Source organism: Bombina bombina, chromosome 2 (genome assembly GCF_027579735.1).
Source record: "Bombina bombina isolate aBomBom1 chromosome 2, aBomBom1.pri, whole genome shotgun sequence".
NCBI classification, from domain to species: Eukaryota; Metazoa; Chordata; class Amphibia; order Anura; family Bombinatoridae; genus Bombina; species Bombina bombina.
Window position 1 is genome coordinate 730,705,012 of NC_069500.1, and position 72,089 is coordinate 730,777,100.

The following is a 72,089-nucleotide window of genomic DNA, read 5'->3' on the forward strand; positions in this document are numbered from 1 at the left end:
TACCTGTAAAATAAATATTAACCCTAACATAGCTACAATGTAATTATTAATTATATTGTAGCTATCTTAGGGTTTATTTTATAGGTAAGTATTTAGATTTAAATAGGAATATTTTAGTTTATAAATGAATTAGATTAATTTAATATAAATTTAGTTAGGGGTGTTAGGGTTAGATAGAGTTAATATAGTTAATATAAATACTATAGTAACTATATTAACTATATTAACCCTAATATAATTAGGGTTAATATAGTTAATATATATAATGTAATACCTATATTAACTATAATATACTTAGGGTTAATATAGATAATATAGCTGGCGGCGGGGTAGGTAGATTAAATTAGGGGTTAATCATTTTAATAGAGATGGCAGCGGTGTAAGGGGCTTACATTAGGGGTTAATAATATTAATATAGCTGGCGGCGGTATAGGGGGATTAGATTAGGGGTTAATAATTTTTATATAGGTGGCGGCGGTGTAAGGGGTCAGATTAGGGGATAGATAAGGTAGATGACAGCGGTGTAAGGGGTTCTAATTAGGGGATAGATAAGGTAGATGACAGCGGTGTAAGGGGTTCTAATTAGGGGATAGATAAGGTAGATGGCGGCGGTGTAAGGGGTTCACATTAGGGGATAGATAAGGTAGATGGCGGTGGTTTTAGGGGTTCACATTAGGGGACAGATCAGTTAGATGGTGGCGGTTTTAGGGGCTCACAGTAGGGGGTTAGTTTATGTAGATGGCGGCGGGGTCCGGGAGCGGCGGTTTAGGGGTTAATAACTTTATTAGGGATTTCGGGGGGGGGGGGGATCGCGGTTGACAGGTAGATAGACATTGCGCATGCGTTAGGTGTTAGGTTTATTTTAGAAGATCGCGGTTGACAGGGAGATAGACATTGCGCATGCGTTAGGTGTTAGGTTTATTTTAGCAGCCAGTTAGGGAGTTACGGGGCTCCAATAGTCAGCGTAAGGCTTCTTACGGCTGCTTTTTTTGGCGAGGTGAAAATGGAGTAAGATTTCTCCATTTTCGCCACGTAAGTCCTTACGCTGCATATTGGATACCAAACTGCGCTGGTTTGGTATACCTGCCTATAGCCCAAAAAACTACGGGCGATGGCAGAAATATACGCGTGTAACTTCTAGGTTACGCCGTATATGTGATACCAAACCAGCGTAAATATTGGCGTCGCCGGCTTTTGCGGGCGACGATTTTTATCGGATCGACCCCCAGATAGCACCATTATTGCTTCATTTATTCAATTAATATTATGTGGTTAATAACTTAAAATCCCCTTACTTCTCAGCTGCAAATATTACTCTAATACATAAAGTAGGTAAAGATCCCAAAAATTGTGCCTCATATAGACCTATATCCCTATTAAATCAAGATTATAAGTTATTGGCATCTATTATAGCTGATAGAAAAAATGTTTAGAACAACTCATATATTGTGATCAGGTGGGATTTATGTCAGGGCGTAGTCCGATTAAAAACTTACGCAAAGTTATGTTGGTATTAGATTATTATGCAAGTAAAGCATTAAAGGGACACTGAACCCAATTTTTTTGTTTCGTGATTCAGATAGAGCATGCAATTTTAAGCAACTTTCTAATTTACTCCTATTATCAAATGTTCTGCATTCTCTTGCTATCTTTATTTGAAATGCAAGAATGTAAGTTTAGATGCCGGCCCATTTTTGGTGAACAACCTGGGTTGTTCTTGCTGATTGGTGGATAAATTCATCCACCAATAAAAAAGTGCTGTCCAGAGTTCTGAACTAATAAAAAAAGCTTAGATGCCTTCTTTTTCAAATAAAGATAGCAAGAGAACTAAGAAAAATTGATAATAGGAGTAAATTAGAAAGCTGCTTAAAATTGTCTGCTCTATCTGAATCACAAAATAAAAAATTGGGGTTTAGTGTCCCTTTAAGGGGAAAAGAGGAACAGGGAGGGCTTGCGCTATTAACTATTGATGCTGAAAAAGAATTTGATTATGTTTCATGGGATCATTTATTTACCACGTTGGAAAGATTTGGAATATCAGGATATTTCTATAATTATATCAATATGATTTATTCAAAGCCAACATCTTATATTCTAGTAAATGGAGATAGTTCAGATAAAATTATTCTGGAAAGGGGTACCAGACAGGGATGTCCACTTTTGCCACTCCTTTTTAATTTGGCCTTGGAACCCTTAGCAATACTTTTACAAGAGGAAATAGAAGGGATCCAATTAGGTGAAAGGAATATAGTGTTGTCTCTATATGCAGACAATATCTTAATATATTTAAGTAATACCAAACTGAGTATTCCACAAGTAATGCAACTTATTGATATCTATAGCTCTTTTTCAGGCTATAAAGTGAATACTGGAAAATCTGAACTATTATGGATTCATAAATCAACGGAAGTAATACAGGGACAACATCCTTTCAGAGAAGTGCCTTATATAAATTACCTCCTTCTTATCAAGTTAAGTAATAACCCTAGATGTTGGTATGATTTAAATATACCGAGCTTTCTTGCAGAGTGTAAGGATAAATTCGAAAAGTGGATGTTTCTTCCAATATCTCTTACAGCATGAATTATGCTGATCAAAACCATACTGTTCCCGAAATTCCTATATTTTACAGAATATACCTATTTTATTAACTAACAAGGACATTTCAGCATATTATAAACTATGTTTTAACTTCATATGGTCTGGGAAAAAGGCGAGATTAGCCATACAAAAGTTGACATTTTCTAAAAAAAATGGGGGGATGGTGCCCCCAAACATTACATTTTATAACTGGGCTACACTATCTAAATTCGCCATTGACTGGTTAACTGAAAAAAGCTATGTTACTTATTTTGACATAGAAACTAAACTAGTCCAACCATTTACTTTGATAGCTGTTCTTCATCATCCAAGAAACAAACTACCTAGTAATATAATACAGTTGCAGACCTTCAGATGGATTAAATGTGCATGGCAGAAATTTTCTAAAGCAATCAGATAGATTATAAGAAATCTGAGTTTTTACCTTTAGTGGGTAATCCAGATTTTGGTCCTGGATTAAGTAAAAGTATCTTTCATGTGTGGGAGGCTAAAGGCCTTAAAATGGTTTACCAACTATGCAAGAAAGATTCTAGAAACATGAAACTGTTTACAGAAATAATGGAAGAATTTGATCTACCAAAAACTAACTTTTATGCATATTTGCAAGCAAGATATTTTATTCAAACGTTGGGCGAAGATTCTATAAATTTCTGGTCTCTTGGTGAATTAGATAGAATAATTAAAATATACGTGAGTGGGAAGTACACAATAACATTTTTATATAAGGCAGTGCTAGAACACCAGGGAAATAGTGAGCAAATTTGGCAAAAATGGGATAACAAGATACCAGGTATCTCTAGAGAGAAATTGACAGATAGCTTTCGATTAGTGGAGATGACCTGGATATCCTCCTCATGGAAGGAATCTCATTTTAAATTGATGAATATGTTATATATTACACCAACAAAATTAAGTAGATGGTATAGCAAGAAAGAACTATGTTTAAAATGTGGGATAGAACAGGCGGATTTAATGTATTGCATATGGTTATGCCCAAAAATCTTGCAGTTTTGGAGGAAGGTTAATTTTTGGCTTAATCGATTTCTTGTAGGCAATATAGAATTAACACTGGAAGATACCCTATTCCTTAAAAAGGGCTATGAGAAGTGACAGAACCATAGATTAATTAATACTATGATTTTAGTAAGCAGGAATTTAATTTTAAGGAATTGGAAAAACAAGCAGGGTTTGATTTTTAGTTCCTTTATAAAGATGATTCAGCATCAGATAATTTTAGAACAGTATGCAGTAAAATATCATAATGAAAAACAAATGGCTGGAGGTGATATTGTCCAATTCACAAGAATTACAAATACAAATGGTAGCACCTTTTAGGGATTCTGAAACCATGTATTTTAATATTGATAGAGGTAGATTTCCGGGGCAATGGGCATGGATTAGTAGATAGAATTCTCCCTTCTCTCCTTTGGGACTCCCCCTTTTTTTTCTCCTCCCCTTCCCTCCCTTCCCCCCTGTTCCTCTGCATTTGTGGGATATTTTGATAAGAAAAATTGAGACTTGTTAGGTAAACAAACATGAGAAAGAGGTTAAATTTCAATTTAGATTATATAAAAGAAAGTTGAGTTTGTACAATAGAATTATTCAGGTTTAGATGTTGGAAAAAGTGTGAAAATATCTAATTGAATAAATATATAACTACACCAGAATATTACAAGAGAAAATAGGGAGCGGAATAGAAGGAACATTGGGATAGCACTAGGTGAAGATGCAAGCGGTGCATAGGATAACATAAGATGAATAGGAATAAGACTTGACAGGAAACTTGGATGAATTAAAAAGTAGGTGAATTGAAGGAAAGGTATGGAGACCTTTCTATGTATGTAGGAGTCACAAAGAGCCAAAAATATGTTTATTTGGATAAGAAGGAATGTATATAATATGTAAGGAAGTCCATTGTACGCCATTAAATTACAAGAGGTATTTTTAAGATATGGTAATGACGACAAATTTGGGCCTAGATTTAGAGTTGGGCGGTAGCCGTCAAAACCAGCGTTAGAGGCTCCTAACGCTGGTTTTTACCGCCCTCTGGTATTTAGAGTCAGTCAGGAAAGGGTCTAACGCATACTTTGCAGCCGCGACTTTTCCATACCGCAGATCCCCCTACGCCATTTGCGTAGCCTATCTTTTCAATGGGATCTTCCTAACGCCGGTATTTAGAGTCTTGGCTGAAATCTAACGACAAAACTCCAGCCGCAGAAAAAAGTAAGTAGTTAAGAGCTTTCTGGGCTAACGCCGGTTTATAAAGCTCTTAACTACTGTGCTCTAAAGTACACTAACACCCATAAACTACCTATGTACCCCTAAACCGAGGTCCCCCCACATCGCCGCCACTCTATTAAAATTTTTTAACCCCTAATCTGCCGACCGCACACCGCTGCCACCTACGTTATCCCTATGAACCCCTAATCTGCTGCCCCTAACACCGCCGACACCTATATTTATTAACCCCTAATCTGCCGCCCCCAACATCGCCGCCACCTACCTACAATTATTAGCCCCTAATCCGCCGACCGGAGCTCACCGCTACTATAATAAAGTTATTAACCCCTAATCCGCCTCACTCCCGCCTCAATAACCCTATAATAAATAGTATTAACCCCTAATCTGCCCTCCCTAACATCGCCAACACCTAACTTCAAGTATTAACACCTAATCTGCCGACCGGAGCTCACCGCTACTATAAGACATTTATTAACCCCTAAAGCTAAGTCTAACCTTAACCCTAACACCCCCCTAAGTTAAATATAATTTAAATCTAACGAAATTAATTAACTCTTATTAAATAAATTATTCCTATTTAAAGCTAAATACTTACCTGTAAAATAAACCCTAATATAGCTACAATATAAATTATAATTATATTGTAGCTATTTTAGGATTAATATTTATTTTACAGGCAACTTTGTATTTATTTTAACCAGGTACAATAGCTATTAAATAGTTAATAACTATTTAATAGTTACCTAGTTAAAATAATTACAAATTACCTGTAAAATAAATCCTAACCTAAGTTACAATTAAACCTAACACTACACTATCAATAAATTAATTAAATACAATACCTACAAAAAAAATACAATTAAATAAACTAACTAAAGTACAAAAAATAAAAAAGAACTAAGTTACAAAAAATAAAAAAATATTTACAAACATTAGAAAAATATTACAACAATTTTAAACTAATTACACCTACTCTAAGCCCCCTAATAAAATAACAAAGCCCCCCAAAATAAAAAAATGCCCTACCCTATTCTAAATTAAAAAAGTTCAAAGCTCTTTTACCTTACCAGCCCCGAAAAGGGCCATTTGCGGGGCATGCCCCAAAGAATTCAGCTCTTTTGCCTGTAAAAAAAAAAAACATACAATACCCCCCCAACATTACAACCCACCACCCACATACCCCTAATCCAACCCAAACCCCCCTTAAATAAACCTAACACTAAGCCCCTGAAGATCTCCCTACCTTGTCTTCACCACACCGGGTCCCGATCTGTCCAGAAGAGCCTCCGAAATCTTCATCCAAGCCCAAGCAGGGGCTGAAGAGTGACGTCCATCCTCCGGCTGAAGTCTGGATCCAAGCGGCAAATGAAGAAGTCCATCTTTGGGAAGAAATCTTCATCTTAACACTAAGCCCCTGAAGATCTCCCTACCTTGTCTTCACCACACCGGGTCCCGATCTGTCCAGAAGAGCCTCCGAAATCTTCATCCAAGCCCAAGCAGGGGCTGAAGAGTGACGTCCATCCTCCGGCTGAAGTCTGGATCCAAGCGGCAAATGAAGAAGTCCATCTTTGGGAAGAAATCTTCATCTTATCCGGGCAGAAGAGGACATCCGGACCGGCAAACATCTTCATCCAAGCCGCATCTTCTATGTTGTTCCATCGGATGACGAGCGGCTGATCTTGAAGATCCATCCTCTTCGTTCGACGTCCAACTGAAGAATGACGGTTCCTTTAAGGGACGTCATCCAAGATGGCGTCCCTCGAATTCCGATTGGCTGATAGGATTCTATCAGCCAATTGGAATTAAGGTAGGAAAATTCTGATTGGCTGATGGAATCAGCCAATCAGATTCAGGTTCAATCCGATTGGCTGATCCAATCAGCCAATCAGATTGAGCTCGCATTCTATTGGCTGATCGGAACAGCCAATAGAATGCAAGCTCAATCTGATTGGCTGATCGGATCAGCCAATCAGATTGAACTTGAATCTGATTGGCTGATTCCATCAGCCAATCAGAATTTCCCTACCTTAATTCTGATTGGCTGATAGAATCCTATCAGCCAATCGGAATTCGAGGGACGCCATCTTGGATGACGTCCCTTAAAGGAACCGTCATTCATCGGGAAGTCGTCGGTGAAGATGGATGTTCCGCGTCGGCGGGATGAACATGGATCCGGAAGAAAGAAGATTGAAGATGCCGTTGATAGAAGACTTCAGCCGGATCATGGACCTCTTCAGCTCCCGCTTGGATGAAGACTTCAGTCGGATCATGGACATCTTCAGCCCCCCGCTTGGGCTTGGATCAAGACATCGGAGCCAGGATGGATCGGTGTGATACCTGGCGAGGTGAAGATAAGCATGCGTAGCTAACGCACCCCTTTGGCCCCAGAACTCTAAATCTAGCCGTTGGTTTCTATTTACGCCTCCTTTCCCTTCTTTTCTGTATTCTCTTGGTATGGTGTACTAGATTGTATTCACAGAATGTATTTACAATTGTGAATGTATATTTGATTTCACTTAAATAAAAAATAAATAAATAAATAAATATATATATATATATATATATATATATATATATATATATATATATATATATATATATATATATATATAAAACTAAAGTGCTAAATTACCTAGGCATATTTCTATCTCCACAACAGCTTTATAAATTAAATTATGAAAAATGTATAAACAAATTTACACAGCTCACCACAACATGGATAACTAAAAACATTTCATGGACTGGCAGAAAAGCAGTAGCCAAAAATGACCTTGTTACAAAAACTACTTTATGTATTCCAGACATTCCCTATACCCCTGCCCAAACCTTATATCCCTAAAATACAAACCATCTTAAACTCCTATATTTGGCATAAGAAACCTCCCAGGATAGCTAAATCTACCCTTTTGTCTACCTAAACAGAGAGGCGGTCTAAGAGCCCCAAATATTCAGTTATATAGATTTGCCTCAATTATCAACAGAATAATTGACTGGAGTTAGAACAACTCCCAAACAAACAAGGCCTGGATACCTTTAGAACATGAGTTAGTATCAACCCCTCAATTGAGAAGTAATATTTGACTTCCTGCTGCTCATAGACCTCCCAAAATTAACCAATACCCAATAATTAAAGAAACATTTGACACTTGGGAATTAATCTTAAATAAAATTCCCTAACCTTTCTTCAAATAACTCCCCTCTAACCCCTATACTTCAAAATCCTGATTTTATATCTGGACAGATCCACCTAAAGATGACTTACTCAGATTTACATTACCTCATCCCAATTTACCTACTAACAGATTCTAATAAAATGCAACCTCAACCTTATATACAGACATTAGGCGATGGAATTTTTGCCTCAGGGTTGAAATATCACCAAAAAGCATTTTTTAAAAACACATAAGCATAAAAATCAATTCACAAGACCCCACACAGCTTGTGAACTTCTTTGTAGTGCAACAAATCCACCTAAACATGCTATCTCACTGCTTTACATGATTCTGATAAACCCCTCACAAGACTCTTTACCGTCATATACTCAAAAATGGCAAAGAGAACTGCCGGTGCAAATTTCTTGCAAAGAATGGAATACAATATTCTCTAAAATGATTAAATCCTCTCACGCTAGCTCACTTTTGGAAACTAACTATGAACTTCTCACACAGAGGTATCTCACTCCTCAAAGACTCAAACATATGTTCCCACAGGCAACAGATCGCTGTTGGTGACAATGCAAGCAAATAGGCTCATTATACCACATATGGTGGTCATGTTCATTAATTCAACAATTCTGGGAGTCAATAAAAACTCACATTAACCTAATTTTAGTATGTGACCTGCCACTAGATCCCTTAATTTTTTTATTCCATGACATTCATAAATTACAGTCTAAATTGCACTCAACCCTATTACACCTTGCAATAAACAATGCAAAACAATTGTTCCCAAGATTGTGGAAACAAACACGAGTAAAAACATTTCACTAGAAAGATATTTTTACTTCTCTACCAATCATTTGGATTTCTACCACGATGTGAGGCTCATTTGGGAAACAAGTCCACAAAATCCAAACAAAATCCTTCGAAATGTAGTAGATTGAAGTCTACAGCTCAATATGAAAGTTTAAACTATATTGGTAACATTTAACATTATTATCTTCAAAAGTACATGTGAGACACTTTTTCATATATATTATGTTGTTTTTCATTCATTTATTTGTTTTTTTTTCCTCCTTTTATTTACTTGATTGTCTTCCTTGGTCATAATATGGCAATGCACAAAATAGATATCTGTATATTTTTGTTTATATATATTGCCAACTGTAACTGATTAATGCAACTATATTGACTTTGTTGATGTACAATTATTTGAAGAACCTCAATAAAAAATAATTTATATATAAAAAAAATTATATTACAGGTGTTTCTGGGACACCATTTTCTTTCACACCCTCTAAACTTTTTGTGTGCTACTGTCTGTTGATTAGCTAACCAAGGATCTTGCCCATTAACCTGAATAGATTCCCTCTACATCTGCTCCTTGTTAAAGTTGTTAGGGGGTTGCTTAGCAGCATCCCCCATTTTTTCCAATGTAGGACCTATTTGCTGGGTCTGCTGAGAGCACTGACTCTACACGAATACCAGTATATGTGTTTGATGGGACTGTGGTCTTGTGTGAGTTAATTTTTCTGTGTTTCTCCTCTTTGGATCCTCAGTCAGTCCTTGTCCTCTAGTCTGTATGGTTTGCTCATAGGTTACAACTGAGATTACTGGAGTCTGTCACCCACACTTTTTCTCAATCACTCTGAGGGCCCCTCAAGGAGTACCCTGTACCCTCCTTCCCCAAATGCTCTGGATTCAGGGGCACTGCTGCTTCTGACACAAATTGGGCTACACCCTCCTTTTGCCCCTCCTCACAGTCAGTGTGATGAGAGCAGGATGTGATGCCATCCCCGTTGATGATATGCCCAAAGTAGCATAATTCAGGTTGTGGGCGGGGCTTAGGTCCGGTGTCTGTGTCGCAGTTAGTTTAGTACAATCAACCTGTCTAGATGTGTATTGCTATGCTCTGTAATAAAATAGAGTTGTACCATCATTGCTGTGTCCTGCATATGTCCTGCATCTCATGACATGGTGTCAGAAGTTCTGGACTGCGCTTCTGTTCCTGATCGATTGCAATGTCAAAGTTTACCCCACCTGAGCCTTTTGACTTTTCTCAGCCTGCAGCTTGGCCCACATGGCGTCAGCGGTTTCAGCGCTTCAGGATTGCATCCAAACTAAACAAGGAGAGTGGTGAAGTACAAGTTAATTCTCTTTTATACTCTATGGGGAAAGATGTGGAGCCAGTGTTCAATGCTTTTACTTTCCAAGAAGGGGAAGAAGTTAACTTTGATATAGTTATGGATAAACTCAGTGCCCACTTTGTGCCCAAAAGAAATGTGATTCATGAGAGAGCTTGTTTTCACAAACGTAATCAGCGTGTGGGAGAATCTGTGGAGTCATTTGTGCGCAGCCTGTATGAATTAGCTGAATTCTGTGAGTTTGGTGTTGCTAAAGAAGAGCAAATCAGAGACAGAATAGTTATTGGAATTGCAGATGCTGAAGTCTCCCTGAAGCTGCAGCTAGAGCCTGATTTAACGTTAGAAGGGGCTATTAGGATGGCCCGCCAGAGTGAACTGGTGAAAAAGCAAAGTGCTGATCTGAGATCTGAGAGTATTGTGGATGAAGTGCAACAGTCTAGGAAAACTACTAGTGAAAGGCACAGTGTGAGCGGTAGATCTAAAGTACTGGAAAGGCCTAGAAGTGGATGGGCGCAACATGGACGATGCACACGGTGCTACCGGGCTCATGATCAGAGTGCTATATGCCCGGCCAGAGATAAAAGATGCAGAAAATGTAACAGAATAGGCCATTTTGAAGTGGTGTGTAAAACTGAATACATTAAGGAGATGCAGGTGGACAGTGACCAGGAGGGTCAGGAAGTGTCTTTTGTGGGGTCTGTTGTGGAACGGACAAGCTCAGAGGAAGATTGGAAAGTTACTTTTACTGTAATGGGAGCCAAAGTTGATTTTAAGATTGACACAGGAGCAGATATCACTGTAATGTCTTTTGCCGAATTTATGAAACTGCCTTGACAGCCCCAGCTGGCGAAGGTTACTACAAATGTCCATAGTCCTGGTGGCCGCATTGATTGTGTGGGGAAATTTCTTGCCAGTTGTGAGTACAACCTGTCCGTATAGCACTTAAATGTGACGCAGTCCCATACAGTATTTCTACCCCTCGTAGAATTCTGTTCCCGCTCATGCCTCAAGTGGAGAAAGAGCTTATGCGCATGAAGTCTATGGGGGTTATTGAAGAGGTTGTTGAAGCGACTGATTGGTGTGCCCCTATTGTTCCAGTTGCAAAGAAAAACGGAAAGGTGCGCATCTGTGTGGACCTGAAAAGGTTGAATGAAGCAGTGAAGAGAGAGAGATTTGTGCTGCCGACATTGGAAGATATAGCTCCAAAGTTGGCTGGGGCGAAGTTCTTTTCCACATTAGACGCTTTTAGCGGCTTTTGGCAGATCCCCCTGGATCCAAAGTGCCGCAAACTGACTACCTTCATCACACCGGTAGGTCGGTTCTGCTTCTGCAGACTCCCCTTTGGGATATCCTCCGCTCCTGAAATTTTTCAAAGGGAAATGAGTTCTCTCCTGAGTGACCACGTGGGCACAGCGGTCGTCATGGACGACATTCTAGTGTATGGGTCTACAGCGGAGGAGCATGATCAGCGTTTAAGTTGTGTGCTACAGGCTATCAAAGAGTCTGGGCTGAAGCTGAATAAAGAAAAGTGTAATTTTAGGAAAACTGAATTATGCTACTTTGGGCATATCATCAACGGGGATGGCATCAAGCCAGACCCCGAGAAAATTCGTGCTATTGAACAGATGAAGAGCCCTTTTGATGTACATGAGCTGAGACAGATATTGGGCCTTGTAAATTATGTGGGCAAGTTTCTTCCAGATTTATCAACAGTTTTACACCCTGTCACAGAGTTGCTTAAGAAAGACGTTGCCTGGGTCTGGGGACCTTCACAAGAAAAAGCTTTTCTGCATGCCAAGTCCCTGCTGGGGTCTGCCCCAGTGCTGGGGTTCTACGACCCTTCAAAAAAGACTGTGGTTAGTGCTGATGCAAGCAGTTATGGGTTGGGGGCTGCACTCCTGCAGCTGAATGACAACAAATTACAGCCCATCGCCTACTGTTCCCGCACACTGACGGCTGCGGAGTCAAAATACGCTCAAATTGAGAAAGAGTGCCTGGCTGCAGTTTGGGCCTGTGAGCGTTATCTAGTGGGTTTGGAGAAATTTAGTCTGGAAACTGACCACAAACCGCTAGTCCCTCTAATTAATTCTTATGACACTGACAAAACACCCTTGAGATGCCAGAGACTTTTAATGAGACTGCTCAGGTTCAATGTTCAGGAAGTGCATGTGCCGGGGAAACAACTGGTTGTGTCAGATACACTATCCAGGCTCCCGCTGGCTGCTGCTGAAGAATCCTCCATGGAATCGGATGTGAAAGTGTATGTTGATTCAGTTCTGGCCTCTAAGTCCATTTCTTCAAGGAAACTGGAAGAGATAAAGAAAGAGACATATTTGGACACAGATCTGCAAGAAGTTATAAGGTACATAAAAGAAGGCTGGCCCGAGAGCCGGGCAGCCTGGATGTCTTTAAATGCTTACCAGCCAGAGAGGTCGCAGCTCACGGAGCTGGAGGGGTTGGTGCTGTTCCAAGACCGCATTGTAATTCCTGTCAGCATGAGGAAGGAGATGTTAAACAGGATTCACGATGGCCACTTAGGCATTACAAAGTGCAGAGAAAGGGCAGCTACAGCTATGTGGTGGCCTGGGATCAGCTCCGACATTGCAAATCACGTGTCTAAATGTGCCTTTTGCCGGGAACGCCGGCCTACTCAGAGAAGGGAGCCCTTGATGTCTACTCCGCTGCCTGCGGGGCCGTGGCAGAAAATAGCTGCTGATTTGTGTGAACTGCACGGGAAAAAGTTTCTTGTTGTGATCGACTACTATTCCAGGTATTTGGAAATTGCACCCCTGAATGATATCACAAGTCAGGCCGTTATCATTCGCCTGAAGAGCTTGTTCGCCCGCTGGGGCATTCCAATGGAGCTGGTGAGTGATAATGGTATGCAGTTTGCTTCTACAGAGTTCAGTGCTTTCAGCAGGGAATATGATTTTGTACATTCCACGTCAAGTCCACATTATCCGCAGGCCAACGGAATGGCTGAAAGGGCAGTTCAAACAACAAAATTCATTCTAAAGCAATCTGAGCCGTACCTAGCCCTCTTGTCATACAGGGCGACGCCCATTCAAGCCACCGGGTTTAGCCCGGCACAGCTGATGCTAGGACGCCATATTCGCACCACTTTACCCTCAGTGGGTGTCTTCAAGCCGCCTGGCCCTGTTCCTCGGGACGAAGTCCTTAGGAGGGATGAAGAGGCCAAAAAGGGTTATCGTTTCTTCTACGACAGGAGACATTCTGTCAGGCCTTTACAGGAACTGAAAGCGGGCCAAAGTGTCAGAATTAAACTGGATGATGAGAAGAAATGGAAGACGCCTGCTACGGTAGTGGACCACTCTCCAGAACCAAGGTCTTACACAGTCCTTACAAAGGGAGGGACGGTTACATGCCGTAACCGAAGACATCTTCAGCCTGTACCTGAGAGTCTGGAACCGGATACCTCATTACCACCGCCGGTGGGATCCCCTGTTCTAAGAGAGGTGCCTTCCCCTCAGCAAGATCACAGCGGGGATATATCTTTGCCTCCAGCAGACTCTTGTTCACCATCTTCTGTATCAGAGGACAGTTCATGCAAAGTTACATCAAGCGGAAGAGTGGTGAAACTTCCGGCCCGATACAGGGACTGACTTTAGCTAGAACAGTGACCGGAAGTATGGGCAGAATAATCCCATGGTCACTGTGGACTAGGGTAGTCTACCCCGATGTCCAAGTCAGGATGTAATTTATTTGTTCATGTTTTCTAATCTATCTGTTTTTATAATGTTCCAAACCAAAAATGTTGTTGTATACCCTGTTGGTGTACCTTGTTATTTATTATATGCAAATGTATGCTTTGCCTTTGAAAAAGGGGAAGATGTGATGAGAGCAGGATGTGATGTCACTAGTTGTGGGCGGGGCTTAGGTCCGGTGTCTGTTTCGCAGTTAGTTTAGTACAATCAACCTGTCTAGATGTGTATTGCTATGCTCTGTAATAAAATAGAGTTGTACCATCATTGCTGTGTCCTGCATATGTCCTGCATCTCATGACAGTCAGTTTGCCCCTTCACATTCTCACTCAGAGTTTGGGATCTTTCTGGCTCTAGTAAAAACAGGCACATATGTTTCTTCTGCCCCTTCTCTCAGTGATTCTGTCGCTTTACACCCTCTACTGGGGACACTATGGATTCTGGCACAGACTGCTACTCATCATCTATTTGCCCCACACTCCCAGTCAGTCTATCATTTTTACATTGTTGCTCAGTACTGCAGAACCCACTGGTTCTGGGACAAATTAATTATTTTTGTCATTTGGTCCTCTCTCCCAGTCAGACAGTACTCTAACATTTTCACTTCCCAGCACAGACACCCCCAGTGCAGACACAGCATTTTTAACACATGCACTCATATTCATCTTATGTTATCCTATGCGCCGTTTGGATCTTCACCTAGTACTATCCCAATGTTCCTTCTATTTCGCTCCCTATTTTCCCTTGTAATATTCTGGTGTAGTTATATATTTATTCAATTAGATATTTTCACACTTTTTCCAACATCTAAACCTGAATAATTCTATTGTACAAACTCAACTTTCTTTTATATAATCTAAATTTAAACATGACCTCTTTCTCATGTTTGTTTACCTAACAAGTCTCAATTTTTCTTATCAAAATATCCCGCAAATGTAACTAGGTCACAGGTATCATTGTCTGGCACATACAGTGATAACAACCTGCCCAGATCAGTACCCGGTAATACATCAGTAGGAATATTATCAGATTTGCCCACATCTCTTAAACCTTTCCCTGCTCCTTAGTTCAAATATGCCTGTACCATAGGCATTGCAGGTTGTGATCCTCCAAATCCTTTAACTACTAAGGTCCTGCCAGGGATAATGTCCTTAGAGCTTTCCAGCTTTGGATGCACAGTAGTCACATCTGTCCCCATGTCCCTGAGTCCCAGTATTCCATTTATTCCCACAGTGACAGGTTGTAGATTTTCATTGTTGTTTGCTTTTGTCCAGCAGACAAACAACACTGCAGCTGGTAATTCCAAGGGATGGCTTCCCCCCGCTGATTGTGCCAATTTCATTTTCTCTGGGCATGTAAAGCTGATGTGCCCCACTTTGTTGCAAACAAAACACCTGCGGGTATCTCACTGCCCAGGCGTAGCACTCACCCACAGACACATTAGGTAAGGGCACAGGAAACTTGATAAAGGGGCGGCATGAAGCCACTCCTTTCAAGCTGGATGTCCCCTCATGCTTTAGACTCTTATGTGTGGGTGCCCTGTTAATGGTGTAAAAATCTGCCAGCTCACCAGGGAATGGTCACATACACTGTTTTACACAGCGTCCTATGTAGAATGACAATATTATTTTGCTAAATATTTTTTTTCCCTGAAGTCAGGTTTCTGACCCAGCGCCTTCCAGAGTGGTCAAGGAAGGTAGCCCCCCTTTTTTATGGCAGGACATAAATCAAACTTGCAAGCCCTGGCTGAAGTTTTAGGATTGCTTATAATTTTAGTTATGTAAATACAGTACACATACACTTATAAACAATCCCATTGTAATATCCTGTGGATTATTTTGATACCAGACATGACATAATATATCTGTCATATTTGGTAATCTAGTAACATTAAAAGTAACTAAAACATGTCTTAAGATATCTTAGAGTGTCACCTCTGATCGACGTCAGGTTAGCGTTTTGATAGGGACACTGTTGTCTGTCACTCTGTGTTGACAGGTTGCCCCTTAAAAAAATCACTCTCCTGAGAAGAGTAGATTGCACCTTATATCTGGCTCTCCAGATGTAGGTTATAAAAACCGTTCTTCCCAAAAACCTTGCCTTTTTTAGATAGTTCTGGTAAGAAGTTGTAAATAGCAGACACAAAAATACAGGACACAAAATAAGAAAATGAAAAATTAACCCCTGACATTCTAAAATCACGAGGTCTTCATGACAGTATTATTTTACTGCATGGGCAAACAGATGACACCAGTCAGGTATTTTTTTTAGCACTGATCAATGATGTTTACTACTTATTCTCCAGACAAAACAGACACTTCAAGAAATATTGGCACATTTGTCAAATAGATACAACACTACCCTTTCAACAGTATGATAGCCCATGTGTGGGTTACAGGAGTGGAAGAAATCTGAGGAATATTCTGATGCTTATGGATCCAACACACTGCTAAACCATTGAAATTTGGTTGAGTAACAAAAAAACAGGAGGCTACATGTGCCCCAGTTGTATTACATGCCATAGCATGGTACAAGGGTGCTTTTTTTTATACATCCACACACTAATAGGAAATACATGACCAACCACTATCTTACCTGTACTACAGAATTTGTTGCCTACCTATTGAACTGCATTTGTAGACTTTTTCTTGAGGGTAAAATGTCTCATGACATATGCACGTGTAAAGCAAATCAACGTTCTGCCATCAGGACAGCCCTCGGGACTGGCAAGAGTGAACAACTTGTGGCCAGGCATTTCTGAGAACTGAAACACTAGTTTGTGACCTACATTTTGATAGACCACATACCCCCACTGAAAAGAGGGGGTTATCACAATCATAGACTGCTACAAAAAGAGGCCAAATGGATCTACAGACCTAACACTATGGTACAGTATAAAGTAAACAGTCCGGTGGACTGGCACTGCTTTCTCCTAAACTACCCAGAAGGGTGGTGCTGGTAGAAGCCCAAGCTGTTTTATTGTGCCTCCAACAGTACTGGCACCACTGGGTAGAGATTGGTGGGGGGCTCATACTCCTATCTGTGTTTCTGCCTTCCAGGTTCTGTCAAAATAATGTGTCCAGTAATCTGTAGAAGATGGAAGGAAACAGAACCGCCACATGGCCTAGTATTGTATGTACTTGTGTGAAGATGTACATACAATGTTTCACTCACATCTAGTTAAGCACCCCTCTTGGTGCAAATAGCGCAGACTGGAATCAAACAGTCATCCAGCAGACTGGCCTCTGGTAAAGCTCCAACCGCAGTGGAGTGGATTAGCATACTGTGTCCCAAAAATGTCTTGCACCATATGATAAGGTGTAGGTGATTAAAGATGATATACAGCAAGTGGTAAGTTCACAACTTACTTTAATAAAATCAAATAAAAACAGCAACGTGTTTCTCAACCAACCAGTGGCTGTTTCATCAGGCTTAATACAATGGATACAAATCACTTGCTATATATACCAAATGTATAATAAATACAATAAACAGCACCTGTAGGTGGGTGTCAACCAATCAAAGGTGTCAGGGCAACCAACATAAACAATCTGTACATGTATTTTCAAGAAATACAAATATAAACAGCGCTAAAAACAATATCCCTAATTTGCCAAACTGAGAAATCTGCCCCTCAAATGCAGACAATGTGCGACCTTTATAAAATATAGTAACATTGTAACGACCATTCAAATCCAGGTCACGTGAGTAGAGAATTTGATCTGACGTCTCAATACTCAGACCATGTGACTATCTTGTTTATCAAAAAGCATACATTGTATCAACATACAAACGGGAAACTCTGCAAAGCACAGACCTGTATCAATACGCTGTACCAAAATTTATATAAGGTGAATGAAAAACAGCTTACATTCTTACTATATTTATGCTTATTTTAAAAAAAAATCGCATTTGCATTTGTAATTTTGTTACGCTTTGAATCAAGGTGGTATTAAATCTTAAGGCAATATATCTAAGGGGTATTTTTATAATGTTCTTAAACCAAGTTGTTATTAACACCACTATATATCTAAACCTGAGGCGATATATCAAGGGAGACGTCTCTTTTATACACATATTGAAAAAGCTTCAATTATACCCGTTGTTGCAATTGTTTTATTATAAAAGGGTTTACATCGTTTTAAATTGTTTATTACTATCATTTTTAGCTGAATATAAAAATACCTTGCATTCAGGTTTTTATTAATAAACAAGTCTTTAATGTCATACAGCGGATGCATTTATTCCCATACAGTTGATACATTTTTTCTCATTTGGTTTTATTAGTAACTCTCTTGTAGTATGGTTTTTTAACCAATTATTGCTTTTTACAAATTCCACCAATATATACACATAAGCAAACCACACTTTTTCCTCTACCCTAGCCCCAAAAAGATTTTTTTGGAGCTCCAACTACACTATATTTTATAAAAGTACACCAGTGTTAAAGATCTAATTCTTAGGTTATATAAAATAATATGGAATCAAAAAATCTCATGTAGTTGTAATATAACAATAAATGTACATATTCTGTATAAATATAACCTTATTACATGAAAATATAATAGTAATAATTGATATATATTAAAAGTATGTAAAAAACAACACTTGATCCAATAATCAACTATCTTATATAAGAAAAATCACCAAATTTATTCTATTAAAAGACGCCACCACTCATTGTGTACACTCAGAATCGCAAAGTAAGAGAGAGGCTCATGATGCTAATAAAAAACAAACGTTTGTAACAACGAAGTCATGTCATGTATATAGTACTAATATATGAAGTCTGCTAAATACATTTTAACAGTCAGAATCGCCAAAGGAGTAGAATAGAAGTGGGCAATATCATTGGGAATAAAGAAAACCTTTTATAGATAATGTTTGAATAAAGCAGCATAAAAGAAAGTGTTTGTGATACTTATTGTGTGTAACCAAGAGGCCAACGCCATGAGAGAGGGGAGGGACAAGGGGTGTGTGAAGCGTGAAGTGATAGGAAGAGCTACAGTGAACCTCACTAAACAAATCCGCTCTAAGTGATGTAATCTATCTGGGAGGTGTGAGCCATTGAACCTATAGTGTGACTATAGCAGTGTGAACATGGGAAAGGATGCGATATCCAATAGTAACCAAAGAAGGAGGACATGGGGAGCTGAAATCAAACATTGTGGCTCCAAAACACTATTCCTATATGTTTCCTCCCTCTGGGCATAAAATGGAGGTTAATATAAATGTTCTTAATAATCGTACTAGATGAATGTTATGAAAACTATAAAAGTGCAATAAGGGACCATACGTGATATGTGATATTTGATGTGTGAGTGTTGCGATCAAATCTATACGTGTAAGCGATAGTCCTGAGTGTCAAAAAAAGGGGGTGGGGGAGTAGGGGGATAAGGATATATGTATCCTTCAAAAATGCATACTATAATTGGGAATAAATCAATATACAAACTAAATATATATGACAGGGGTGAGAAGTGAAAAATTAGAACAGGGGTCCTAATGATCACAATAAATGAGTGTGTGACAATACGTATATATCAAAAGGATACAATAATTAAGTATCGAGCAATCGGGGGAGTGTAAATATGTTTTTAGTGGAAGTGTCAGATGATCAAGAAAAAATAAATACCAAAACAAGGGGTCACAATCTAAAGTTAGAGGGTAGCAGATTCAGGAGAAGTTTGAGAAAGCATTTTTTTTTACAAAAAGGGTGGTGGATTCATGGAATAAACTTCCATTTGAGGTGGTAAACACAAAGACTGTAAAGGAATTTAAAAATGCCTGGGACATGCATAAGGCTATCCTAAGGAAAAAGTAACATGTAATATGGGTAGACTTGATGGGCCTTTTTGGTTCTTATCTACTGTTAAATTCTATGTTTCTATGTGAATATGGTCCTATATGTCTAGAGCTAAACAGTGAACAATAAAAATAATGAGTGTTCTAATGATCAGTATCACATAAGTGTGTGTATAGCTATAATATTGAGGGATGATAACAGAAAAGGGGATAGAGAATGCTACAGGTGTATAAGTGATGTACAGAAATATAGGGGGTAGAGAAGGGAAATATAAGCAGTGAACATGGAGGGGAGTAAAAGGGTGGGGATAAACTCTTGCAATATCATAAATCAAAAGAAGCCAGATCTATACATTCATTTAAACCTTCTGGGATCAAAGATGTGGATCCAGTATGTTTCTCTGCGTCTGAGTAGTAATAGAGGTTTATTTCTTGATATTTGTTCAATTGGACGAATGGAGAATGTTTTAGAACTTCCCCTATGAATATGGATGCAGTGTCTAGATACGCTGTGTTTAAAAAAAAATATTTTTTATATTATGGATATGTTCGCTCCAACGTCTCTTGACTTTATGGCTTATGCGCCCTATCTACTGTTTCCCACAGACACACTGTACCACATTATATCACAAAAGTGGGGCATGTTCTAATAGTAAATTGTTTTCCTGTGATATTCGACTGAAAAGTCTTTGTGCCATTTTTCACACACTTACACATACTACACCTGGATTTATAACATTTAAAAACACCACATTGTGGTTTGAAGTTGTCCAAAAAAAGTATTAGTGTTTTTCTTTTTGACCCCAATAGATTTATTAATACATATTTTCTCTCTAACTATTTTACTCAGTGACAATTTATTTTTAATCGTGGGGGCCTTTCTAAAGACAACTCTAGGTTTAGAGGAAATCTGATATTTCAAATAAGGGTCATCACATAGAATAGACCAATGTTTAGAGATTATTTTCTTAATCTCATGATGGTGACAACTAAAGCCAGTAATGAACAAAGGAGTTGTGGACTTCCCAGATATGTCCCTGCCCGCAGTGTCCCCCTTAATGTTCTTGTGCACAGGTTTAGAGAAATATTTATTCCTATCTTCTTTTAAGGCTCTTAAATATCCTTGTTATATGAGGTCGCTCTTAAATAGCCTTGTTATATGAGGTCTAAAGGATATCCCTTTTCAAGAAATCATTTTTGAGAAGGATTCATTGTGTTTTATAGCTGTCTGCGGTGCTACAGTTCCTTCTTATACGTTTAAATTGTCCATAAGGGAAATTTTTCTTCTAACTCAAATCTCAGTGGATTGAATGTTACTTGTGAACTCCAAATCATAATTATTAGTATTAATAGAGTCTACAAATAGGGAAACTTCAGAAAAAAAGTGCCTTTAAATAAAAAGATATAAGATAGCCGATTATTGCTATTTTTTACATACTTAAATATATATCAATTATTACTATTATATTTTTGTGTAATAAGGTTATATTTATACAGAATATGTACATGTATTGTTATATTTGTTCAAGGGTTTTGTGTAATACATTACAACTACAACTACATGAGATTTTTGATTCCATATTATTTTATATAACCTAAGAATTAGATCTTTAACAATGGTAAAAATACATGTACAGACTGTTTACATTGGTTGCCCTGACACCTGTTATTGGTTGACACCCACCTACAGGTGCTGTTTATTGTATTGATTATATGTTTGGTATATATAGCAAGTGATTTGTATCCATTGAATTAAGGTTAATAATAGCGATGATACAATTCTCAAACAAATAATAGAGCTAAGACATTGAATTACAAATACTGCCATTGCGAACACTATGGGGGCTAGTTATCAAGCCGTCTACTTTTCTGGCTTCGCCGGCCCAATACGTCCGCCTAAGCTCGCCTACCTTCGCCGCCGCGGACCTGAAAAAATACGCCTAAGTTATCAAATAAAGCTGTCAAAAAGCCGCGGGGCGATGAGCAGCGGACTGTGACAGTTATCACTCATCCGATCTCGCTGCCCTTCGGCTTTTTCCCAGCTTTATTGCTAGCCTGTCACTAAGCACTCACACTAAACTGCACTGTTCTACCCCCTATACCGGCGCCCCCGGAGCCCCCCGCAACTCAATAAAGTTACTAACCCCTAAACCACCGCTCCTAGACCCTGCCGCAACTCTGATAAATGTATTAACCCCTAAACCGCCGCTCCCGGACACCGCTGCCACCTACATTATACCTAGTAACCCCTATCCTGCCCCCCCTATACCGTCGCCCTCTATTATAAAATTATTAACCCCTATCCTGCTGATCCCGCACCTCTCCGCAACTAAATAAATAGTTTAACCCCTAAACCGCCGCTCCATGAACCCGCCGCAACCTATAATAAATTTATTAACCCCTATCCTGCCCCCCACTACGCCGCCGCCACTGTAATAAAATGATTAACCCCTAAACCTAAGTCTAACCCTAACCATAACGCCCCCCTAACTTAAATATTAATTAAATAAATCTAAATAAATTAACTCTTATTAACTAAATGAATCCTATTTAAAACTAAATACTTACCTTTAAAATAAACCCTAATATAGCTACAATATAAATAATAATTATATTCTAGCTATCTTAGGATTTATTTTTATTTTACAGGTACCTTTCAATTTATTTTAACCATGTACAATAACTATTAAATAGTTATTAACTATTTAATAGCTTACCTAGCTAAAATAAAGAGAAATGTACCTGTGAAATAAATCCTAACCTAAGTTACAATTACACCTAACACTACACTATACTTTAATAAATTATTCCTATTTAAACTAAATACTTACCTGTAAAATAAACCCTAAGATAGCTACAATATAATTAATAATTATATTCTAGCTATCTTAGGATTTATATTTATTTTACAGGTAACTTTGTATTTATTTTAGCTAGTTAGAATAGTTATTAAATAGTTATTAACTATTTAATAACTACCTAGCTAAAAGAAATATAAAATTACCTGTAAAATAAATCCTAACTTAAGTTACAATTAAACTTAATACTACACTATCATTAAATTAACTAAATAAACTACCTACAAAGAACTACAATGAAATACAATTACATAAACTAACTAAAGTACAAAAAATAAAAAAAGCTAAGTTACAAAAAATAAAAAATTAAGTTACAAACATGTTAAAAATATTACAACAATTTTAAGCTACTTACACCTAATCTAAGCCCCCTAATAAAATAACAAACCCCCCCAAAATAAAAAAAATCCCTACCCTATTCTAAATTACATAAATTTCAAAGCTCTTTTACCTTACCAGCCCTTAAAAGGGCCATTTGTGGGGGCATGCCCCAAAAAGTTCAGCTCTTTTGCCTGTAAAATAAAAATACAACCCCCCCCAACATTAAAACCCACCACCCACATACCCCTAATCTAACCCAAACCCCCCTTACAAAAACCTAACACTAATCCCCTGAAGATCATCCTACCTTGAGTCGTCTTCACTCAGCCGAGCCACCGATGGAACTGAAGAGGACATCCGGAGCGGAAGAAGTTAATCCTCCAAGCGGCGCTGAAGAAATCTTCCATCCGATGAAGTCATCATCCAGGCGGCGCTGAAGAAGTCTTCGATCCGGCCGATGTCATCTTCAAAGAGGCGCTGAAGAGGTCTTCTATCCGGGCGAAGTCATCTTCCAAGCCGGGTCTTGAATCTTCCTTCCGCCGACGCGGAACCACCTTCTTCACCGACGGACTACGACGAATGACGGCTCCTTTAAGGGACGTCATCCAAGATGGCGTCCCCTCAATTCCGATTGGCTGATAGGATTCTATCAGCCAATCGGAATTAAGGTAGGAAAATCTGATTGGCTGATGGAATCAGCCAATCAGATTGAGCTCGCATTCTATTGGCTGTTCCGATCAGCCAATAGAATGCGAGCTCAATCTGATTGGCTGATTGGATCAGCCAATCGGATTGAACTTGAATCTGATTGGCTGATTCCATCAGCCAATCAGATTTTCCTACCTTAATTCCGATTGGCTGATAGAATCCTATCAGCCAATCGGAATTGAGGGGACGCCATCTTGGATGACGTCCCTTAAAGGAGCCGTCATTCGTCGTAGTCTGTCGGTGAAGAAGGTGGTTCCGCGTCGGCGGAAGGAAGATTCAAGACCCGGCTTGGAAGATGACTTCGCCCGGATAGAAGACCTCTTCAGCGCCTCTTTGAAGATGACATCGGCCGAATCGAAGACTTCTTCAGCGCCGCCTGGATGATGACTTCATCGGATGGAAGATTTCTTCAGCGCCGCTTGGAGGATTAACTTCTTCCGCTCCGGATGTCCTCTTCAGTTCCATCGGTGGCTCGGCTGAGTGAAGACGACTCAAGGTAGGATGATCTTCAGGGGATTAGTGTTAGGTTTTTGTAAGGGGGGTTTGGGTTAGATTAGGGGTATGTGGGTGGTGGGTTTTAATGTTGGGGGGGTTGTATTTTTATTTTACAGGCAAAAGAGCTGAACTTTTTGGGGCATGCCCCCACAAATGGCCCTTTTAAGGGCTGGTAAGGTAAAAGAGCTTTGAAATTTATGTAATTTAGAATAGGGTAGGGATTTTTTTTATTTTGGGGGGGTTTGTTATTTTATTAGGGGGCTTAGATTAGGTGTAAGTAGCTTAAAATTGTTGTAATATTTTTAACATGTTTGTAACTTAATTTTTTATTTTTTGTAACTTAGCTTTTTTTATTTTTTGTACTTTAGTTAGTTTATGTAATTGTATTTCATTGTAGTTATTTGTAGGTAGTTTATTTAGTTAATTTAATGATAGTGTAGTATTAGGTTTAATTGTAACTTAAGTTAGGATTTATTTTACAGGTAATTTTGTATTTCTTTTAGCTAGGTAGTTATTAAATAGTTAATAACTATTTAATAACTATTCTAACTAGCTAAAATAAATACAAAGTTACCTGTAAAATAAATATAAATCCTAAGATAGCTATAATATAATTATTAATTACATTGTAGCTATCTTAGGGTTTATTTTACAGGTAAGTATTTATTTTTAAATAGGAATAATTTATTAAAGTATAGTGTAGTGTTAGGTGTAATTGTAACTTAGGTTAGGATTTATTTCACAGGTACATTTCTCTTTATTTTAGCTAGGTAAGCTATTAAATAGTTAATAACTATTTAATAGCTATTGTACATGGTTAAAATAAATTGAAAGGTACCTGTAAAATAAAAATAAATCCTAAGATAGCTAGAATATAATTATTATTTATATTGTAGCTATATTAGGGTTTATTTTAAAGGTAAGTATTTAGTTTTAAATAGGATTCATTTAGTTAATAAGAGTTAATTTATTTAGATTTATTTAATTAATATTTAAGTTAGGGGGCGTTAGGGTTAGGGTTAGGTTTAGGGGTTAATAATTTTATTACAGTGGCGGCGGCGTAGTGGGGGGCAGGATAGGGGTTAATAAATTTATTATAGGTTGCGACGGTGTAGGGGGGGCAGATTAGGGGTTAATAAATGTATTATAGGTGGCGACGGTGTAGGGGGGGCAGGATAGGGGTTAATACATTTAATATAGGTTGCGGCGGGTTCAGGGAGCGGCGGTTTAGGGGTTAATACATTTATTATAGTTGCGGTGGGCTCCGGGAGCGGCGGTTTAGGGGTTAATATGTATAGAGTAGCTTGCGGTGGGCTCTGGGAGCGGCGGTTTAGGGGGTAATAACTTTATTTAGTTGCGGCGGTGTAGGGGGGGTCAGATTAGTGGTGTTTAGACTCGGGGTACATGTTAGGGTGTTAGGTGTAGACAGCTCCCATAGAAATCAATGGGATGTCTGTCAGCAGCGAACTTGTACTTTCGCTATGGTCAGACTCCCATTGATTCCTATGGGATCCGCCGCCTCCAGGCTGGCGCTTTGAAAACCAGGTACGCTGGGCCGTAAAAGTGCCGAGCGTACCTGCTAGTTTTTTGATAGCTAGCAAAAGTAGTGAGAATGTGCCGCACTTGTGTGCGGAACATCTGGAGTGACGTAAGAATCGATCTGTGTCGGACTGAGGGGCCTAGTTATCAAGCCGTCAACCTCAAATACGCTGCGTATTCCGCAGCGTATTTGTGGCGAGGCTGATACGCCTTAGTTATCAAAGGCTCGAGACCGGCAAAAGTAGAATTTTGTGACGTAAGCTTCGATCCGCCGGACTCAGTCCGACACAGATCGATTCTTACGTCACTCCAGATGTTCCGCACACAAGTGCGGCACATTCTCACTACTTTTGCTAGCTATCAAAAAACTAGCAGGTACGCTCGGCACTTTTACGGCCCAGCGTACCTGGTTTTCAAAGCGCCAGCCTGGAGGCGGCGGATCCCATAGGAATCAATGGGAGTCTGACCATAGCGAAAGTACAAGTTCGCTGCTGACAGACATCCCATTGATTTCTATGGGAGCTGTCTACACCTAACACCCTAACATGTACCCCGAGTCTAAACACCACTAATCTGACCCCCCCTACACCGCCGCAACTAAATAAAGTTATTACCCCCTAAACCGCCGCTCCCGGAGCCCACCGCAAGCTACTCTATACATATTAACCCCTAAACCGCCGCTCCCGGAGCCCACCGCAACTATAATAAATGTATTAACCCCTAAACCGCCGCTCCCTGAACCCGCCGCAACCTATATTAAATGTATTAACCCCTATCCTGCCCCCCCTACACCGTCGCCACCTATAATACATTTATTAACCCCTAATCTGCCCCCCCTACACCGTCGCAACCTATAATAAATTTATTAACCCCTATTCTGCCCCCCACTACGCCGCCGCCACTGTAATAAAATTATTAACCCCTAAACCTAACCCTAACCCTAACGCCCCCTAACTTAAATATTAATTAAATAAATCTAAATAAATTAACTCTTATTAACTAAATGAATCCTATTTAAAACTAAATACTTACCTTTAAAATAAACCCTAATATAGCTACAATATAAATAATAATTATATTCTAGCTATCTTAGGATTTATTTTTATTTTACAGGTACCTTTCAATTTATTTTAACCATGTACAATAGCTATTAAATAGTTATTAACTATTTAATAGCTTACCTAGCTAAAATAAAGAGAAATGTACCTGTGAAATAAATCCTAACCTAAGTTACAATTACACCTAACACTACACTATACTTTAATAAATTATTCCTATTTAAAAATAAATACTTACCTGTAAAATAAACCCTAAGATAGCTACAATGTAATTAATAATTATATTATAGCTATCTTAGGATTTATATTTATTTTACAGGTAACTTTGTATTTATTTTAGCTAGTTAGAATAGTTATTAAATAGTTATTAACTATTTAATAACTACCTAGCTAAAAGAAATACAAAATTACCTGTAAAATAAATCCTAACTTAAGTTACAATTAAACCTAATACTACACTATCATTAAATTAACTAAATAAACTACCTACAAATAACTACAATGAAATACAATTACATAAACTAACTAAAGTACAAAAAATAAAAAAAGCTAAGTTACAAAAAATAAAAAATTAAGTTACAAACATGTTAAAAATATTACAACAATTTTAAGCTACTTACACCTAATCTAAGCCCCCTAATAAAATAACAAACCCCCCCAAAATAAAAAAAATCCCTACCCTATTCTAAATTACATAAATTTCAAAGCTCTTTTACCTTACCAGCCCTTAAAAGGGCCATTTGTGGGGGCATGCCCCAAAAAGTTCAGCTCTTTTGCCTGTAAAATAAAAATACAACCCCCCCCCAACATTAAAACCCACCACCCACATACCCCTAATCTAACCCAAACCCCCCTTACAAAAACCTAACACTAATCCCCTGAAGATCATCCTACCTTGAGTCGTCTTCACTCAGCCGAGCCACCGATGGAACTGAAGAGGACATCCGGAGCGGAAGAAGTTAATCCTCCAAGCGGCGCTGAAGAAATCTTCCATCCGATGAAGTCATCATCCAGGCGGCGCTGAAGAAGTCTTCGATCCGGCCGATGTCATCTTCAAAGAGGCGCTGAAGAGGTCTTCTATCCGGGCGAAGTCATCTTCCAAGCCGGGTCTTGAATCTTCCTTCCGCCGACGCGGAACCACCTTCTTCACCGACGGACTACGACGAATGACGGCTCCTTTAAGGGACGTCATCCAAGATGGCGTCCCCTCAATTCCGATTGGCTGATAGGATTCTATCAGCCAATCGGAATTAAGGTAGGAAAATCTGATTGGCTGATGGAATCAGCCAATCAGATTCAAGTTCAATCCGATTGGCTGATCCAATCAGCCAATCAGATTGAGCTCGCATTCTATTGGCTGATCGGAACAGCCAATAGAATGCGAGCTCAATCTGATTGGCTGATTCCATCAGCCAATCAGATTTTCCTACCTTAATTCCGATTGGCTGATAGAATCCTATCAGCCAATCGGAATTGAGGGGACGCCATCTTGGATGACGTCCCTTAAAGGAGCCGTCATTCGTCGTAGTCCGTCGGTGAAGAAGGTGGTTCCGCGTCGGCGGAAGGAAGATTCAAGACCCGGCTTGGAAGATGACTTCGCCCGGATAGAAGACCTCTTCAGCGCCTCTTTGAAGATGACATCGGCCGGATCGAAGACTTCTTCAGCGCCGCCTGGATGATGACTTCATCGGATGGAAGATTTCTTCAGCGCCGCTTGGAGGATTAACTTCTTCCGCTCCGGATGTCCTCTTCAGTTCCATCGGTGGCTCGGCTGAGTGAAGACGACTCAAGGTAGGATGATCTTCAGGGGATTAGTGTTAGGTTTTTGTAAGGGGGGTTTGGGTTAGATTAGGGGTATGTGGGTGGTGGGTTTTAATGTTGGGGGGGTTGTATTTTTATTTTACAGGCAAAAGAGCTGAACTTTTTGGGGCATGCCCCCACAAATGGCCCTTTTAAGGGCTGGTAAGGTAAAAGAGCTTTGAAATTTATGTAATTTAGAATAGGGTAGGGATTTTTTTTATTTTGGGGGGGTTTGTTATTTTATTAGGGGGCTTAGATTAGGTGTAAGTAGCTTAAAATTGTTGTAATATTTTTAACATGTTTGTAACTTAATTTTTTATTTTTTGTAACTTAGCTTTTTTTATTTTTTGTACTTTAGTTAGTTTATGTAATTGTATTTCATTGTAGTTCTTTGTAGGTAGTTTATTTAGTTAATTTAATGATAGTGTAGTATTAGGTTTAATTGTAACTTAAGTTAGGATTTATTTTACAGGTAATTTTATATTTCTTTTAGCTAGGTAGTTATTAAATAGTTAATAACTATTTAATAACTATTCTAACTAGCTAAAATAAATACAAAGTTACCTGTAAAATAAATATAAATCCTAAGATAGCTAGAATATAATTATTAATTATATTGTAGCTATCTTAGGGTTTATTTTACAGGTAAGTATTTAGTTTAAATAGGAATAATTTATTAAAGTATAGTGTAGTGTTAGGTGTAATTGTAACTTAGGTTAGGATTTATTTCACAGGTACATTTCTCTTTATTTTAGCTAGGTAAGCTATTAAATAGTTAATAACTATTTAATAGTTATTGTACATGGTTAAAATAAATTGAAAGGTACCTGTAAAATAAAAATAAATCCTAAGATAGCTAGAATATAATTATTATTTATATTGTAGCTATATTAGGGTTTATTTTAAAGGTAAGTATTTAGTTTTAAATAGGATTCATTTAGTTAATAAGAGTTAATTTATTTAGATTTATTTAATTAATATTTAAGTTAGGGGGGCGTTATGGTTAGGGTTAGACTTAGGTTTAGGGGTTAATCATTTTATTACAGTGGCGGCGGCGTAGTGGGGGGCAGGATAGGGGTTAATAAATTTATTATAGGTTGCGGCGGGTTCATGGAGCGGCGGTTTAGGGGTTAAACTATTTATTTAGTTGCGGAGAGGTGCGGGATCAGCAGGATAGGGGTTAATAATTTTATAATAGAGGGCGACGGTATAGGGGGGGCAGGATAGGGGTTACTAGGTATAATGTAGGTGGCAGCGGTGTCCGGGAGCGGCGGTTTAGGGGTTAATACATTTATCAGAGTTGCGGCAGGGTCTAGGAGCGGCGGTTTAGGGGTTAGTAACTTTATTGAGTTGCGGGGGGCTCCGGGGGCGCCGGTATAGGGGGTAGAACAGTGCAGTTTAGTGTGAGTGCTTAGTGACAGGCTAGCAATAAAGCTGGGAAAAAGCCGAAGGGCAGCGAGATCGGATGAGTGATAACTGTCACAGTCCGCTGCTCATCGCCCCGCGGCTTTTTGACAGCTTTATTTGATAACTTAGGCGTATTTTTTCAGGTCCGCGGCGGCGAAGGTAGGCGAGCTTAGGCGGACGTATTGGGCCGGCGAAGCCAGAAAAGTAGACGGCTTGATAACTAGCCCCCTGAGTCCGGCGGATCGAAGCTTACGTCACAAAATTCTACTTTTGCCGGTCTCGAGCCTTTGATAACTAAGGCGTATCAGCCTCGCCACAAATACGCTGCGGAATACGCAGCGTATTTGAGGTTGACGGCTTGATAACTAGGCCCCTATATCTAAACCTCAGCGGTGCTATGGAGAAACGTGTGAAGACTTTTATTATACAGAATAGTATGTTCAAAGGTGATACAGTAGCTCTCGAAACGGGCAATGTCACTATGTCTGAGATTGTAATCAGAAATTATATGGTAATTGGGATTAATCAGAAAGGAAAGTGGTGTATGGCAAAAATGGATATCTGGAACACATCAAAATGAAACCTCATTTTTTAACTTTTTGTTTTAGGGGGGAAAAGGAAATTCAGCGGGCAAGAGCCGATCGAAGATGGAAAGGGGGGAGGGGGCGGAGCCAATTAGGGATGCTGTCTGGCAGAGCTTTGTGCCTCTAGGCTTTTGTATGCAAGAGAAGTAAGGGTAGCTCCCTGAGAAGTATATGCACAATTGGAGGTATTTGTAAATATGGAGAGCAGAGGGCTGCTGCATGAACCCCTCTCCTGGGGAGATGCCAGCTATAGGCGATGTGGGTAAAAGGAGTAGGGGTAAAAATGCCAGCGGGAAAGGGAGGAGAGGGGTCCTAGTAAATGTGGTGATATAATAGTAACATTATGGGGAGAGTTTGTTACAGGGGCAGAGCTAGGAGTGTCATAAGTAAGCCAAATATCACATAGCCATAAGAAGACATAGTAGTTTGTAAGACAACTATTTATATAATATGAAATATCCCTAGGTTATATGTAATAGTGGAGTGTAAGGGGTTCTATAAGTTGAACCAAACTGTAAGATAACTAGTTTGGTGGGATGTGATGACTTCTTGACTAGTTTGATAGATCTATGGTTAGACTATTAACCCAGTATATTATTCTCCAACTGCTATCAAGTATAATAAGTTATAGTGTGATATAGAGCTTAAATGAGGAGTAGGTAGTTTGTCATAACAGGTACAGTATAAGGTATTTAAATTTATTTACTATAGAATATAGTGGAGTTATCCAAGATGACTAGCCTAAATAATGCTTGTATGTTAGTGATCTTTCATGTATCCCCTATGTAGGATCAGAATTAGTAGACAAAATTATACATTATGAACACTATGAGTATATATCCCTACAAGTATACAGAGGGTAGTATCAAAAGATAACTCAATATCACACAAATATAAGATAGAGTGGTCACATACGTCAACACAGCCAGTACAGGCTAATAGCATATCTAAGTATAATGTAGAAGTATGTGTCCAGAAGGAACATATCATAATATGGTTGAATACCTGTGCCCCTGTGTGTAACCTAATATAAACACCTATATATTACCAATGAAAATGTTAATAGCTGTTATAATTTAGATAGCTTCAACCTCTAAAGTAGTGTGAATTAGTAGTAGAAAATTACAAGTCTGTCATAGAGGTTTTAAATGAACCTAATAAGCTGTATAGTGAAGCCACTGCTATGCTTAATATAGCCACAAGATACAGAAATTAATACATATAGAAAGCACTTTGAAAACGGTAAGAAAGCAACCAAACCCTGGGATAAACAAGTCCAGCACTAGGTTGTACATCAATGGACATATGATGAAGTCGTCAGCCTACCAAGGTGCCTGGCTTATAGACTGTGAGATTCCTCCAATAGATAAATATAGATCTCTATGATAAAATATACAGGGGCATAGCATCAAATGTACAACACAGTATAGTAGGTGGCATTCAATATTATATGGGGAACAATAATAGATGTCATGTGTCAAATTACATTATAACTGTGAAAACAAAAAGAAAAGAGCCCAAGAGATTGCCTTGCAATAAAGTATATAGCCTATGTCAGGGGGAGTATGTGGGGATGGGGTGTCTTATCTCAGAATAAGCATCAACTTAAAAAATAGGACCTTGGAAGGAGGGGATTTACTAGCATTTGGGGCATCTAATCATAAAGACGATATTACAGTCAATAGGAAGTATGAAGCACTAAATAAGTCTAATACTTATGGACAATCCCAATGCTAGCTCATGTGTACGGTAAAACAGTGCTATTAACCTTTAACTATATGCTAATTGGCTTTTTCAAACAGCCCTCCAAACATGACCATAAAGAAAAACAATTAGTGTGGGAACAAAAAGGAACAGCCAGTGAGGCATTTAAGATGATAACTGAGAGCTACGTCCTACAGTACACTTTCTCAAAGGTACATGCTCAGTCTGTGGTGTCAAACTATTGTTATCTGTGCCTCGAGATGTTTCTCCTGTCAGTCCACTGGAAAGGAATGTGAGTTAAGGATATGTGGGCTCTCTAGATCGCTCCTGCTCTCTAAAGGCATATGTTAGATGGTGTCTAATCCTTCTCATCTGATCTAGGAGCTGTGCGCTACACAAAATGGCCACCATAAAAAACACGCAGAGAAGTGTCAGAAGCAGCAATGCGGGCATACATATAATCTGAAAGATCGGCTGAATAGTAAAAAGAGAAAAAGCCCCACATATGTAAGTAACATGAGTCCCATAAGTTTCCAGCCAGCAATAGCGTGTCCTGCCACGAATGAGCAATAGTTGGGTGCTCACGATATCAGGGCTACAAACTCAAATTTACCCCACTCCAGCTCTAAGTTTGATCAACACACTAGGTGTTAGGGAGATATGCCAATATGCTTTATTATACCAACGATAATGAGCCCTCAGAATCAGTAGGACGCCAACAGTTAATGCCTTAGCGGATGTGTCTCCTAAACTCCTGCATACATAGACATTCTTTGCTCGTTCTGTTTCCAAAGTTCCGTTCTGTATAGCAGTAGCTAGAGTCTCGAGAGTGTTAGGTGTGAGAGTGGCTTCACGCTTAGGTAAGGAGGGAGAGAGAGCTGGGGATGTTGCCCAGTGACGATCTGAGTAAATCTTTCTGCACCTGATGTAGCGGTAGAGTTGTGGGATAGGTCAGCTATGCTTGGCTGCATCGGGTTGCTACTTGCAGTTTACGGGAAAGTGCAGGTTAAGCCCTTGTCTTTCTTGCGGTCGTTTAGGAGAATGTTGAATAGACAGTGAGTCTTCCGTCTGGCTTACCGCGTGGGAGTCGCAGCTGGAGAGGTAGGAAACGCCATCTTTATTACGCATCTCTATGATGGTAGACCTCAAGCTGTAAGACTGACTGTCAAATTTAGCAATCAGACCCTCCAGTAGAGAAGAAAGGTGGGTAGAAAACTCCTCCATCCTAAGGACAATGTAGGTAAAAGGTATATAAGCTTCCAAGATGCTAAAAATCAAGGTTTTAGTAGTCAAACTTCAGGAGCTCTGTAATAGTACGTCTTGGTGCTTCAGTAGTTGGCTCCGCCCCTCCCTCACTTCCCTTTGACTTACATTATTTCAATTTACAACGGTTTCGATTTACAACCATTCCTTCTGGAACCTAACCACGACGTAAACTGAGGGCTACCTGTATTTACTGGTGTGGTTCAGGTACATATGAAACTCTAGCTAATGCATTAAATCTAGATGATTTTGTATATCTCATGCTTACAGAACACTGCAGTATATGCTGTGCTATATCTTTTGTGGTCTGTTATTTGCATTATGTAGCAGATTACATAATTGTGTTTGTATTATATATCCAAATGTCTATTATTTTTATAGGGATTAGGTTTAATTTTTTAAATTTTTAAAAAAATATATTTTTATTGAGGTACGAATCAAGGCTTACATACAAGCCTGTGTCATTAATAGGTATACATAAAATATGTTACAAAACATACAGCCTATTGAAGTAAAGATTATAGAATACAGGTTTATATGACATATCTGAAAAGTCAATATATCGCTTGCCCTTAGAGTTGCATACCTTCCATCTGATATATGAGGCCACTCTTGAACCTCCAAACAGGATGTAATCTAAAAATCTACAGAAGGCAGAGTTAACAGAGAGAGACCACTCTTGTGTCTCAAATGTTGAACCTCCTTTTGTTTTTTTATAATAGTGAAACTAAAACATATAGGGCCACCTTTTGGACCCTTATAGTTATAACTGTACACATTAGAAAAATGAACTTATCAAATTGAACTGGTACAAGAAAAGATCAAATAATACTCAATAGGTCTGGCATCCAACAGTAATAAGAAAGGTGCAGGCTAATAGGAGCCACTGGCCAGCTCCTTAGTAATAATATCAGTCCAAAAAATAGCAGCGCCTTATTGCATAACATTTATTTTATTGCAAGAGACAAAATTGCAATTTTGTCTCTTGCAATAAAATAAATGTTATGAAATAAGGTGCTGCTATTTCTTGGACAAGAAAAGATCAAAACCATTTGAGTAAATTTAACAAGGCTTCACATTAAGACTAAACTCTATATAACACAAAATGTTGCTCTGCTATTACTAAGACATTTCATAGATATGCCTACTTGCTCCGCAGAAATAGTGTGTTGGGGATACAGAGCTATATGATTAATGAGCTCAACCATGCACATATGTATTAGTTGACATATTTGTGTTCATAGTTGTTTCACAATCTGGACTAAGTATACTGTTTTTAAGATGAAGCAGGGATTTCACTGCTTGACTAATGGGCCACTGAGGAATCCACTCCTTCTAATCATCATTAATAGAGGGGATGGGACCTAACAGTTCACAAAATAAGTTTAGGGAGTTACAGCTAAGCTGGCCCTTAGTATGTGGGAACTATAGTTAGATCCTCATTCATAGGAAAATAGAGAATAACTTTTATAAGGATGGAGGAGAGATAGATAGAATGTCTCTTATAAGGACTAATAGCTATTAGCATTGGAGGTATGAATGGGTGTTAGATTAGCATGTGTATAGGTCACTGTTAACACTGTCTATATAGCTTGACACAAGTATAATGGGTGAGGGGAGAAAAGTTTGTAGTGAGTCAATAGATACCATATCATCCGTCCTAGCTAGCTGATCTATGGCGGAGGTACACTTACTATCTCCTTGTAGAGGAAAGAATAATATAACAACATAGCTTATGCAGATATTGTAAAGTAGGGTAGAGTTTGGTATGTCAATAGATGTGTACCACTATATTATGCTATCTAACAGCTCTAGCATCAGTGATGGACAGTAAGTTATCAGGATCTTCCACTTTAGTATATAGATATATGCAATTGCTGTGCAGTCTCGGCCGCTGACTGCCCAGCTTGAAGAAGTAATCTATTATTCAGAGTTAGATACTGAAACTGTAAAAGCACTAGGCTAGGGCATCATAAAAATTACATAAACAATACCATGTTGGACAAGTACAATAGCATGAGTAATTAACAATATATACAGTAATCTTATCTTAAAACACAAATGAGCGGGCAGGAGAAAAAACAAAGTAATAGCATAATAATGGAATAAGCTACCACATTTAACACGCTTCAATAGCATAAGTAATTAGTAACAAATATAATAGGTAACTTAAAACACAAATGAATAAAATAAGGGAAAACTTAGTTACTAGCATAGTAGTTAAGTAAATCTATAGACAGTATGTGTTATGATATTACATACGTAGAGAGTATGTAGGAGGAAACAGCTATGTGTAAATGTGGGAACAACTTTTATGCTGTGTCCAGTGACCCTTTAGTGGGTCCATAAACTTAACCTACTCCAGTTTTCAGTGTCTGTAGAGTAATTGTGTGTATCATCTGAATGCTGACAGGTCGCCATAGGATAATCCTAAAACCGTCTGTTGATCCATAACACTTTATTGAAAAAAGAAAAACAGGTACTCCAAAAGTGGTAGAGAGCAGCTTTACTTGTTGTCCATTCCACCACTTATCAATAGGTATATCAGTAAAAACATCTCTCTATGTTTTATTCAGACCTCCTCTCACTCTGTAAAATTTCAGCCGGGCTCTGAAAGATTGATTGCGGGTGTTGTGCGGATTGATCCTGTAAAGTAGGTGCACCAAGTTACTCTACCCTCGGCATGACCAGGGAGTCCCCCATGTAAGCTAGCCTTTTCACTGTCTCCTCGACAGGAAGAGCTGCTTTGTGTGTCTTTAGGTAGTTCCCTTGTATGTCTGGACTGCAAGGTCCCTCTACTCTTGTTAAGGAAGTGGCTGCTTCCATGCTGTCGCTCTCAGCTATCTCTTGTGTACCAGGCTTCGCAGAGGGCTTATGGCATCTTGCACAATTCACAGAGATGTGGGCAGCATAGTATTCACCACCCGGTGAGGGATCACCACTAATCTGTGTCATTTTGTGTGGGATTGTTATTGTTAGGGCTTGGCAAAGCTGCCGTTCAAGGCTTTCAAAGTGCGCAGCAATCAACTGCACAATCTGCTGTTCCCATATAGAGATTTGTGTATAGGCCTTCATAGCGCTGCTACTACGTGGCTCTTCTGCCTGCTTCATAGCTGCTCTGAGCGCTACAGTGGGTTTAGGTGCCTTGTGATAGTTGAATGAACAAGGATTCAATCTTAAAGTTATGGCAGTAATATCTCACTGCTTGGTAGCTCGGTTTCCCGGGGGGGGTTAGTTTTGCAGCAGCCTACTCCTCATGTATCGGAAGCCACTCCATTTTAAATTGAGCTGAGATGAGAAAGACAAGTCACCTAAGATGGCGGTTTCTGCCACACAGAATAATACCAAGACTTTCTCCTAGGAATCTCAGAGGTAGTCTCGTATGTCCAATTTAGGAGCAGGGTTCTAGTTTAGCTTAGGACTTCTTGTACACATGGTGTGGTAGAGTCAATCTCAGAGCTAGTTTGGTCACTCACCATGAGGAGTCTTCGAAGAACATAGACTGGAGATGGGATCTTTAAGTTGCATGCTTGGCTGGTCAGAATGCTGGGTAGTATAGATGTCCTGATATTTGGAAGTATATCTTAGATATGAAAATTAATAATATTTACTAATGTCAGGATTTATGTACAGGAGCTCCAAGTGAACACGTCTTGTCGCTCCGATTGTCGGCTCAGCCCCCTTATTTTTTAATTTTTGATAATTTGGTTTATTATTTTATGTATTGTTAGACTTTTTTATTTTTTGTAATCTTAGATTTTTTTTTAAAGTAATGTTAGCTTCTTTATTTTAATTGTAACTTAGTATTTTTTAATTTAAGTAATTGGGGTTAATTTAGGGGGTGTTAGGTTAGGGGGCTTAGTAATTTAATTAGTTATTTGCATTATGAGGGGTTGGCGGATTAGGCTTTAATAGATTTATTAGGATTATTGCGTTGTGTGGGTTGGGCAGATTAGGGGTTAATAGTTTTATTAGGTTTATTGTGTTGTGGGTTAATGGCGGATTAGGGTTTAATAGTTTTATTAGGTTTATTGCTTTGAGGGTTAATGGCAGATTATAATAATAATATAATAACTAGTATAGCGCCTTTCTCCCAGTGGGACTCAAAGCGCTTGCTCCCGGAATTAACCAAATCGGCAGCTGAATAGTAATAGTTGTTATTATTACCCAATTTAATGGTACTCATTTTATCGACCTCGGAAGGATGAAGGGCTGAGTCAGCCCTGTCGGGATTCAGACCTGTGACCTTTGGATCTTTGAACAGGTTTTTGTAGTCAGGGAATTTTACCAACTGAGCTACCTAATAGTTTTATTAGGTTTATTGCGATGTGGGTTAATGGCGGATTAGGGTTTAATACATTTATTAGGTTTATTGCGATGTGGTTTAATTAGGGGTTAATATACTTTATTAGTTATTGCGGCGGGGGTTAGCGGTTGACAGGTAGATAGATATTGCGCATGCGTCAGGTGTTAGTTAATATTTTCAGACAGTTACGGGAGTTACAGTGCTCACATTTTCAGCGTAAAGGCTTGCTGCACCTGCCTATGTGTGGCAAGGTGAAAATGGAGTAAAATTTCTCCATTTTTGCAGCGTAAGTCCTTGCGCTGAATATGTGATCCCGATTTGCGACGCGGTTCTATGTTAGCTTATGGGAGTATAAATTGCGGGCGACGGGTGAAATATACGCTGTGCATTTATATGCGGCGCTGTATATGTGATAACTAAACCGCTTAAAAAACGGCATCGCCGGCTTTTGCAGGCGACGCCACATATGTAATCTTGCCCATAGTATTACTGTGTATGTTATATATATCACTGTGTATGTTTTTTTAAATATATATATATATATATATATATATATATATATATACAGAGAGAAGTGCACTCACAGGAACGAACAACTGGCTCAATACCATTGTTAGCCTGTTCTATGGCGATTTACCACCTGGGTGCAGCTTTTTAGCCCAATAATGCTTTTCACAGAGAAGAAATTTCCTGTAGTATATCAGTCTGATCCGCCTATATATATATATACACTTATATCCTCTGTTAAACGTGGTTATACATCCATATTGGTGCTAACGGTACTTTGCATAGTTTAGTAGTCTTCTTGTCACTCTGTGATGCCAGTTAATTAAGACATACCCCCTGACTCTGGTGTCAAGAGCACTAGGTAATTTTGCCGTCTTGTGTTACTAATAAGTGGCCACGAACTGAAGTGTATGGATGTGGCATGACACGTGAAAGGATAATATTCTTGCAATATTAAGAAATGTTCATTAGTCCACTGGCCCTGAAAGAGTGAGGAAATTCTACAGACGTTTGTGCATAATATCTTCTGTTTTCTTAGGGTAGCAGATGTGCACAATATTAGAATAACACGTTCTTCATAAAATAATGTTGGGAACATCTATTATGTGCAGAAAATAATAGCTTCAATTCAGCTATTATTAAGCATCTCCTAATGGAACGTGGTAGCAATATAGCTTTTTTTTTTTTATAATTTGAGAGTATTAAAAAAAGAATACAGGAAATATCAAAGGATGATACATGTTTTAGAAGCTTAACAAACAGGAAATCTTCAAGATCTTAACCTTGTCTCAAGGACTTAAAGCAGAATAACTAAACTGTTACCTTGGTTAACAGTTCCTTTTATATTACAGTATTAAGAAGCAATATGTGTTGTTATTAATTGAAAGAATATATCAATATTGCATACACTTTATGTTGAAATATTTATTTACAAGATACCGGTAATTTAACATAGGCTTATTGTTTATAGGTTTATTGTAAATTAAATCTTAGGTAAAACAGTTGCAGGCAAACTACATTTTAAATCTATTATTATCAATTTTATTTATGTATTTTGATAATTGATTTTTTCATATTATAGCTGGTAATTTCAACTAGTTAAGGACTAGAGGGAAATGGCAGAAGACAATTAAAAAAATAGAGTTTTTCCTATAGTTAAGAATGATTGGACACTGATGTGTAAGGTGAAATGTTGATGGTTTTGACGGTTGCTTCTGTTCTGAGACAGAAAGATATTTTTACTTTCAGGACTCATTCCCTGTATAATGGTAGGCTGCTTTTATCCTCCTCGACATATGCAGCATAATATATAGAATTTAAAAGGGCACTAGTTAAAAATGTTTGAAGTGTGTGTTTGTATGTGTATGTGTGCATTTGTGTGTGTATGTGTGCATTTGTGTGTATGTGTGAATGTATGAATTTGTTTGTATGTGTGTATGTATGAGTTTATATGTGTGTGTGTCTGATTTTGTGTGTGTGTATGAGTTTATGTGTGTGTGTATGAGTTTGTGTGTGAGTTTGTGTGTTTGTGTGAGTTTATGTGTGTGTATGAGTTTGTGTGTATATTTATGAGTTTCTGTGTGGGTATGTATGAGTTTGTGTGTGTGTATGAGTTTGTGTATGTATGTGTGAGTTTGTGTGTGTGTGTGTGTATGAGTGTGTGTGTGTATGTATGCGTTAGGTTAGAAGTAAGTTCTCTGTCCCTTCTCCCTATGTCTTTTTGCTGTTTTGTGTTTGCTCTGTTTTTTTTAACACCTATCCCCTAGGCGCATCAAAGGCAAGCCCGTCAGCGCCCCGACCGCACCACGACCGCACCGAACGCCACAAACCTTGGCTCAAGAAACTTCCGCCACTACGACACCAGCACCCTCCTTGCATTCAACACCGGCAGATCGTCCGCCTGCCTCCATGCATCCCCGACCAGCACCTTCGGACCTTTCACCTTCTGCAACTGCTCCTTCCTATCCCTCCGGACCACAACCCAACCAACTAACCCACCCAAAAACAGCCGCAATTACCTCAACTGCATCCTCCTCAACACCCGCTCCATCCACAAGCACGCCCTCGGAATCTGGAACCTGCTAGACTCCACCTCCCCAGACCGGTCTCACCGAGACCTGGCTGAAACCTACATCAGCGTTGGACATCGCCACTGCAATACCCGACGGCTACAAGATCTGCCACAAAGACCGCAGCAACCGACCTGGAGGAGGCATCCCCATCATCCACAAACACACCATCCAAGTCACAACCAGCTCTGACGACCACTCACCAGGCCTAGAACACCTACACTTCAAGATCCAGGTCAACCCCAACACCACCCTCCGTGGCACCCTCATCTACAGACCCCCCGGACCTTGTCCCGCCTTCTGCGACTCCATCATCAACCACATCGCACCCCATGCCCTCACCTCAACGGACTACATCCTCCTCGGTGACCTCAACTTCCATCTTGACAACCCCAACGATCACAACACCTCCACCCTCCTGGAAAACCTCGGAACCATCGGACTGAAGCAACTCGTAAACCACCCAACCCACGCAGCCGGCCACACCCTCGACCCAATCTTCTCCTCAGGCAACCACATCTCAGTCAATCACATCACTGAACTCCTCTGGACTGACCACCACTGCATACACATCTCCTTCAACAAACCAACCACCCACCTCCAACAGTACCACCCGCCCCACAGAAACTGGAACAACATCACCCAAGACCAACTACACCGCACCCTAAACAAATCCTCCCCACCTACCTCCACAGATGCCAACTCCTCCATCCACAACCTCCAACGCTGGATTACAGACTGCTCTAACACCCTCACCCCCATCAAAAAAATGTCCAGCCGCCAAACCATCAACTAGGCCAGCTGGTTCACCCCAGCCCTCCAGGACTCCAAACACCAGTGCAGACAATTGAAAAGAATCTGGAGATCGAGCAAGACCCTTCTGGGAAAAGCTGCCTTAAAGGAAGCAATCACCACCCACCACTACCTCATAAAAACTGCCAAAAAAACAGCCATCCAAGACAGAATCAAATCTAACACACACAACAGCAAGGAGTTGTTCTCAGTCATCAAGGAATTCTCTAAACCGAACAGCGACACCACCAACATCCCACCCTCTCAGGACCTCTGCAATACCCTCGCTGCACACTTACACCGCAAGATCCTTGACATCTGACAGTTTCACTCCTCATAACTCAACCTCCACCACCCACCCCCCTACATCCAACACCCCTCCCAAATTTGTCCCCCCCCCCCACACCACACACAGACTATCTGGAGCCCCCTCACCACAGAGTACACCCTCAGAATCATGAAATCCAACCACTCCGGCTCACCCTCGGACCCATGCCCCCATCATATATTCAACAAAGCAAGTGACACCATCGCCCCTGAACTCCGCCGCGCCATCAACTGCTCCATCAAAACCGGCACCTTCCTGCATGTCTGGAAGCACACGGAACTGAAACCTCTGCTGAAAAAACCCTCGGCAGACCCAAATAAATACCGCCCCATCTCACTACTCCCCACACCAGTCAACTGCGGTGTACCACAAGGCTCTTCGCAGAGCCCCACCCTCTTTAACTTCTACATGGCCCCTCTCGCCGCCGTCGTCCGACACCACGACCTCAACATTGGCTCCTACGCCGACGACACCCAGTCAATCATCTCACTCACCCGAGATCCCACCACCGCCAAAAAGAACGTCCACGAAGTCCTGACAGCAGTCGCTGCCTGGATAAATGACACAGACAAAACCAAAGTCCTCCTCGGACCCAATAAATTTGCATGGGACAACTCCTGGTGACCCACAACACTCAGTCACCCTCTAACCCCAACCGACCATGCATGAAATCTAGGCTTCATCCTGGACTCCTCACTCTCCAGGGACCGACAAATGAATGCCATCACCTCAACATGCTTCCACATTCTCCACCTGCTACGAAAAATCTTCAAGTGGATCCCTACCGAAACCAAGAAAACATTCACCCACACCTTGTCAGCAGCCGGTTGGACTACGGTAATGCACTCTACGCAGGCTCCACCATCAAACTCCAAAAGATACTCCATATCCAGAACGCCTCAGCCAGACTCATCCTCAACATCCCTCTCCAATGCCACATCACCGAACACCTAAGGAACCTTCACTGGCTCCCCATCAACAAGAGAATCACCTTCAAGCTCCTAACCCACGCGTTCAAGGCCCTACACAACATCTGACCCGAATACATCAACCTCCGTGTAAATTTCTACACCCCCGCCAGACAACTTCGATCGGCCGACCAAGCACTCGCAGTCATCCCCCGCATTAGCAAATCCACAGTGGGCGGAAGATCCTTCTCCTGCATGGCTGCAAAGACTTAGAACACCCTCCCGCTGCACCTAAGACAATCCACCTCCCTTGCAAACTTCAGAAAGGACCTCAAAACCTGGCTCTTAGACTGAACGCCCATCCCCTCTCCCACTATCCACTTTCCCTTAGTGCCTTGATACCCTCACGGGTGATTAGTTTGCGCTCTATAAGTACCCAAAAGATAGATATATATGAGTTTCTCTGTGTGTGTATTAGTTTGTGTGTGTATGTCTGAGTTTTGTGTATGTGTGAGTTTATGTGTTTGTGTGTGTATGAGTTTGACTTTAATTTGTCTTTATTTGTATCTTATTAAGAGTGGATGATCAATATTGTTTGCAGTCCCTTTTTGAGGTGGTTCCTCTTCTATGAGTTTGTGTGTGTGTATGTATGAGTTTCTCTGTTTGTGTATGTATGAGTTTGTGTTTGTATATATGAGTTTGTGTGTATATATGAGTTTGTGTGTGTATGAGTTTGTGTGTGTGTCTGTTTGAGTTTGACTTTAATTTGTCTTTATTTGTATCTTATTAAGAGTGGATGATCAATATTTTTTGCAGTCCACTTTTGAGGTGGTTCCTCTTCTACATGTTCTCTGTGGCTTTTATACTTTCATTCATGATATATTCATGGTATAGACAGCATCGGCCTTTGGACAAGGTGGAGCAGGCGAACGCCTCGGGCCCCGCGGGCACGGGGTCCTGCAAAAGTAATAAAAAAAATATATATTTTTTTAAAAAATGTAATATATTTTTTTTAGCGCCTTTTTTTTTGGGGCGCGATAAAATTTAGGCAGAGCATAGCTGCGCACTGAAGTCCCTCCTCATGAGCCTGACTGGCAGCAGGCAGCAGATTGAGGACCGCTCGTGCTCGTAGCCAGGTGAGGAGCCCAACTGGATTTCTCTCTATTTACCTGGCTTCCACTGCATAAGCAAGGGGCATCTAACTGTACATTTTATTAACCCCCCCCCCCATTTGAGCTTCTCTATGAAGCTGCAAGTTTGAACAAGAAAGTTTTCTATTACATGATAAGCTTATCGGCTGCTGGTGGGACAGTCAGCTGACCAGATCATTATCTAGTAGTGCTCGCCTTGCTTCGGCAGTGAATAATGTGGTGCTAATTCATAAAAGGGTAATTGTCTACTTTTAAACCATCTATGAGGAATACGTATTTGAAATGGATGTTCAGCATTGAATCTAAAAGGGTGAAGCACTTGAAGCTCACTAGCGTAGCATTACCCAGAATCTCCTTGACCAGTTGTAAACATATAGTTGTGGTTTCCATTTGAGAAATGTGCAATTAGGCTATATAATGGTAAACATAGGACAGGTTTACACTGAATCTATGATGAGCATTTTATAAGAGTGAGAACCCCCCTAGCACCTTATCTTTGAATAAAAGGAGTTGCTCTGTTTTTCTGGAAGTCTAAATCCCATGTTAGGCCTAAACATTGTGTGTGATCAAGTTGTGCTAAACTAATGCATAAACATCTGTCAGTCCCATATTCCATCTCTTGCTTATTACTAAACAAACACTTTCAAGGGAGGTTAAAAACTAAATAAACACAACAATACCAAGTGTTGTAAATCGCTATACTTATTTACCTTGCTACTGTTGCATATGCAGCAGAAAAATGTGATCTTTATTTTTTTTTAAAGGCAAAGATATGGCAAGTAAATCAATGCTCTTAGGTACAGGAGGCAACCATGTCTATGCTGAATTATATGTGCTTTCATTTTTACATCTAGAGCACATGGCTAGACGGTACAGCAATGTCACAAACAGCCATTTTACAGTCCCTGTAGCATGTGCACACAATGTAAAAAAACAAGAGCTTGAATACCTTGGTACAGGCATGGTGACTCCTGTAGCTATGATCAGTGCTTAATTCATTGTATCTCACTGTATTAAATTAATTAGTTTTAAAAAGTAATTTGAACATTACTTTCAATTTTTAATTAAATAAAGAAAAGTGTGGAATTGTCCCCTTTAAAGGTCTGGGACCCAAATATATTTGACATTTTGGAATGGATTTGAACCCAAACCCCCCAAGGAATCCCAGGAGATGCACTTTGCAGACTTGACCCAGTCCCCCAGACTGTCAGACTCAGTCAGACACAGTGAGTGTGACTAGTGCCACATTTTAATTATTCAAAGGCACTCTGGCAGATGGGCTGGTCCCTGGGCATAGTTTTATTGCATGGGCTGGGGTATAATTTTATTGCCGGGGGTCTGGGCTTCATTTTATTGCAGGGGGGCTTAATTTTATTGCTGGGGCAATTGAAGGGGGGCTGGGGCATAATTTTATTGCAGGGGGGATTCATTTTATTGTTGTGGGGCTGAGGAAATCATTTTATTGCTGGGGCATCATATTTTTGTTGGGGGCATCATTTTATTGCAGGGGGACTGGGCATCATTTTATTGCTGGGGGCATCATTGCGGGGCTGGGGGAATCATTTATTGCAGGGGGCTGGGTGCATCATTTTATTGCAGGGGCATCATTTTATTGCAGGTGGATTGGGCATTATTTTATTGCTAGGGGCATCATTTATTGCAGTGGGGATGGGGCATCATTTTATTGCAGGGGGCTTAATTTTATTGCTGGTGGCATCATTGTATTGCAGTGGGGATGGGGCTTCATTTTATTGCAGTGGGGATGGTGCATCATTTTATTGCAGGGGGACTGGGCATCATTTTATTGCTGGGGGCATCATTGCGGGGCTGGGGAAATCATTTATTGCAGGGGGGCTGGGTGCATCATTTTATTGCAGGGGGGCTGGGCATCATTTTATTGCAAGGGGGCTCATTGTATTGCTGGGGGAATCATTTTATTGCAGTGGGGCTGGGGGCATCATTTTATTGCAGTGGGGCTGGGGCATCATTTTATTGCAGGGGGACTGGAGGGTTCATTTTATTGCTGGGTGCATCATTTATTGCAGGGGTGCTGGGGGCATCATATTTTTGTTGGGGGCATAATTTTATTGCAGGGGCATCATCTTATTGCAGGGGGGCTGGGCATCATTTTATTGCAGGGGGCATCATTTTATTGCAGTGGTGCTGGGGGCATCATTTTATTGCAGGGGAGCTGGGGCATATTTTTATTGCTTGGGCATCATTTTTCTGCAGGGGGGCTGGGGGCATCATTTTATTGCTGGCTGCATCATTTATTGCAGGGTGCTGGGGTATCATATTTTTGTTGGGGGCATCATTTTATTGCAGGGGGACTGGGCTTCATTTTATTGCAGGGGGCTTCATTTTATTGCTGGGGGCATCATTTTATTGCAGTGGGGATGGGGCATCATTTTATTGCAGGGGGGTTGGGGGTTAATTTTATTGCTGGGTGCATCATTGCAGTGGGGCTGGGGGAATCATTTATTGTTGGGGGAATCATTTATTGCTGGGGGCATCATACTTTTGTTGGGGGTATTATACTTTTGTTGGGGGCATTATTTTATTTCAGGGGGACTGGGCATCATTTTATTGCGGGGGGCATCATTGCAGGGCTGGGGGAATCATTTATTGCAGGGGGCTGGGTGCATCATTTTATTGCAGGGGCATCATTTTTTTGCAGGTGGATTGGGCATTAATTTATTGCTAGGGGCATAATTTATTGCAGTGGGGATGGGGCATCATTTTATTGCAGGGGGCTTCATTTTATTGCTGGTGGCATCATTGTATTGCAGTGGGGATGGGGCATCATTTTATTGCAGTGGGGATGGTGCATCATTTTATTGCAGGGGGACTGGGCATCATTTTATTGCTGGGGGCATCATTGAGGGGCTGGGGAAATAATTTATTGCAGGGGGGCTGGGTGCATCATTTTATTGCAGGGGCATCATCTTATTGCAGGGGGGCTGGGCATCATTTTATTGCAAGGGGGCTCATTGTATTGCTGGGGGAATCATTTTATTGCAGTGGGGCTGGGGGCATCATTTTATTGCAGTGGGGCTGGGGCATCATTTTATTGCAGGGGGACTGGAGGCTTCATTTTATTGCTGGGTGCATCATTTATTGCAGGGGTGCTGGGGGCATCATATTTTTGTTGGGGGCATAATTTTATTGCAGTGGCATAATCTTATTGCAGGGGGGCTGGGCATCATTTTATTGCAGGGAGCATCATTTTATTGCAGTGGTGCTGGGGGCATCATTTTATTGCAGGGGAGCTGGGGCATATTTTTATTGCTTGGGCATAATTTTTCTGCAGGGGGGCTGGGGGCATCATTTTATTGCTGGCTGCATCATTTATTGCAGGGGTGCTGGGGTATCATATTTTTGTTGGGGGCATCATTTTATTGCAGGGGGACTGGGCTTCATTTTATTGCAGGAGGCTTCATTTTATTGCTGGGGGCATCATTTTATTGCAGTGGGGATGGGGCATCATTTTATTGCAGGGGGGTTGGGGGTTAATTTTATTGCTGGGTGCATCATTGCAGTGGGGCTGGGGGAATCATTTATTGCTGGGGGCATCATACTTTTGTTGGGGGTATTATACTTTTGTTGGGTGCATTATTTTATTTCAGGGGAGATGGGGCATCATTTTTGTGCTGGGGCTTCATTTCTGTGCTGAGGCTTCATTTTATTGCAGGGGGCTTCATTTTATTGCTGGGGGCACCATTTATTTTATTTATTTATTGTGTGTGTGTGTGGGCTGTGTGTGTGGGCTGTGTGTGTGTGGGCTGTATGTGTGTGTGTGGGCTGTGTGTGTGTGGGGGTGTGTGGGGGGGCTGTGTATGTGTGGGGGGGCTGTGTGTGTGTGTGGGGGCTGTGTGTGTGTGGGCTGTGTAGTGTGTGTGTGTTGTGTGTACACCTGTGTATGTGTCTGACAGTGTATGGATGTATGTGTATATAAGTATCTCTGTGTGTATTATATTCTGTGTGTTTGTGTGGTACAGTGCATTGCCCCATTTCTTTTAAGTATTTTTTGCTCTGGGTAGAGGCTCCGGGCTGTCAATCTGCCTAGGGACCTGCACTTGCTAGGGCCGGCCCTGGTGTCTCTGTAATGTTCTTGTTATCATAAGAAAACACATAAAAATAAGGCCCAGTTCAACTCAACTGTTCCTAATTGTCAGCATAATTCTTCATTATATACCTAAACAGTTGCTCCAGTACAGTACAAATGGTATATTGCAATATATACAATGTTTTAGTGATCCACATTAGTGGATTTATGTTTTTATATATATATATATATATATATATAAAATGTTGTGCATTACCTAAAATGATTTTTTTTTTCATTTTTAAAGCTGTGGTGCGGAGTTGGGGGTGGGGTTGGGGGCGGAGATTGGGCGGATTGTTTACAAGCAGGGGTCAACTTCTACAAAAATAAGACTTCCACCCCCCTCACAATTAATATTGTTTTATACACACACATATACACACATTGGGGACTCGCCAGAAACAGCAGTTATGAAGCAGTGGTCACAAAGACCGCTGCTCCATAACCTGTCTGCCTGCTCTGAGCAGGTGGACAGACATCGCCACAATACAACCCGATCGAGTATGATCGGGTTGATTGACACCCCCCTGCTGGCAGCCTATTGGCCGCGAGTCTGCAGGGGGCGGAGTTGCAATGCTGAATACGGCGAGCGTATTGCTCGCCGTATTCAGCGAGGTCTGGCGGACCTGATCCGCACTGTCGGATCAGGTCCGCCAGACTTTCATAACTAGAGGCCACTGTATTTATATGGATATAATATATACACTTTGGTTAATGAAAGCAAATTAAAACCAATGAAGGGTTGAATGGATGCCTTTGGGCCTGAAACTCCTCTGTCACAGAGCAATAGTCCTATTTCTACTGATGGGATCTAAATAACCCGAGAGCAAGCAACACAAAAATGTAAGCACTATATGTTCCACACAGCGGATCTGCTGACAGGCTTGCATTTAGTGTATTGTAGGAAATGTTACTGCCCATTACTAAAGGATCTCACTATCCCTCTAACCAGACTGTGCTCCAGCTCCTCCCACCAGCAGCAGCAGTGTTTACTGAAGCGTTTCTGTTCTCTTTCCAGGGGGAACTTAGTTCAACCTGCAAAAATAGTGCAGGAACTCTGTTTCCATACATTACTGTTGTAAATCTGCCATACCAAAAATGTAATAACATCTATTGCTTGTGTGTGTTTGGGGGGGTCATCTAGAAAGTTTTGCCAAAGGGCAGGTCCTCTGTCTAAGACTTTGAAAACATCTACAATAAACTAACACACTGCGTTTAAAATGTTTTGAATACATTATCACCTTCTTTGCTGCAATTGTTTTTGAATAGCCAAACTCCACCCACCATTTGCCTTATTTGGAGGAGCCAATAAGGACTTGTCACTTGAATAGAATGTCTAGCCACTGTCAGTATCTTAAAATCTCAGTTCTTATGATCTCTGCTGAAGCTAATTAGGGCCATTTGTGTGGCAGAGTAGGTTTAAAAAGCCTGCCATATGCCAGAAATGCAAACAATATTCACACCTAAAGGGACACTCAAGTCAAAATAAACTTTTATGATTCAGATAGAGCAGCAGTTTTAAGAAACTTTCCAATTTACTTCCATTATCAAATTTTTTATATTCACACTTTCTGGGGAACAAGATCCTACTGAGCATGTGGACAAGCTGACAGGGTATACGTATACTAGTCTGTGATTGGCTGATGTATGTCACATGACACAGGGCCGGAAAATGGGAGAATAAAAAATTTGCTAGAAAAAAATCTGCTGCTTATTTGAAATTCAGAGTAGGTGTTATTGCATTGTCTTTTTAGTATGCACTTGTTTAAATTGCAGGAAAAATATTAAACCTTTGAAATGTTTTCTCTCTCTGCACAAATTAACAATCATAGAGATATAGGGCTGATTTATCACGGCCCGAATGGGGCCGTATACTCCTGTTTTCCCGCGAGCCCACCGGAAACAGCAGTTATGAAGCAGTGGTCTTAAGACCGCTGCTCCTTAACTTGTCCGCCTCCTCTGAGGCTGCGGACATCAATCCACCCGATCGAATACGATCAGGTTAATTGACACCCCCTGCTAGCGCGACCGATTGGCCCCAAATCTGCAGGGGGCGGCATTGCACAAGCAGTTCACCAGAACATTCAGCGATGCAATCAACCTGATCGTATTCAATCGGACGGATTGATATTCGCAGCCTCAGAGGAGGCGGACAAGTTAAGGAGCAGCGGTCTACCCCATGGACTGAATCATTTTTTTTTATTTAAGTGTGATAAATTATCCAGAACACGCTATCTGATGCCAGTTGGTACAGTTGCAAATAAATATTTTGCATTTACTTTTGTTACAGCTGTACACACTCACATGCAATAAATAGTAGTTGTATTTCAAGAGTAGTTGTTTTTCAAGTGCTTGTTTAAGGGCTAATGGGTGACAATGGTTTGTGCTATGAGGGGATAATTATGTATAAGATGTTAGAGACAGGGCTTATAATTGCAAACATGCGTTAATGGGGTTAGGGGGTGTATAAAGGAGTAGGTTTTGTTACATTTGGAAGAGGTTAATGCAGTGCGGGTGATAGCAGTTAGGGTTAATTATTTTGGGTGTGAAAGGGGATATCTATTGGGGTATGCAGTGATAGATTGCTCTATTTGTTGCAGTTGGTGGGGCTGAATGTTAGGGGTTAATTTCTGGTGTAGCTATTGCATGTAGTTAAAATGTATGCAGTGATGCGATTAATGTCTTTTCTTTTTTTTTATTCAGGACTTTGTAGGGAAGGTAATTGTACAAGGTAAAATAAGTTAATCAGCGGATTATCAATAGGTTTTAATTAGCACAAAATGAAGACAGGAATTATCCCTGTATAGGATACATTCTGCTATTTATGGTCCATCATAAAGGGGGCAGACAGTTTGGTTGCAATAAACCTGTTGGATTTTTGCTACATTGCACACTTGCCTCTAAAGCCTTTTTACTACAGAATCGCAGATGCTACAAGAAATGTCTGCAAGGAAACAAAACCAGCACTATCTGGAACAGACATCAAGCAAATGTGGAAGCTCAAATCAGGCATTTCCTTGTAACGGATTTAATTGCATTCTTTCCCTCTGTACATTACCTGTGCCCTTCATTCTTCGTGACATTATTGACCACAGGATCTTTATATTTTAAATACTTCAGCAGCCAAGAACTCCTATCCGCAAAGGACACATCTGTATCAGGATTTCAGAACCGTTCTAATGAGTTAATTTCTCATTAATTTTGCTTAAAGGGATACTATACCCAATTTTTTTTCTTTCATGATTCAGATAGAGCATGCAATGTTAAGCAACTTTCTAATTTACTCTTATTACCAAGTTTTCCTTCATTCTCTTGGTATCTTTATTTGAAAAAGCAGAAATGTAAGCTTAGGAGCCGACCCATCTTTGGTTCAGCACCTTGGTAGCGCTTGCTGATTGGTGGCTAAAATGTAGCCACCAATCTGCAAGCGCTACCCAGGGTTCTGAAACACAAATAGGCCAGCTCCTAAGCTTACATTTCAGCTTCTTCAAGTAAAGATACCATGAGAATGAAAGAAAATTGATATTAGGAGTTAATTAAAAGTTGCTTAAAATTGCATGCTCTATCTGAATCATGAAATAATTGTTTTCAGTATTTTCAGTATCCCATTAAGATGTGATCATGAGTAGAAATAATAAAAAATTGATTTGATTTAATAAGCTGCGCAACAGCTCTCTCCCTCATCATATACTGGTCCCAATATTTCTTGTCTTTGCAGTTCCTATGTTATTATATGCATGTGGTTTGCTAAAGAATGGATAGATAAATAACCTTCAGTGAATCAGCTGTATACCATCCCTCTTAACATGGGGACTGGGAAGTTCAAGTCTGAATCTTTGAGGAGATCTGTAATGTCTATAAGCAGGGTTGGGCAGTCCAGTAGGCAGTGTCTTTGAGGTTCTGGATTGGGGATGGGCATTATGGGGCAGGATTTGGGCATTCTTAGGTGGAGCTAGGTTTTTTTTTAACAGAAAATGATAGTAAATACATAGTAAATACAGTGAGAGAAAGCAGTGATGATCTATGACTACTCCTGCAAAATGTGAGACACTTAGGGGCTCTGAAAAAGAAACTGATGAGACTGGAGATATGTTGAAGAGGCTGCCAATGATTTGGGGCAGTTGTCTTGTTTTTCTGACAGCTCCCAACTCTTAGGCAGAAGTCTCTAAAGATCATAACATATGTGAATGAATTCTATAATTACAATAATCTGTTAGTGTTGTAGATGATGTGATAACAATGATGAAGATAAAAGGAACACAATGCCCAATACCTAGATTCCAAGCAATTGATACTTGCTGTCACAAGTTATTCATTATCTAACCCCTTTCTCCACTCTAACATAAAGGAACAATGTACAAGCAGTTAATAAAGGTTTGTTGCATTTATAGCTATTACATGTATACCCTTTCAAATGAGCTGGACTCATTTTCCCACCCTGGGAGATGGATTTATTTTCCTACTTCTTGTTTACATAGATTATCTGTAGTCAAAATTACAGTATTGACATTTTTATTATAGATGGCAATCAAAATAAGGGTTCTCAAATATTTTCTCCCCTTTAATGTGTTCCCAATGATCCATTTTACCTACGGTGTGTAATAAATTGTTGACAAATAGCTAATTTACCTTTATTTTCTCATTTAAAATAGCTGATTTTGCCTGTTGTATCCTCACCTATGGAGAAAATGTATGTAAGTAATCGTTACATAATCTTAGGTTACGCTCAAGTGATAAGGGGTTTACGCATTGGGTTTTTCGCTCGTATTCAAGTTGAAAGTAAACGCGATCACTTGAGCGCAGTTGAAGTTAATGCGCGTTGGGTTTTGCGTAACTTCAGAGCTGTGGTTAACTGTTTTGCAAAACAAAAGTGTCACAAAACACATTAAAAATACATTACAAAGTACAGTTACACACATAATAACACCATCTAATAAAATCAGATCTCAGGTGTTAAAAAACAAAGGTCAGGCAAAGGGCTTTAACATGTTTAAAGATGTACTGTATGTATATATATGTGTATATAAGTGTATACATGTGTATTCATGTGCATTTATGTGTTAATATGTGTATATATGTTGAAAAAATGGCTCTGATAGACTTGCTCGACACAGGATTGCCACAGACCTTCAACTTGTAAACAGAGCAATATCTGTGAAGCGCAATAAAGCCAAACGCAATTAAACGAGGTATCCCTGTATGTAGGTATATATATACTGTATATTGTACCAAAATAACACCAAATATTTATAGAAATATTTATTTATGAATAAATAGAAGATATTATTCTATGTGAACAACATTGTAATGTGAAATATTCATATTTTCATGTTGGGTTAGAGCACTTGAGAATATGCATTTGGGTATGCATAGGTTTTCCCCCCCACTTTTTTTGCTCTATTGACTTCTATGGGGGACTCGGTTAGTGTGTGCGATATTGTGAGGTTTTATTTCTTTTTACACTCTAGCGGGCAAGTGAAAACAGTTTCCTTTCAACTTGTATTATGCACGTTACCTGACGCGTGCAAAAACCTTACTTATAGCGCTCGAGTGGGAGCCTTAAATAACTATCCACTTGCATATGTAAATATACAAAAATAAACCCAAGGAAACAGTTTACCATACATTTTAAACTCTACTGCTGGTATAACAAGTAATTGGTAACACATTAGGGGAAAGCAATTTTACAGTTCACTGCCTCTTTAAAGGGACAGTCTACACCAGAATTTTTATTGTTTTAAAAGATAGATAATCCCTTTATTAAAAATTTAATTGGAAAATTGTTTAAAAGTACATGCTCTATCTGAATCATGAAAGTTTATTTTGGCCTAGACTGTCCCTTTAATGCACAATAGCAGATAAAATGATATATTAGGAGCACAGTAAAGAGGAAAAAAAACAGTACACTGCCCCTTTAAAATATTCAAAACACATAGGTAACATAGTAAACAAAATGTAATTACAGGTGGCCCTCGGTTTACGCCAGTTTAATTTGTGCCGCTTCAGAACAACCTTTTTTTTCAGTCATGTGCACTAATTAAAATAGCCAGTAGATGGAGCTGTCCGCTTGTTTTGCAGCAAAGTTATGCAACTTAACAGGTCTGAAATTGCTCTGTGTACACAGAGCAGACATTAGCTATCGAGCAGCCACGTCCCTATTATCTTCCTGTCCAGCAGCTTGAGATGAGGGTGCCTAACTGCTTATTAATCACTGCCACTATACTAAAGTTATTAACCCCTAAACCTTTGGCCTCCAACATCACTAAACCTAACCCTAACCTAACCCTAACGTAACCCTAAGTCTAACCCTAACCCTAACACCCCCAACTTAAATATAATAAAAATAAAGCTAAATAAACCTTACAATTATTACCTAAATAATTCCTATTTAAAACTAAATACAAACTTACCTATAAAATAAAACCTAAGCTAGCTACACTATAACTCATAGTTATATTGTAGCTATCTTAGGTTTTATTTTCATTTCACAGGTAAGTTTGTATTTATTTTAACTAGGTAGACTAGTTAGTAAATAGTTATTAACTATTTAATAACTACCTAGTTAAAATAAATACAAAGTTACCTGTAAAATACCTAACCTGCCTTACACTAAAAACTAACATTACACTAAAATAAAATTAATTAAATTATTAAAATACAATTTTCTAAATTACAAAAACCCCCCACTAAATTACAAAAAATAAATAACCACATTATCAAAAATAAAAACATATTACTCCTAATCTAATAGCCCTATCAAAATAAAAAAGAACCCCAAAATAAAAAACCCTAGCCCACACTAAACTGCCAATGGCCCTTAAAAGGGCCTTTTGTGTGACATTGCCCCAAAGAAATCAGCTCTTTTACCTGTAAAAAAAAATACAAACACCCCCCAACAGTAAAACCCACCACCCAACCACCCCCCCAAAAGACTAACCCCCGACGATCCACTTACATTTTTCGATGTCCGGACATCCATCCTCATCCAGCCGGCGAAGTCATCATCCAGGCGGCAAGAAGTCTTCATCCGGGCGGCCTCTTCCATCTTCATCCAGCTGGCGAAGTCCTCATCCAGACGATAAGAAGTCTTCATCCAGACAGCATCTTCTATCTTCATCCATCCGGCGTGGAGCAGGTCTATCTTCAAGACATCCGGCGCGGAGCATCCTCTTCTTATGATGGTCGCTGTAAAATGAAGTTTCCCTTTAATTGACGTCATCCAAGATGGCGTCCCTTACATTCCTATTGGCTGAAAGATTTCTATCAGCCAATAGGAATTAAAGGTGAAAAAATCATATTGGCTTTTGCAATCAGCCAATAGGATTGAGCTTTCATCCTATTTGCTAATCCAATCAGTCAATAGGATTTAGCTCTCATTCTATTAGCTGATTGGAAGAGGATGCTCCGCGCCAGATGTCTTGAAGAAGGACCAGCTCCGGGCCGGATGGATGAAGATAGAAGATGCCGTCTGGATGAAGACTTCTTGCCGCCTGGATGAGGACTTCGCCGGCTGGATGAAGATGGAAGAAGCCGCTCAGATGAAGACTTCTTGCCGCCTGGATGATGACTTCGCCGGCTGGATGAGGATGGATGTCCGGACTTCGAAAACTGTAAGTGGATCGTCGGGGGTTAGTGTTAGGTTTTTTTTAAGGGTTTTTGGGTGTTTTTTTTAGCTTAGGGTTTGGGCAATGTAAAAGAGCTAAATGCCCTTTTAAGGGCAATGCCCATCCAAATGCCCTTTTCAGGACAATGGTTAGCTTAGGTTTATTTAGATAGGTTTTTATTTGGGGGGTTGTCAGGTAACATTACTTATGTGTCTTGCACACTTTACCTATGTACTTATTTCACATCACCTATAATGTTATGTACTGATGTGTTTTCATTGCGCTCCACTCGTAATATTATTTGCTTCTAAAACACTTGTAATACTGCTAACATTTACAAATATCAGTTACTGCCTGCCCTGTCTGTGTCTCTCAACAGGAAACTCAAGTGCTTTCCGTAGCCTAACCAACTCAGGATCTTTCCGTAGCCTAACCGCAATGCTCAGAACCAAATGTCATGGGCCATTTACCACCTACATTATTTCCTGTAACTGCAAATGTACATTTTTCCTCTCTTTCTTTTTACAAATATTATCCTGTATTATGATATGTTATACTATGTGCCAAATAAGGGAATCAGGAAGGATATTAGTATATTTGCTTAGCCAATAATATTCTGTTACGTATCAGACGCCTGTGTGCATCCATGTCTATATAATTTGCTGTTGCCCCCATAATAAATGAACATTTGCTAATGATAACCTGCCTGTGTATGTTATTTTGGTAATTGTTCCCGGGACATCCGAGAAGGTCACTGTTTTCTCCAAGACCCATCTTCCAAGTATTGCCCTGGGAATTCCTAACAATCTGGTGTCAGAATCGTGGGATCGATCAGGAGCCTCTGACAGGGTAAGTGATTTTGACTATATATTGTGACTTGATTTCTGTGCCCTGTGGGAGGCCCATTAAGGTCGATATCCAGTTATTTGGGGGAATTTGTCTTTGGTAGAACCCGGGTGGGTAAAAAGTGTCTAGGGAGACCTCCACGGAGTTTAAGGTTTAGGTTTAATTTGGCCCTCTGAAGTCTTGGTTGAAACCAGTACCTTACCGCTGCTATTTATGTTATATGTTTTGTCTCGTCATTGCAATTCTATTATAAGTACATATACGCAGGTGTAAGACGCACCGTTTACCGTGTCGAAGGCCACCGCCTAATGATACGCGGATAAACGATAGCACGGTGACACCTGTATGGAATGTGCACTTTCGCTTCATATTGTAATTGTTCTGTTATTTGAGTCTTATGTATCATGAAGTTATTTGTCTTATATGTTGTATATTACTCATATTGTATACTGTTTTTATTCTAATATTGCGATTCTATTATGGGGACATAGACACAACTCGTGTCCTGTGTTCACTATCGCTCACCATTTCTTATTGTATTTTCATTGTATATTTCATTGCTGCTACTCTATTATAAGGACATAAGGACTTAAATGCGTCCTGTGTCTACTATTGCATGAGCTAATAGAGACAACAACTGACTTTAAGTACTAGATACTCCGTCCTGGCTAGCAGTTTTGAAGACTACACGTAACAGTGTATGAAACAGCTGTTGTTAGTGACGGATTAGTCGGAACTTGCCTCCATTAGACGCTAAATCCCTTTGATTGTGTGTGTGTGTGTAACGGTATTACTGGTCAGGGGTCATGGGGACCAGTCAAAGCAAACAAAACCAAACTGAGGGAGAAACATGTAAACAATATGTGGCCAGGCAGGAAACTGATGGGTGGGCAATGGTCATCCCATTCATAGATAACGTCTGTGGCTGGACAGAGTATATAGACCCCAGAAATGCATTTCCAAGGGGCGGCTGTAATTGTAAATTTCATAAAGACATGTTAAGAGGTTTATGTTTAGGAGAAGAAAAAGCATTTGATTTGTATACAGTAGATCCCGATTGGGACATGCCATACATGAGACAAGCCGCTGAGTATTGGTTAAAATATTGTGACGGATATAAATCTAATGGCAATAATAGACACAGTAAAATAGATAAATCTAAACTTTCTAGAATTATTTTTCGTCCTCCTCCAATAATCTATTCGAAGCATGTCCCAGATATAATGGCCACTGCCCCACTAGCTGCGCCACCGCCATGTGCGGGAATATATCCAAGTATTACTAATCACAACGATGATGATATAATTGTGGCTTACAATACAACCAGAACACGTCCACCCCCTCCACTTAATGGAAACCTACAGGGGGCTGAGGCACCTGATGACGTAAGTGTCCAGGAGCCTCGTAGAAATGAGCTTACTGAGCCAGGACCTAAGAATGACCAGGATGGTTGGGCAGCAGAACCCTTAGTACCGCATTCTGTGGTTACATCTAGTGGTCGAGCTATTCATCCCCCCCAGAGATACAGTGACTCCGATTACATTCCCCGGGCTCATGCTCCCCAACCAATTTCACAACTCATTGGGGTCGCGGGTTCCACCACAATGGGTCACCTGAATGTAACTCTGCCAGTCCATGGAATTCACACTCCCGAGTCTCCGGACGTATCTGTCCGCGACAAGACCAACCAAGAATTAGTACCCTGGGTACCACAACCTATACAAAAACATGAAGATGCAAACTGGGTAGACCCCCGCTGCATCTCCGGCACCAGTACCATAAGGACTATGCCATATTTAATTGCTGGGGACCAAATGATTATCAAACCCCTCACGGCAGGTGAATTAAGTGATATTACTAGGGACTGCCCCGACCCTTTAAGACAACCCGCTGCCTGTATCCTTCACCAAACTGACATTAAAATGATAATTGATAAACTGTACAATTACCATGAAAATGATGAATGGGATTAGACTAAAGTCCCTACAATCGACACAAATGACACAAGCACTTCAGTTACCTCATACAGTCTAGCTAACCCCGAGGTTAGGGCAACCATGTGGACACAATTAGAAACTGAAATAAAACGCTGTAGTAAGACCCAACAATCCATGAGTGCAGTTTTAGCATGCAAACAGAAGCCTGGCGAGGCAATTTTAGATTTTGCTAAAAGATTTTTTTAAATGTTGGGCAGAGGAAGGAGGCTTATCCTCCGGGGAAGGCATGGCTGAATTAAAGAATCAGACTATGTTAGGGTGTATGACACCTGCAGACAGCCTTTTGTTAAAACAACTCATACCCGATTGGCCCAAAATTACCTCAAAGGAATTATTATCAGCTATTGAGTCCCGTCATGCTGCAGGATGTTTTGATAAGGGTGTTAAGGGTGCATATGTTCAGGTTAATGATAACACACTTCCACGCCATAGGCAAAGAGGGGGCAGAGCTAACCAGGAACACAGACGCAACATGTGTTTTAATTGTGCGGAGACAGGGCACTGGAAAAATGAATGTCCCCACACGCCCCGTAAGGGCAGGGATAACTTTTATCCTAGGGACAACCACCAATCACCCTCACATTCACCACCCAGACGTGACAACCGACCACCACAACACAGAATACAATGGCCATAGGGCTGCCCGGAGGGAGGCACCTTACTCTTACCCAAGGTTACATCGTATTACCATTGTGAGCCCTTCGTTACTCTTAACATAGAGGGCTCCGAATTACAGTTCTTCGTAGATACGGGAGCTACTTGCTCCACTATCTCGGGCGAATTATACGATGGACCCTTGCGAGAGTCTAATCCCTCTGTGGGAATCACAGGTGTGCCAATTCCTACCTTCCGAACTCCACTCCTCACAGTCCAAATACCCGACACTCCCAAAACTTTGTCCCACTCGTTCCACATTATCCGAGGCTGCCCCTTTAGTCTTCTTGGTCGAGATTTGATGGGTAAACTGGGAATAATGATGACAATATCACGGAACGGTGAAATGACAGTCGACTTTGACCTCAGTGAATCAGGCGAATCGCCCGAGGAATCACTGTCGTCAGAGACGGCCATGTTGAGCAATCAGATACATCAGGTTACTGACCATGTCCGTAACCTACCCTCAACCACAGATTTTGACACTATCTTTGACAGCGTTCCCCCTACCTTATGGTCAACAGGACCCTATGATACAGGGACCATCGACTGCACCCCATATAGGGCAACGTTGCGTGAAGACTGTTCCCCAGTTTTCATCAAACAATACCCTATTAGCGACGACAAACTGGAGGGCATAGACCCCATGATTAAGGTATTTCTGGAGAAAGGTATTCTGAAACATACCGTCTCTCCGTACAACACGCCCATTAACCCCTTGCCTAAGATGGCGGGTGGTTACCGTTTTATTCAAGACCTAATTGCCGTGAATAAATTAATCATACCTCTCCCTCCCTTAGTCCCGGATGTGACCGCACTACTTACGGCCATTCCACACAATCCAGAATTTTTTTATACCATTGATTTGGCTAATGCTTTCTTCTCTATACCCGTTGATGCGGACACTCAGCAGTTGTTCGCATTCGTGTATAAAGGGGTTCAAATGACGTGGTCAAAGATGCCCCAAGGCTACACGGACATTCCGGCCGCATTCGGCCTAGTCCTCAATACCATGCTCAAAAGCTGGACCAGCCCCTGTGGTTCCGTCCTTTTGCAATATGTTGATGACCTGTTATTGTGTAGTACTTCATTCGAGGCAGGGGAAAAGGACCTAGTGGACCTTTTGTTGTTCCTCGCCCAAGAAGGGCTCAAGGTGTCTAAACAGAAACTGCAAATCTGCCAGCCACAAGTCGAGTACTTAGGCTTTGTCCTGTCCAAAGGCAAACGAGAACTCAGTGCAAAAATAGTAAAAGCCCTCTCTAAACTGCCAAAGCCTGCCACTCCCAAAGAAATGCTGACCTTTCTTGGGATGATAAACTATTGTCGATAGTGGATACCAGACTGCTCCCACTACGACTCAATCCTCCGCACCGTTTGCCACAGTGACTCTCCACCCACAATTAACTGGACAGAGACTCTGACCCATGCCAGGTCCATCACCACATCCCCTGCCCTCGGCCTCCCTGACTACACAAAGCCTTTTCATTTGTACGCAAGGGAAAATTGTAAAACCATGGCGGCCGTCTGTGCCCAAGAGCATGGTAGTAATTCTTTCCGTCCTGTAGCCTTTTTATCTAAAAAGCTGCCCGTCCCTGTGCAGGGTATGCCTTCATGCCTGCGATCCCTTGCAGCGTGTGCCATGGCCGTTGAGATGTGCGAACCTATCACACTGGGACACCCACTTGCTCTACATACCTCCCATCAGGTTCTGCACCTCCTTAGCAATCTTCAAACACAACACATGACTGCCCAGAGACTTAATGGTTAACTCAGAAGTACTGGTAAGCAGTATTTCATAACCACTAAGTACTGTGCAACTAACTCAGGCCCAGCGTCTATTCTCAAGGCCTTGTTATCCTCTGACGTACCACAATCTGACCTCCCCCTTCATGACTGTGTTGCACTCATTCACTCCAGCACAACACCACGCCCTGACCTCCGGGACACCCCTATTCCGGGGGTCCCTGACGTCTTTGTGGACGGCTCATGTAGCCGCCCAGATGACCACACATACCTTGCAGGATATGCAGTGGTTCAACTTCTGGACATTGTCATTGAATCCTCCTCTGTCATGCATAACTCCGCTCAAGCAGCTGAATTAATAGCTCTTACTCGAGCCTGTGAACTTTTTGCTGATGCCTCCGTAAATATCTATACCGACTCCAGATATGCCTTTGGAGTGGTACATGATTTCGGCATGATTTGGAAACAAAGAGGTTTCAAGTCTGCCGACGGTAAAAGTATCAGTCACACCACACTTATCACAGAACTTTTACAAGCCATCCTGCTCCCAAAAGAAATAGCTGTCATACACTGCCGAGCACACACTAACCTTAACAATCCTATTTCTAGGGGTAATGCATTAGCTGACATAGCAGCCAAACAAGCAGCCAAGGTATCTCCATTGCAAGACACTGTTTACCCCATGCTCACTGCACCCTCTCTGGTCGACGATGTACTCACATCCTCACCCCAGCAGTTTGCCACTGTCACTGAAATCAAATACTGGGTCTCTCAGAAACTCGAATTAAACCCCCAAGGGTTTTATTCGAAAGAGGGGAAAGGTGGGACAGTCATTGGTATCCCTGAAACCAGTGCACCCATTTTTATTTCACAAGCCCACGGTGTCAGTCACCTGAGCATCCACAACACTCTAGCGTTAATCAAACCTTACTTCTGCATACAAAATCTACAGTTACATGTACAATCTTACATTAATCGTTGCATCACTTGTCTGCAAACCAAACATAACAACAAACCTGCAAAACATGACCATCTAACACCACCATCCGCACCCTTCACTCACCTGCAGATAGACTTCACACATATACCTAAAACAGGAACCAAACAGTTTTACCTGCTGGTCATAGTTGACCAATTTTCTTGCTGGCCTGAGGCCTTTCCTACTACTAGTGAAGATGCAAAAACAGTAGTGAAACACCTTTGCACTGATGTCATTCCCAGATTTGGTTGCCCCCTGCAGATTAATTCAGACAATGGCCCAGCTTTTGTTAGTAAGGTATTGCAGGAATTGGTAGCTCACTTATAGATAAAATGGAAGTTTCACATACCATACCACCCTAAGAGCTCAGGGGTGGTAGAAAGGATGAATCGGACCATTAAGGAAAAACTCCTTAAGGCCACGGGAGGGAATTGGGTCAAATGGCAGGATCATTTACCTGCAGTTTTAGCTGAGGTACGGATGTCCCCAAGCAAATCCACTCAGCTGTCCCCATTTGAGATTTTAATGGGTAGACCGTTCCCCACCCCCTGGGTCAGGAACCCACACATAGCCACTGGTGATTTTGATTTAATCAGGGAACGATATGTACATGAACTAATCTCTGTTTTGAACGGCAACTATGGTGATGTGGCCTCTCGTTTTCCTCTTCCCTCACAGGAACCAACCCACAGCTTCAAGGTCGGAGACACTGTGTGCATCAGACAACTGAACATAGCAAAGAAGGGAGGCTTCCCATACGGTCCACCTACCGAAGTCGTGGCCATCACTCGTACTGCCATCCTCACAGCCCGGGAGCCCATCTGGATCCACGCATCTAGGGTAAAGCTCTGTCCAAAGAGGGGTGAAGCTGGCTGTCTAGTCCCTTCTGAAACATCTGTACCGCCAGTCCAGGACGTCTCAGACAACAGTTGTGCCTAAAGAGGGGTGAAGTGTTCACAAAGTCCTTCTGTAACACCTGTAGCATTCTCGACTGCCAGTCCAAAGAGGGGTGAAGTTGGTCGCACAGTCCCTTCTGTAACATCGATATCCACATCATGATTGCCATTCGCCCCTGCTTGGTGTATATTTACCTCCTCTCCTCCTTGCCCTTGATTGCAATACCAGCATGGATAATAGCCTCCTGCTATTATGAGATGCCGGACGAACATTATATATACGCCCCTGTTTGTAATTATTTCATCACTCCCCCTGACTCACCCCCAGAACAAAGCACAACCAAGAACTCAACAACTCTGCCAGCACCTCACGTTCCAGCCCTCCGTAGAACCCGAAGGTCAGCAGACTGGGCAGACTGGACCCCTCCTAAGGTGACCAGGCACCTACCCTCAAAAATGGCCATTACACAAACCACGACACAACTCTCTATGACCTTTTGGTATAATTCTTCAAACCTCCATGTTGCCTCTTATTCTTTTGACTATTGTGACATTGTTTCATGCCCCGGGGATGCATCAACACAGTGTGCCATGTACCAAGATATCCCCTCCAGGTCTGTCTATGTTTGTTTAGAGGATTATAATTGGAGTAAGAATTGTAAATACTGGGAATCTGTGGATTGGAATACAGGCCCAGGCCCTAACTGGGCATCTAGTGCATTAGCCAGGAGAGATAAAAATCGTAAATCCTTAATTGAAAGAATGACCCTTTCTAAGTCTGGAACTTGCCTTTCGGTGGGTAAACCCGGACAGAGTATGAAACTTACCTTGACCATTGAAAACCCCAGTCCAAATGATAGTGGCCCTTATATGCTCTCTTTTTGGGATAAAGGGGCCTTATCCGATGCTAAGGGTAGTTTCCAGCTCCAAGATATGGTTAATTCCTCTGAATGGGACAAAATTGTCACTACAATTTATCAACACCTTGGTCAAACCCTAATTATCACCCAGTCCCCATCTCAGGGCATGATTTCTATGGCTGATCCCTCACCAAGAGATACTATGGCCTTAGAAACAGGTTATTCAGACAGAAACCTTTGGTTAGAATCGATGGCCTTTTCGGCCAAGCAATATAATAAATCGAATTGTTATGTTTGTGGTAATGCCCGCCCCCATTTAGGTACTGTCCCCCTTAACATCCCTAGTAACGCTGAGTCCTGCTTCCTCAGCCTGTATACTAATACCATTGTCAATCAGTCAACCTGTATTGCCTGGAAGGAAAAATACCCCATCATTACTAAAACCCCACACCTCGGTGAGGGAATTACTATATATCCTGGTAACTACACTTGCTATAGGGGCAGAGGTAAGGGTAGATTCCTAGGTAATTTTACATCTGATTACTGTTATAAGTATAGTAACCTCAGCACCCATAACCACACCCAGTCGTTAGGTGACATATATTGGATTTGCGGGGATATGAAAATCCGCATTAGGCTAGAGGGACAGTGGTCTGGGGAATGTGCTCTAGCAAAAGTTATCATGCCTCTCCATATTTTAGGTGTAGATGACATATACATACACACTCACCGCACCTCCTCTCATCGTACACGGCGACAGGCTATCCCAGGTAGTTTTGACCCCCATGCATACATAGACGCTATAGGGGTCCCAAGGGGGGTCCCAGATTAATTTAAGGCCCGTGACCAGGTCAAAGCTGGATTTGAATCCATCTTCCCCATCATAACTGCCAATAAAAATGTAGACTGGATAAACTATATATTTTATAATCAGCAACGTTTTGTTAATTATACCAGAGATGCCCTTAAAGGCATTGCTGAACAACTCGGCCCAACCTTGTACATGACATTCCAAAACCGCATGGCTTTAGACATGCTCTTAGCAGAGAAAGGGGGGGGGTGTGTAAAGTCATTGATGATCAAACTGGTGGGTCTTGCTGTACATTTATCCCCGATAACACAGGACCCACTGGGAAAGTATCGCTTGCTATTAGGAAATTGGAAGAATTATCCATTGAATTAAAGAAAAACTCAGGCGTTGATAACCCCTGGGATAAATTCTTCACTGGTTAGGCTTCCTAGATTGGTTAAAAAATATTGGTACCTTTTTTGTTTTTATTGCTCTGTTTATACTGTTCTGTTATTGTGGTTTTAAGATAATTGTTTTCTGCATTGCTAAACATACACACCTGCCACCTCCAACTCCTATTTCCCAGTGTGCAGAATACCTGCAGGTTCTACCACACCAACATAATCGACATCGACAACATCGACAATACCATCCTGCTACTACCACATACATTAATGTCCCATTCCACTCCAGACGCTAGTCCCGTGGTAGTTATTGTTATGACTAAAGAGGGGAATTGTCAGGTAACATTACTTATGTGTCTTGCACACTTTACCTATGTACTTATTTCACATCACCTATAATGTTATGTACTGATGTGTTTTCATTGCGCTCCACTCGTAATATTATTTGCTTCTAAAACACTTGTAATACTGCTAACATTTACAAATATCAGTTACTGCCTGCCCTGTCTGTGTCTCTAAACAGGAAACTCAGGTGCTTTCCGTAGCCTAACCAACTCAGGATCTTTCCGTAGCCTAACCGCAATGCTCAGAACCAAATGTCATGGGCCATTTACCACCTACATTATTTCCTGTAACTGCAAATGTACATTTTTCCTCTCTTTCTTTTTACAAATATTATCCTGTATTATGATATGTTATACTATGTGCCAAATAAGGGAATCAGGAAGGATATTAGTGTATTTGCTTAGCCAATAATATTCTGTTACGTATCAGACGCCTGTGTGCATCCATGGCTATATAATTTGCTGTTGCCCCCATAATAAACGAACATTTGCTAATGATAACCTGCCTGTGTATGTTATTTTGGTAATTGTTTCCGGGACGTCCGAGAAGGTCACTGTTTTCTCCAAGACCCATCTTCCAAGTATTGCCCCGGTAAGCTAAAAAAAAACACCCAAAAACCCTTAAAAAAACCTAACACTAACCCCCGACGATCCACTTACAGTTTTCGAAGTCCGGACATCCATCCTCATCCAGCAGGCGAAGTCATCATCCAGGCGGCAAGAAGTCTTCATCTGAGCGGCTTCTTCCATCTTCATCCAGCCGGCGAAGTCCTCATTCAGGCGGCAAGAAGTCTTCATCCAGACGGCATCTTCTATCTTCATCCATCCGGCCCGGAGCTGGTCCTTCTTCAAGACATCTGGCGCGGAGCATCCTCTTCCAATCAGCTAATAGAATGAGAGCTCAATCCTATTGACTGATTGGATTAGCAAATAGGATGAAAGCTCAATCCTATTGGCTGATTGCAAAAGCCAATATGATTTTTTCACCTTTAATTCCTATTGGCTGATAGAAATCTTTCAGCCAATAGGAATGTAAGGGACGCCATCTTGGATGACGTCACTTAAAGGGATACTTAATTTTATAGCGACCATCATAAGAAGAGGATGCTCTGCGCCGGATGTCTTGAAGATGGACCCGCTCCACGCCGGATGGATGAAGATAGAAGATGCTGTCTGGATGAAGACTTCTTATCGTCTGGATGAGGACTTCGCCAGCTGGATGAAGAAGGAAGAGGCCGCCCGGATGAAGACTTCTTGCCGCCTGGATGATGACTTCGCCGGCTGGATGAGGATGGATGTCCGGACATCGAAAAATGTAAGTGGATCGTCGGGGTTAGTCTTTTGGGGGGGGTTGTTGGGTGGTGGGTTTTACTGTTGGGGGTGTTTGTATTTTTTTTTACAGGTAAAAGAGCTGATTTCTTTGGGGCAATGTCACACAAAAGGCCCTTTTAAGGGCCATTGACAGTTTAGTGTAGGCTAGGGTTTTTTATTTTGGGGTTCTTTTTTATTTTGATAGGGCTATTAAATTAGGAGTAATATGTTTTTATTTTTGATAATGTGGTTATTTATTTTTTGTAATTTAGTGGGGGGGGTTTTGTAATTTAGAAAATTGTATTTTAATAATTTAATTAATTTTATTTTAGTGTAATGTTAGTTTTTAGTGTAAGGCAGATTAGTTATTTTACAGCTAACTTTGTATTTATTTTAACTAGGTAGTTATTAAATAGTTAATAACTATTTACTAACTAGTCTACCTAGTTAAAATAAATACAAACTTACCTGTGAAATGAAAATAAAACCTAAGATAGCTACAATATAACTATGAAGTGGCTGCTCGATAGCTAATGTCTGGAGCTAAATGCCCTTTTAAGGGCAATGCCCATCCAAATGCCCTTTTCAGGACAATGGTTAGCTTAGGTTTATTTAGATAGGTTTTTATTTTGGGGGGTTGGTTGGTTGGTTGGTGGGTTTCACTGTTGGGGGTTGTTTGTATTTTTTTTTTACAGGTAAAAGTGCTGATTTGGCAGTTTAGAGTAGGCTAGTTTTTTTTATTTTGGTCGCGCTTTTTTTATTTTTGATAATGTGTTTTTTTATTTTTTGTAATTTAGTGTTTATTTTTTTGTAATTTAGAAAATTTTATTTTAATAAGTTTATTCATTTTATTTTATTGTAATGTTAGTTTTTAGTATAAGACAGGTTAGGTTTTATTTTACTGGTAAGTTTGTATTTATTTTAACTAGGTAGTTATTAAATGGTTAATAACTATTTACTAACTAGTCTACCTAGTTAAAATAAATACAAACTTACCTGTGAAATAAAAATAAAACCTAAGCTAGCTACAATATAACTATTAGTTATATTGTAGCTAGCTTAGGTTTTATTTTACAGGTAAGTATGTATTTAGTTTTAAATAGGAATTATTTAGGTAATAATTGTAAGGTTTATTTAGATTTATTTTAATTATATTTAAGTTAGGGGCTGTTAGAGTTAGGCTTAGGGTTACGTTAGGGTTAGGTTTACGGGTTAATATATTTATGTAGAGCTAGTGATGTGGGAGGTCAGAGGTTTAGGGGTTAATAATTTATTTAAGTATATTTCGTTGGGGGTTTACGGTTTAGTGGTTAATAGGTTTATTATAGAGGTGGTGTGGAGGCAGATTAGGGGTTTATAATCTTTAAATAGTGTTTGCGATGCGGTAGGGCGGCGGTTTAGGGGTTAATAGGTTTATTATAGTGGCGATGATGTCGGGGAGTGGCAGAATAGGAGTTCATAATTTTGTTTTAGTGGCGGCAATGTACGGAGCGGCAGATTAGGGGTTAATAAACTTATTATAGTGTTTGCGATGCAGGAGGGCTTCAGTTTAGGGGTTAATAGGTAGTTTATGGGTGTTAGTGTAATTTTTAACACTTTAGTTATGAGTTTTATGCTACAGATTTGTAACATAAAACTCATAATTACTGACTTTAGATGGCGGTACGAATCTTGTCGGTTATAGAGTGTACCGCTCACTTTTTGGCCTCCCAGGTAAACTCGTAATACCGGCACTATGGAAGTCCCATTGAAAAAGGACTTTTTTAAAAGTGTGGTACTGACGTTTGGTGACGGCCAAAAATATGTGCAGTACACCTATACCTACAAGACTCGTAATAGCGAGGATTGGAGTATGTACAGTAATCTAGAAAATGTATTAATTTTAAGGACATTTATTTTACCTAGCCATGACAATCTTTTTGATAGCCATGACGAGAGGTCTCTGATGATAGTTTTTTTAAAATAGGTTCATAGTTGTTTATGTATGTTTCTTCTGTTGTCCTTGCTATCTTAATACCTAAATAATGTACTGTGTGCGGGCACCAAGTAAAAGGTGTTAGTTTTTTAACCTTGCTTAGAGTGCATTCATCTAGGTTAATATTTAGAACTTCTGATTTTGCTGTGTTTATCTTAAAGTTAGAGAGTGAAATAAAGGTTTGGAATTCTTGTAATAGTGGGGGAATAGAAGATTCTGGGTCGGTGATGGAGAATAGTATATTGTCTGAAAAAAGGGACATGACATAAGTTTGTGGGCCTATTTTTATTCCTTTGACAAGTGGGTTGTGTCTAATTTTTGTTGTTATGCTTTCAATAAAGCAGGCAAATAATAGAGGTGAAAGGAGACATCTCTGACGGGTTCCATTAGAAATGGTAAAGGAGTCTGATAAAATTTAATTTATTAATATCTTGGCGTTAGGGAGGAAATATAGAGAGAATATTCTGATCAACATTGGAGGGTCAAATCCCATGTGTATTAAGGTAGAGCAGAGAAAGTCCCAGTCAACACGGTCAAAGGCCTTTTCTACATCAATAGACAATAGGAGTTCTGTCTTGAGCATATTTAATTAAATTTAAGGACCTGACCGTGTTGTCTTTAGCTTACATTTTTGGGATGAATCCCACCTGATCTGGGTGTATAAGATCTGGGAGCATGAGATTTATACGATTTGTCAAAGCTTTCACATATTTTTTCACATCTGAATTCAAGAGTGATATAGGTCTATAATGTGATGGGTGTTCTAGTGATTTGTTTGGTTTAGGCAATAATAAAATATGGGCTTCTATTGATCTGGCGGAGAATGCCCTGGATTCGTCTGTGTATCTGAAAAAATTTGTAAGGTGGGGTAGTATTTCCTCCTGGAATGTTTTATAATATCTATTGCCAAATCCATCGGCTCCTGGTGCTTTGCCCATGGGGAGGTCTTTAATAGCTGACTTAATTTCTTCTAGTGTTATAGGTTCCTCTAGTTTTTCTTTTTGAGGGGTGGTTAGATGGGGAAGGTGTAAAGATGATGTGGTAAAAAAAGGTATGTGTTTATTAGCTGTAAGTTTTGTTTTGTGTGAGTCTGGTGGTTGATTAGTTTGTTTATTTAAGTTTTATAGTTTTTGATAGCAGTCCCTAAAGGTATTTGATATGGCTTGGAAGGAGTAGTGCTCTTTATATTTATATTTATATTTTACGTCTTTGATACGTAAAATATATGATTTTCTCATCTTTTGTTTGAGGTAACGTGCTAGGGATCTGCTGGTTTTATTGCGACCTTCATACTATGTCTGTTGTAGACATAATGCTTGGCTTTATGTTCTTTGTTATAGTGGTTAGCCAATTTTTCTCGTTCTAATTGTAATGTCGTTAATAAGTCATAGTTTGAGGGGGATTGTTTATGTTGTCTCTCTCTAAGTTTTCTATGTTGGAGAGCAGATATGCCATATAGGTATATTCAGTAATAGTTTGTGAGATTTGTTGGTGTACCAAGGGGTCCTCTAGTATGTAGTCATATAATCTCCATATAAAGTTTTGGATCAGTTTGTATGGCCAGGTTAATGTGCCTAAAACTGAGGCATGGTCTGACCAAGTTATGGGGGAAATTTGTGATGATTTAAATAGTGATAAACCTGTTACATATATAAGGATGTAATTAATTCTAGTATAATGTTTGTGAGGGTATGAATAAAAGGTGCAGTCTTTTTCATCTGGGTGGTATAACTTCCAGAGATCGTGAACAGTTAACTTTTTTTTTGTTGTTAATATTATTTTATTGCGGTTCAGTTAAAGTCATACATAGAAATATATGTCAATATATGATACAAGGACAAATCATTGCATGTTGTACAACCAATATAAACCAATAAATGTACGTCATAAAACAATAAGACAAGCTTTGAACATATAGATATGCATAATGTGGATATGACTCGCCCGTTAAACTTTGTACCTTCTGGATAGGACTTGAGGTCACTTTTGGACCTCCTAACATTATGGGGAATATGTATTTACAGAAGGGTTGTAAATGGTGAACCTTTTTTATTTTTTGCATTAGTAAGTTAGTGTTGAAACCTCCTATGATATAAGAAGCCACTTTTGGGCTCCAAAGTAATGACATATATATTAGCTAGAGGCACACTGTTGTATAGGGCCACTTTTGGACCCTCAACCAAACTATTAAGAAATGGAGATACCTACTGTGCTACAGTGATATAATCAAGAGCTTGTAGCATATCACATGCTTCTTCCTTTGCATTTTAATATAAACTTGACAAGTTATATCACATTACTTAATCTAAAAAACCTACTGGGTTGTGCAAATATAAAAAAGAGAGAAAAACAAAAAGAAAAGATACACTGTGGAGGAACCGTAGTTTGCTGCTCGGTATGAGAATGTCTAAATTAGTGCCTAAATGGGACCAGTGTATCTGCACTGTGATGGAGCAGACTAGTGTGTTACAGGAATTCTCTAAAGTACTATTTTTGATCCAACTTTGAATTTAAGGAACATAAACAAGTAATTTTTATACAAGGTATTTATACTACATAGCTCTAGACTGTTTAGTTGTTGGGGGTCAGTTAATGTATACATTTATTTCCCTCTGGAGTCCAAGTATAGTCTGTTGTAAGGTCTAGTCTATCCCAAATAGCTCAAATCTAGCCTGCCCCACTGTCTCGGCCTCAGAAAGTAAAGCAGTAGTTTAAACTGGTGTTTGGGATATACCTGCGAGGGAAAGTACTTTATACCAGGTATAGAACTTAGTGAGTTGTTGTGTGACTAAACTTGGATCACATGAACCTAACCTGATAAAACATGAACAACAATGAGAATTTAAGCATACTTTACACCAGGGAGATTAGTAAACATTGAGGTTCATCCTTACTATTCCTCAGGTATCACACAACAGTTAAGTAAGGTAAGGTCTTTTAAAGTTAAAATTAAAGGAAATAATATAGTTTAGTTGTGGAGCTTACTGTACTTAGAAAGTACTTCATGAGGATATAATAGCTAGTAACATGTGGATCTAACACGGTACACATACAGGGAGTGCAGAATTATTAGGCAAATGAGTATTTTGACCACATCATCCTCTTTATGCATGTTGTCTTACTCCAAGCTGTATAGGCTCGAAAGCCTACTACCAATTAAGCATATTAGGTGATGTGCATCTCTGTAATGAGAAGGGGTGTGGTCTAATGACATCAACACCCTATATCAGGTGTGCATAATTATTAGGCAACTTCCTTTCCTTTGGCAAAATGGGTCAAAAGAAGGACTTGACAGGCTCAGAAAAGTAAAAAATAGTGAGATATCTTGCAGAGGGATGCAGCACTCTTAAAATTGCAAAACTTCTGAAGCGTGATCTTCGAACAATCAAGCGTTTCATTCAAAATAGTCAACAGGGTCGCAAGAAGCGTGTGGAAAAACCAAGGCACAAAATAACTGCCCATGAACTGAGAAAAGTCAAGCCACCAGTTTGGCCATATTTCAGAGCAATATCACTGGAGTGCCCAAAAGCACAAGGTGTGCAATACTCAGAGACATGGCCAAGGTAAGAAAGGCTGAAAGACGACCACCACTGAACAAGACACACAAGCTGAAACGTCAAGACTGGGCCAAGAAATATCTCAAGACTGATTTTTCTAAGGTTTTATGGACTGATGAAATGAGAGTGAGTCTTGATGGGCCAGATGGATGGGCCCATGGCTGGATTGGTAAAGGGCAGAGAGCACCAGTCCGACTCAGACGCCAGCAAGGTGGAGGTGGAGTACTGGTTTGGGCTGGTATCATCAAAGATGAGCTTGTGGGGCCTTTTCGGGTTGAGGATGGAGTCAAGCTCAACTCCCAGTCCTACTGCCAGTTTCTGGAAGACACCTTCTTCAAGCAGTGGTACAGGAAGAAGTCTGCATCCTTCAAGAAAAACATGATTTTCATGCAGGACAATGCTCCATCACACGCCTCCAAGTACTCCACAGCGTGGCTGGCAAGAAAGGGTATAAAAGAAGAAAATCTAATGACATGGCCTCCTTGTTCACCTGATCTGAACCCCATTGAGAACCTGTGGTCCATCATCAAATGTGAGATTTACAAGGAGGGAAAA